Genomic DNA, 72,089 nt, shown 5'->3' with positions numbered 1-72,089 from the left:
ACGCTTACGTTCCCGAGCCACTGATTCCAATGACACCATGTCTCCGCTGAGTATCCCACCTCTCTCAATTTACACCCATTCAAATAATAATCTGCCTTCCTATTTTTGATACTGAATCAGATAGCCCTCACATTTATCCACATAATACAGCATCTGCCACGCACATTCTCACTCACTCAGCCTGTCCAAATCTCGCTGAGCATCTGCATCCTCCTCGCAGCTCACCCACCAACCCAACTTTGTATCAGCTGCAGATTTGGAGATCATACATTTTGTTCCCTCATCCAAATTTCCCCACGGTTTTGGCCTTTGATCAATGTGAAATGTGTACAGAGTAATTCAGCTCAGCTCATCCCAGGACCATTCGTCAATTCCCAGACATTGGGCCAAGAAATAAACTCAGCTATCTTTCTCTCTCTCTGCAGAGGGGTCTAAAACTCTACTTCGCCCAAGCCGTGGAATCATCCAGGGACCCTGGTGCTGTGAAGCAACAGTGCTAACCATGGTGCTACCGTGCCGCTCTATGCTTGTTGCAACATCTTGTACTTTCCTATATTGTATTATTATAGGGCGGATCACATCTCAATTTAAACTTCATTCACCCCATAACCCAGGGGAGTTTGACAGATGTGACAGGTTAACTGGTGCGTTGTAGGTTGAAATCCATCTCAACTTCAATAGTCGGAAGACAAGTTAACATTCAACTGATTTCATTTGAATGATTTATTATTTTATCTGACACGTGGCAAATGAACAATCAAAAACAGCAGAGCCCCTTACATAGAAAATAGGACAGAGAGGCGGCCAATCGGCCCAGAAGTTTAATGCCAGGTTCTGGTCCAGACAAGCCTCTCCCTTCCCGTTAGCATTTCAGTCTGAGTTCACCTTTCCTCCCTCAGCTGTTCATAGTGGTTTGCTTGGACCTGCAGCTGATATGAGGAACTTTGTTTGGGGATAAACTCCAGCACACGTCTATCGGGCCCAATGTCCACATGGGGTTTTGGTCCATTCATCATAAACTTCAAACCAATTTTGATCCTGCATTGTTGGACTGGATAACTAAGTGGGATCAGTTGATGTTGGATTCAAACAGTTTGGAGAATGAGAGGGCAGTAGGATCAGACTAGGTGGGCTATTAAACAGTCTGGAAAGTGAGCAGCGCAGTAGGATTACACTAGGTGGGAATTAAACAGTCTGCAGAGTGAGCTGGATCGTGGGATTAGACAGGGTGGGATATTAAACAGTCTGGAGGGTGAGCAGGGCAGTAAGATTAGACTGGGTGGGATATTAAACAGTCTGGAGAGTGAGCAATACAGTAGGATTAGACTGACTGGGATATTAAACAGTCTGGAGAGTGAGCAATACAGTAGGATTAGACTGACTGGGATATTAAACAGTCTGGAGGGTGAGCAGGGCAGTAAGATTAGACTGGGTGGGATATTACAGTCTGGAGAGTGAGCAATACAGTAGGATTAGACTGACTGGGATATTAAACAGTCTGGAGAGTGAGCAATACAGTAGGATTAGACTGACTGGGATATGAAACAGTCTGGAGAGTGAGCAGTGCAGTGGGATTAGAATGACTGGGATATTAAACAGTCTGCAGAGTGAGCAGTGCAGTAGGATTAGAATGACTGGGATATTAAACAGTCTGCAGAGTGAGCAATACAGTAGGATTAGACTGAGTGGGATATTAAACAGTCTGCAGAGTGAGCAATACAGTAGGATTAGACTGACTGGGATATGAAACAGTCTGCAGAGTGAGCAATAAAGTAGGATTAGAATGACTGGGAAATCATACAGTCTGCAGAGTGAGCAATACAGTAGGATTAGACTGACAGGGATATTAAACAGTCTGCAGAGTGAGCAGGGCAGTAGGATTAGACTGACAGGGATATTAAACAGTCTGCAGAGTGAGCAATACAGTAGGATTAGACTGACTGGGATATTAAACAGTCTGGTGAGTGAGCAATACAGTAGGATTAGACTGACAGGGATATTAAACAGTCTGCAGAGTGAGCAATACAGTAGGATTAGACTGACTGGGATATTAAACAGTCTGGTGAGTGAGCAATACAGTAGGATTAGACTGAACAGGGATATTACAGTCTGCAGAGTGAGCAATAAAGTAGGATTAGACTGACAGGGATATTACAGTCTGCAGAGGTGAGCAATACAGAGGATTTAGACTGATGGGATATTAAACAGTCTGGACTGAGCGAGCAGGGCAGTAGGATTAGACTGACTGGGATATTAACAGTCTGCAGAGGAGCAATACAGTAGGATTAGACTGACTGGGATATTAAACAGTCTGGTGAGTGAGCAGTGCAGTAGGATTAGACAGAGTGGGATATTAAACAGTCTGGAGAGTGAGATTAACAGTATGATTAGACTGGGGCGGAAGGACAAATATCAGTCACACGGTATAGCTGATACAAACGGCCAATGCACAAGATGTGATTGAACTCATTGGAGTTTTAGACAGTGAGCAGGAGGGCAACATTAGACTGGGAGCAATGGGATTAGTCTGGGAGACACCGTAATGTTTGTAATGAGGGGGATAGGATTAGACGACAGTGAATTATTAACAAATCTACAATACAAACCTCAGAAACTAATTGCCAACCCATTGGAACATTGATTCTGGGGAGGGAAGCTGCTGTCATTCCGGGTTCTGAGGTACATCTAGCTCCATAGTGAGCACTTTAGTGTCTTCAGCGCAGCTAGAATATTCCCCATCAATCTCAGTAACACACAAATTCCGATAGATAATTGAACAAAAACTTTCTTACCGACAGCAATGAACATGTAAAGGTTAGCAGTTGTAAAAGGAGTTCACTGTGTGCTTTGATGTGATAGAACCTCTGTCCAGTTCCGGAGCTGCTGCTTGTGGTACTGAACTGTCCACTTTCAATTTTCGATCAGGAGAAATAGAATGAACCAGCAAAGTTGCGCCTCCTAAGCAATCGCGTATTCATGAAAATATGTTTGCCGTGTTTCACTGGATTGTGAAGGAATCGAGTCAATATCTGACGTGTTAAAACACATCAACATTCCTGCGTACCTGCACTGTAAAATAATTCATCTGCTTCACCCTCACCACATTCCCATGGAATTCTGGAGATATTTACCCCAGAATCATGGCCAAATAGGCAGCGACTAAGTAGCCATTTACACCCAGTGGTACGCAAACTGCCGGCCAGGGACCACAAGCCGACCATCACTTTTTGATTTGGTTTCTTCTTCTTGCTTGTAACTGTTAATCTGAGGGAGTGATCCAGAGAGATACTGGAGACGGTATCTTCAGCGTAAGTGAAAGGCAAGAGTTCAATACATTTTCTTCAATACTTTAATTGGTGATGGAATACGGTCAGTGGGGTTTAAGTGCTGCACTTGTGAGATGTGGGAAATCTGCGATGCTTCCAGCGGTCTGGGCCGACCACATCTGCAAGAAGTGCACCCAATTGCATTCCTCAAGCCCGCATGGAGAGGTTGGAGCAGCAGTTGTGATGCACTTAGGAACATGCAGTGGCAGAAAATGTCATAGACAGGAGTATTAGTGATGTGGTGACACCCACGCTCCAGGCAGATAGATGGGTGGCCGCTAGCTGGGGGCAGGCCAGTCAGTGTAGGATCCCTGTGGTCATCCCCTCTCTAGAGGTGACCATTTTGGATACTGTTGGGGAGATGGCCTATCACAGGGTAACAGCAGCAGCAGCCAGAGCAGTGGCATGAAGGCTAGCTCTGTTGTTGAGTAGGGAGGGGGCAAAGAGCACTCGAGCCATAGTTATAGGGGACTCCAGAATTAAGGGTACAGATTAGGCACTTCTGTGTGACGTGGATAAAGAGACTCCAGGATGTATGTTGCCTCCTGGTGCCAGGGTCCAGGATGTCTCCGAACAGGCAGAAAGCATTCTGAAGGGGGAGGGTAAACATCCAGTGGGTCATAGTACACATTGGTACTAATGATATAGGCAGGAAGAGTGATGAGTTCCTGCAGAAGGTGTTCACAGAGTTAGGCAGTAAGCTAAAAGCAGGACCTCTATAATTGGAACCTCCAAATTACCCCCTGTGCCACGTGCTAGTGAGACTAGAAATCAAAGGATAGTGCAGCTAAATACGTGTCCAAACTGGTGGTGTAGGAGGGAGAGTTTCAGATTCAGGACCATTGGGCTCTCTTCCGGGGCATGTGGGACCTGTACAAGAAGGACGGGTTGCATCTACTCTGGAGGGGCACCAATATACTGGCTGGGAGGTTTGCTAGAGTCACTCAGGGGATTTAAATTAGTGTGGCAGGGATGTTGGGAACCAGAGTGTTAGCTTGGGAGGTGTAATAACTGAAGGGGAAATAGGGAATAAAATAAGAGAACAACAACATCACCCTGTCTGCTCACACACAATGGTCTGAAGTGTACTTATTTCAAAACCAGAAGTATTGCAGATAAGTCAGATGAACTTAGAGCACCAATTAGAACATGAAACTATGATGTTGTGGCTATCACAGAAACATGGTTAAAGGAAGGGCATGATTGGCAGCTGAACGTTGGAGGATATCGATGCTTTTGGCGAGATAGAGGGGATGTAAAAGCAGTGGGGGAATAGCATCACTGGTTATATTGTAGCTGCACTGCGGAGGATTCATACAATGAGGCATTTGATAAGGTTCCCATGGTAGGCTCATTCAGAAAGTTAGGGGGCATGGGATACAGGGAAATTTGGCCCGTCTGGATACAGAATTGGCTGGCCGAAAGAAGACAGCGAGTGGTAGTGGATGGAAAGTATTCCGCCTGGAGTCGGTGACCAGTGGTGTCCCGCACGGATCTGTTCTGGGACCTCTGTTCTTTGTGGTTTTTTTAAATGACTTTGATGAGGAAGTGGAAGGGTGGGTTAGTAAGTTAGCCGATGACACGAATGTAGGTGGAGTTGTAGATAGTGTTGAGGGTTGTTGCAGGTTACAACAGGACATTGACAGATGCAGAGCTGGGCTGAGAAGGGGCAGATGGAGTTAAACCTTGATATAGAACATAGAACAGAGAACGATACAGCGCAGTACAGGCCCTTCGGCCCTCGATGTTGCACCGACATGGAAAAAAACTAAAGGCCATCTAACCTACACTATGCCCTTATCATCCATATGCTTATCCAATAAACTTTTAAATGCCCTCAATGTTGGCGAGTTCACTACTGTTGCAGGTAGGCATTCCACGGCCTCACCACTCTTTGCGTAAAAAACCCACCTCTGACCTCTGTCCTATATCTATTACCCCTCAATTTAAGGCTATGTCCCCTCGTGCTAGCCACCTCCATCCGCGGGAGAAGGCTCTCACTGTCCACCTATCTAACCCTCTGATCATTTTGTATGCCTCTATTAAGTCACCTCTTAACCTTCTTCTCTCTAACGAAAACAACCTCAAGTCCATCAGCCTTTCCTCGTAAGATTTTCCCTCCATACCATGCAACATCCTGGTAATCTCCTCTGCACCCGTTTCCAAAGCTCCACGTCCTTCCTATAATGAAGCGACCAGAACTGTACGCAATACTCCAAATGCGGCCGTACTAGAGTTTTGTACAACTGCAAACATGACCTCATGGCTCCGGAACTCAATCCCTCTACCAATAAGGCCAACACACCATAGGCCTTCTTCACAACCCTATCAACCTGGGTGGCAACTTTCAGGGATCTATGTACATGGACACCGAGATCCCTCTGCTCATCCACACTACCAATAATTTTACCATTAGCCAAATATTCCGCATTCCTGTTATTCTTTCCAAAGTGAATCACCTCACACTTCTCCACATTAAACTCCATTTGCCACCTCTCAGCCCAGCTCTGCAGCTTATCTATGTCCCTCTGTAACCTGCAACACCCTTCCGCACTGTCTACAACTCCACCGACTTAGTGTCATCTGCAAATTTACTCACCCATCCTTCAGCGCCCTCCTCTAGGTCATTTATAAAAATGACAAACAGCAACGGCCCCAGAACAGATCCTTGTGGTACGCCACTCGTAACTGAACTCCATTCTGAACATTTCCCATCAACTACCACTCTCTGTCTTCTTTCAACTAGCCAATTTCTGATCCACATCTCTAAATCACCCTCAATCCCCAGCCTCCGTATTTTCTGCAATAGCCGACCGTGGGGAACCTTATCAAACGCTTTACTGAAATCCATATACACCAAATCAACTGCTCTACCCTCGTCTACCTGTTCAGTCACCTTCTCAAAGAACTCGATAAGGTTTGTGAGGCATGACCTACCCTTCACAAAACCATGCTGACTATCCCTAATCATATTATTCCTATCTAGATGATTATAAATCGTATCTTTTATAATCCTCTCCAAGACTTTACCCACCACAGACGTTAGGCTCACCGGTCTATAGTTACCGGGGTTATCTCTACTCCCCTTCTTAAACAAAGGGACCACATTTGCTATCCTCCAGTCCTCTGGCACTATTCCTGTAGCCAATGATGACCTAAAAATCAAAGCCAAAGGCTCAGCAATCTCTTCCCTGGCTTCCCAGAGAATCCTAGGATAAATCCCATCAGGCCCCGGGGACTTATCTATTTTCACCTTGTCCAGAATTGCCAACACTTCTTCCCTACGCACCTCAATGCCATCTATTCTAATAGCCTGGGTCTCAGCATTCTCCTCCACAATATTATCTTTTTCTTGAGTGAATACTGACGAAAAGTATTCATTAGTATCTCGCTTATCTCCTCAGCCTCCACACACAACTTCCCACCACTGTCCTTGACTGGCCCTACTCTTACCCTAGTCATTCTTTTATTCCTGACATACCTATAGAAAGATTTGGGTTTTCCTTGATCCTACCTGCCAAAGACTTCTCATGTCCCCTCCTTGCTCGTCTCAGCTCTCTCTTTAGATCCTTCCTCGTTTCCTTGTAACTATCAAGCGCCCCAAATGAAACTTCACGCCTCATCTTCACATAGGCCTCCTTCTTCCTCTTAACAAGAGATTCCACTTCTTTGGTAAACCACGGTTCCCTCGCTCGACCCCTTCCTCCCTGCCTGACTGCTACGTACTTATCAAGAACATGCAATAGCTGTTCCTTGAACAAGCTCCACATATCCAGTGTGCCCAACCCTTGCAGCCTACTTCTCCAACCTACACATCGTAAGTCATGTCTAATGGCATCATAATTGCCCTTCCCCCAGCTATAACTCTTGCCCTGCGGGGTATACTTATCCCTTTCCATCACTAACGTAAAGGTCACCGAATTGTGGTCACTGTTTCCAAAGTGCTCACCTACCTCCAGATCTAACACCTCGCCTGGTCATTACCCAAAATCAAATCCAATGTGGCCTCGCCTCTTGTTGGCCTGTCAACATATTGTGTCAGGAAACTCTTCTGCACACATTGTACAAAGAACGACCCATCTAATGTACTCGAACTATATCTTTTCCAGTCAATATTTGGAAAGTTAAAGTCTCCCATAACAACTACCCTGTTACTTTCGCTCTTTTCCAGAATCATCTTCGCCATCCTTTCCTCTACATCCTTAGAACTATTAGGTGGCCTATAGAAAACTCCCAACAGGGTGACCTCTCCTTTCCTGTTTCTAACCTCAGCCCATACTACCTCGGAAGAAGAGTCCCCATCTAGCATCCTTTCCGCCACCGTAATACTGTCCTTGACTAGCAGCGCCACACCTCCCCCTCTTTTGCCCCCTTCTCTGATCTTACTAAAACACCTAAACCCCGGAACCTGCAACAACCATTCCTGTCCCTGCTCTATCCATGTCTCTGAAATGGCCACAACATCGAAGTCCCAGGTACCAACCCATGCTGCCAGTTCCCCTACCTTATTTCGTATACTCCTGGCATTGAAGTAGACACACTTCAAACCACCTACCTGAACACTGGCACCCTCCTGCGAAGTCAAATCTGTGCTCCTGACCTCTATACTCTCAATCTCCCGTACCCCAAAACTACAATCCAGGTTCCCATGCCCCTGCTGAATTAGTTTAAACCCCCCCCAGAGAGCACTAACAAATCTCCCCCCCAGGATATTGGTGCCCCTCAGGTTCAGATGTAGACCATCCTGTCTATAGAGGTCCCACCTTCCCCAGAAAGAGTCCCAGTTATCCAGAAATCTGAATCCCTCCCGCCTGCACCATCCCTGTAGCCACGTGTTTAATTGCTCTCTCTCCCTATTCCTCATCTCACTATCACGTGGCACGGGCAACAACCCAGAGATAACAACTCTGTTTGTTCTCGCTCTGAGCTTCCATCCTAGCTCCTTAAAGGCCTGTCTGACATCCTTGTCCCCTTTCCTACCTATGTCGTTAGTGCCAATGTGGACTACGACTTGGGCTGCTCCCCCTCCCCCTTAAGGACACGGAAAACACGATCCGAGACATCACGTACCCTTGCACCTGGGAGGCAACATACCAAACGTGAGTCTCTCTCGCTCCCACAAAATCTCCTATCTGTGCCCCTGACTATTGAGTCCCCATTACTAATGTTCTACTCCTTTCCCCCCTTCCCTTCTGAGCAACAGGGACAGACTCCGTGCCAGAGGCCCGTACCCCATGGCTTACCCCTGGTAAGTCGTCCCCCCCACAAGTATCCAAAACGGTATACTTGTTACTCAGGGGGACGACCGCAGGGGGTCCCTGCACTGACTGCTTCTTCCCAGTCCCTCTTACAGTTACCCATCTATCTCCAGTCTTTGGTGTAACTACTTCCCTGAAGCTCCTATCTATGACCCCCTCTGCCTCCCGAATGATCCGAAGTTCATCCAGCTCAAGCTCCAGGTCCGTAACACGGTTTTTGAGGAGCTGGAGTTGGGTGCACTTCCCACAGATGAAATCAGCAGGGACACTGATGGAGTCCCTCACCTCAAACATTCTGCAGGAGGAGCATTGTACTGCCTTCCCTGACATCACCTCTAGATTTAAAAAAAACAAGAAAAATAAAGGAAGAGCTTACCTGATATTACCTCAAACCCTGCTCCCGCTGAAAGGTAAGCAAATTTAAAGGCACTCACTCACCTTCACGATAGGCCCCTGCTCCCGCTTCCCAACCACCGTGGGGTGTGGGGGTTGGTTAGAGGAGGAGGTAGGGTGGGAAACTCTCACGAAGTGTTTCGGGTTAAACTGTCACTTGACAGCAGCCCCTCCACAAACCACCTTCAACTTAGGCTGACCGCACTGGACGTATGCAAATTTCCCCAGAACAGCTGATCAGTAGCTCTGCTCTGCTGCCCTCTGCTGGATGCTTTCCTTCCCTCAAACTCCTTGGGTCTCCTTCGCAGCTTCACCTTCAACTTAGACTGACCGCACTGCACGTATGCAAATTTCCCCAGAACAGCTGATTAGTAGCTCCGCTCTGCTGCCCTCTGCTGGATGAAATATGTGAAGTGATTTATTTTGGAAGGTTGAATTTGAATGCTGAATACAGGGTTAAAGGTAGGATTCTTGGAAGTGTGGAGGAACAGAGGAATCTTGGGGTCCATGGACATAGATCCCTCAAAGTTGCCACCCAGGTTGATACGGTTGCTAAGGAGGCGTATGGTGTGTTGGCTATCATTAACAGGGGGATTGAGTTTAAGAGACGCGGGGTTTTGCTGCAGCTTTATAAAACTCGAGTTAGACCACACTTGGAATATTGTGTCCAGTTCATTATCGGAAGGATGTGGATGCTTTGGAGGGGGTACAGAGGAGATGTGCCAGGATGCTGCATGGACTGGAGGGCATGTCTTATGAAGAAAGGTTCAGGGAGCTAGGGCTTTTCTCACGAGCGAAGAAGGCAGAGAGGTGACTTAATAGAGATGTACAATGTGAAGAGAGGCACGTATAGAGTGGATAGCCAGAGACTTTTCCCCAGGGTGGAAATGGCTGTCATGAGGGGACATAATTTTAAGGTGATTGGAGGAAGGTATAGGAGAGATGTCAGAGGTAGGTTCTTTACAGAGAGTGTGTGGAATGCACTGCCAGCAGAGGTGGTGGAGTCAGAGTCATTAGGGACATTTAAGCGACTCTTAGACAGGCACATGGATTGCAGTAAATTGAAGGGGTGTAGGTTAGGTTGATCTTAGATTAAGATAAATGGTCAGCACAACATCGTGGGCTGAAGGGGCCTGTACTGTTCTATGTTCTATGAGGCAACCTGTGTAGAGCTCAGGAAGGGAGCACTCGCAATGTTGGAGGTTTATTATAGGCCCCCCAACTGTCAGCGAGAGATAAAGGAGCAGGTAGGTAGAGAGAAAGGTACAAAAGTAACAGGATTGTTGTGGTAGGGGATTTTAACTTCCCTTATACTAACTGGGACACACTTATTGCTGGGGACTTGGATGGGGCAGCATTTGTAAGGTGTATCCAGAAAGGCTTCTTGATGCAATATGGAGATAGTCCAACTAGGGAAGGGGCAGTACAGGACCTGGTATTGGGGAATGAGCCTGGACAGATGGCTAAGGTTTCAGTAGGGGAACCTTTTGTAAGTAGTGACTACAATTCGGTACGTTTCAGGGTACTTTCGGACAGGGATGAGGGTAACCCTCACATTAAGGTGCTAAACTGGGGAAAGGCAAATTACGATAACATTAGACAGGAATTGAAGAATTTGGATTGGGTGCGGCTGTTGGATCGTAAATCAACATCAGGCATGTGGGAGTCTTTCAAGCGACAGTTGATTAGGATTCAGGAAAGTCCAGTTCCTGAGAGAATGAAGGATAAGTATGGGAAATTTAGCACAGAGTCTCACTCTATGCGGATGATCTGCTCCTCTATATCTCGGACCCACAAAGCAGCATGGATGGAATCATAGCGCTCCTGAAAGAGTTTGGAGCCTTCTCGGGCTACAAACTCAACATGAGCAAAAGTGAGATCTTCCCAGTACACCCGCAAGGGGGGGGGGGGGGGCAGCACTAAAGGGGCTCCCGTTTAAACAAGCCCAAAGTAAATTCCGCTACCTGGGGATCCAAAAAGACCATGACTGGAAAGGGATCCACAAATGGAACCTCACCAGCCTGACGGAGGAAGTTAAAAAGGACCTGCAAAGATGGAACACACTCCCGCTCTCCCTCGCGGGGAGAGTCCAGACGATCAAAATGAACGTACTGCCCAGGTTCCTCTTCCTGTTTAGATCCATTCCGATCTACATCCCCAAGGCCTTTTTCAAAGCGCTGGACAAACATATCATGGCGTTCGTATGGGGGGGTAAAAATGCTAGGATCCCAAAGAAGGTCATACAAAAAACAAAATCCAGGGGGGGGCTAGCCCTCCCGAATCTACAATTCTACCACTGGGCAGCAACAGCCGAGCGAGTAAGGGGATGGATCCAGGAGCCAGAAGCCGAGTGGGTGCGTGCGGAGGAGGCCTCCTGCATGGGAACCTCCCTCCGGGCCCTTGCCACGGCAGCACTCCCATCCCCACCCAAAAAACACTCCAGCAGCCCAGTGGTGACAGCCACCCTCCAATCCTGGAACCAACTGCGGCAGCAATTTGGTCTGTACAAAATGTCGGACAAGGCTCCCATCTGCAACAACCATAGGTTCAAACCAGCACTGACTGACGCCACCTTCAAAAGGTGGAGGCAGGACGGGGGGACACTGACAGTCAGGGACCTATACACGGACGACAGGATCGCAACACTGGACGAACTGACAGAGAAATTTCAGCTAGCTGGGGGAACGAGCTACGGTACCTGCAGCTCAAAAACTTCCTACGAAAGGAGACAAGGACGTACCCACAACCGCCACGACAGACACTATTGGAAGACCTACTGGACGCAAGTATCCTAGAAAAAGGGAACTGTAGTGACATGTATGACCAACTGGTAGATAGGGACGACACCGTACTGGACGCAACAAGAAGGAAATGGGAGGACGACCTGGGGATGGAGATAGGGTGGGGACTCTGGAGCGAAGCACTGCATAGGGTCAACTCCACCTCCACGTGCGCAAGGCTCAGCCTGACGCAACTAAAAGTGGTACATAGAGCCCACTTAACGAGAAACCGTATGAGTAGGTTCTTCCCGGAGGTGGAGGACAAATGTGAGCGGTGCCAGAGAGGCCCGGCCAACCACGCCCACATGTTCTGGTCTTGCCCCAGACTTGTGGAGTCCTGGACAGACTTTTTCGAGGCTATGTCCAAAGTGGTGGGGGTGAGGGTGGAGCCATGCCCGATAGTGGCGGTCTTCGGGGTTTCAGACCAGCCAGATCTATTCCTGGGGAGGAGGGCGGACGCCCTTGCCTTTGCCTCCCTGATTGCCCGCCGTAGAATCCTGTTTGGCTGGCGGTCAGCAGCACCACCCAGAGCTGCAGACTGGCTGTCGGGCCTCTCGGAATCTCTCCAAATGGAGAAAATCAAATTCGCCATCCGAGGGTCGGACGACGGCTTCCACAGAACGTGGGAGCCATTCATGCAACTGTTCCGGGACCTGTTTGTGGCCAACGTACATGAGGAAGAATAGTCGGGTGGCCAAGAACCAGGGGAAAATGGACGGGAATCGGGAGAAGGTAGCCGGGGGGAGGGGGGGGGGGGGGGGATAGGGGCTCGGTAGGGGGGTTTGATGGCAAGCCAAGGCCCAAAACCAAACTATAAATAAATGCCTATAAACATGTGCCTCGGCCATATTGGGGAATGTAAAATATGTATGCTGGCTAAAGTGGGCGGCCACAATTATTGTTATGAAGATGCTTACCTGTAAATATTCATGTTAGATTTTGTGTTTTCCTTTTTTTTTTTTCTCTCTCTCTAATAACTTGTAATTTGTCATATATAAAATATGAAAACTCAATAAAAAAACATTTATAACAAGTATGGGAAATTTAGGTAGACTTTGAGAATGAGGGATATTGCGAACTTCATCAAAAAGAAAAAGGAGGCTTTTGTATGGTCTGGAAGGGTGGGAACTGTCAAAACCCTTGAGGAGTATAAAGAAAGTAGGAAGGTACTTAAGCGGGAAATTAGGAGGGGGTCAAGAAAACTCATTGACAAGTAGGATTAAGGTGAATCATAAAGATTTTATTCATATGTAAAAAGCAAGAGGATGGCCGGGGAAAGGATTGGACGACTTAAGGACAGTGGGGGGAATCTATGTGTTGAGCCAGAGGAAATGGGAGAGATACTAAATGAGTACTTTGCATCAGTGTTCACAGAAGAGAAGGACTTTGTGGAAGACGATTCTTGCGTAGGGTGTGTGGACAGACTGGGTCATGCTGACATCAGAAAGGAGGATGTATTCGGTGTTTTAAATAACATTCAGGTAGATACGTCTCCTGGGCCTGATGGATTTATCCCAGAATACCGAGGGAAGCAAGACGGGAAATTGCTGGGGCCTTGATTAACACTTTTGCATCCTCATTGGCTGCAGGTGAGGTCCCAGAGGACTGGAGAATAGCTACTGGTGGCAAGATGGATGCAGAACTGGCTCGGTCACAGAGGCAGAGGGTAGCAGTAGAAGGGTGTTTTTCTGAATGGAAGGTTGTAACTAGTGATGTTCCACAGGGACCTGTGCTGGGGCCTCTGTTGTTTGTCGTAGACATAAACAACTTGGACGAAAATATAGCTGGCCTGGTTAGTAAGTTCACGGATGACACCAAGGTTGGTGGAGTGGCAGATAGTGTTGAGGATTGTCAAAGGATGCAGAAGGACATAGATAAGTTGGAGACTTGGGCAGAGAAAATGGCAAATGGAGTTAAACCCGGACAAATGTGAGGTAATGAATTTTGATAGATCTAACATTGAAGCGAAATATACAGTAAATAGCAGAACTCTTAAGAATTTGAGAAGTCAGAGAGATCTGGGCGTACAGGCCACAGATCTTTGAAAGTGGTAACACAAGTGGACAAAGTAGTCAAGAAAACACATGGAATGCTTGCCTTCATTGGATGGGGCATCGAGTATAAAAAACTGGCAACGCATGCTGCAGCTGTATGGAATATTGGTAAGGCCGCACTTGGAATATTGCGCACAATTCTGGTCGCCACGCTACCAGAAGGATGTTGTGGCTTTGGATAGAGTGCAGAAGCTGTTTACCAGGATGTTGCCTGGTCTGGAGGATGTTAGCTATGTGGAGAGGCTGAATAGACTTGGACTGTTTTCATTAGAACGATGGAGATTGAGGGGGGGCGACCTGATAGAAGTCTACAAGATTATGAGGGGCATAGAGTGGATGGGCAGGCACTCTTTCCCAGGATGGAGTGGTCAGTCACCAGGAGGTATAGATTTAAGATCAGTGGGGCAAGGCAGTGGGGAGGAGGTATGCAAGGCAGATTTTTTTTTTTTACGCAGAGGGTGGTGAGCCTGAAACGTGTTGCCAGGGGAGGTTATGGAAGCAGATACATTAACGGCGTTCAAAGGGCATCTTGACAAACACATGGATAGGATGGGCACAAGTAATAATAATAATTGTTTATTGTCACAAGTAGGCTTGTTTAGTCAGTTAACAGCTGTTTAGCCCACTGTGCTAAGCCAGACCTCTAAGTGCTGAGGGTTTTGGCCAAGGTTGGTATCATGACCAGCACAGGCTTGGAGGGCCGAAGGGCCTGTTCCAGCATTGTTCGTTGTTCAATAGTGTTCTGAGTGCGGCCGATGACACATTTTGTTCACTGTTGCCCATGGGCAGGGTTGCCACATTCCACTAGTTTCCATCCATGCAGTTTTTTTTCCTTACCACAGATCTTCAACCCCCGCCCCCCAAGTAAAGCAATGGAAAGTGAAGTAAGGAGCACTGCTGATTGCACACAACATTGACTGCCTCACATTTGATTTTTAACATTGGAAGTTGATAACAATTTCTATTAATACATGATGATTAAACATTTTCTGTAACCTGTTATAAAATATCCAGTGTGTCTTCAATCTTATTCCTGGATCTTGTCCAATTTTAATCTTGTGGACCCAATGAGATAAAGAAGGGCCACTAATGCGGCCCACACACTAACCTAGGTTTCCCATCACTGATTTACACACTGTCCGATTGTCCAGTCCGGTGTGGGTTACGTAATTGGACGGCATGAGAGCAGGAGGGTTATTGAAGGATCGAGGAAATGAGGAGAGTTAAATTGGGCTTGTTGAGTCATAGGGTATACAAATTGAGAGCCGAAAGTTGGGGACAAGAATGGCTGGGATTTTAAAGGCCACAAAAGTTGGGCAGCAGAGTAGGATTAGATAGCATATGGTATTAAAGGGTGTCGGAAGTGATTAGGAGAGTGGTAGTCAACAGGATATGATATTAAGGTGTGGGAAGTGATCAAGAGATGGAGTTAGACAGGGATTATGATATTAAAGAAACAGCACAGTGGCGCAGTGGTTAGCACTGAGAATACGGCGCTGAGACACGGGTTCGAATCCGGCCTACGGCGCTGAGACCTTGGTTCGAAATCCAGCCCTGGGTCGCTGTCCATGTGGGTTGCATATTCTCTCCATATCTGCCTGGGTTTCACCCCCACGACCCAAAGATGTGTCGGTTAGGTGGGACTGGCCATGCTAAATTCCCTTAATTGGAAAAAAATAATTGGAAAGTCTAAATTATTTTTTAAAAGGAATATGATATTAACTGGTATGGGAAGTGATCAGGAGATGAGATTAGACAGGATATGATATTAAATGGTGTGAGAAATGATCAGGGGTGAGATTAGACCGGATATGATATTTAAAGTCTGTTGGAGGTGAGCAGGAGAATGGATTAAAACAGGATTTGATATTAAAGAGTGTGGAAGTGAGCAGGAGAATGGATAGGACAGTGGATAGGAAAATTAATGTGTATAGGGAGTTTAATGGCAGAATGAAGCAAGACTGATGCGGATATTAGTGAATGAGGAGTGTGCTGGGAGAGAGGATTTAGTCTGGGATATGATATTACAGTGTATGAGGAGAGAGCAGGGAAGAGCGATTTTGACTAAACAATGAATGGAGGCAGTGATATATTGCACATATCATATTTATATTGAAGCCATTTCCGAGCGCGCAAACTTGATCAATGCAGACAATTTAAATATCATTGTACCTTTTGCAATTTACAGTACTACTTTGAAATGTTCGTATTTTGTTTTTGATTGGTCACAGTAAGTGCCTCAGAGTGCAGCGATGACCGATGTGGAACCTCTGATATCATATCTGTGCTGGCCATTTAGAAATCTTTGCAATGTTCTCTTTCATATATTTTAGGAATAATTTTTTTTTTTCAACCAAACAAGCAAGCGAGGACTGGAATAGGATATTATGGGACATGAGAACGTGAACAGGAGAGAGGGTTAGCCTGGATGGGTTAAGAAAGTCAATAGGGAGAGGGGAAGATTATTGTGGGACGTTTAGGAGGAGGGAGAGATTAGACAATATGGAATATTAAAAGGTCTGGGGAACGAGGGGGGACATGGGATGCGACATATTGCGGCATTATCAGATTTTTATTCTCAGTTCAAGTTGCAAAGGACCTTTATGGATTGCTTGTAGTGAACAATAAACCGGTTTGTTTAGTTGCATTTCATAACTAGTTTCATTTTATGCAAATACAACAATAACAAGAAATCTCTGTCAGAAACAGGAATCACGTCTTCTGGGAACACACACTGGGTTATTGATAACATCTCAGATTTACCGGGAACTCTCCAGAAAAAAGGTCATTGTTGAAGAAAAAATGTGTGGACATTTTACAGATTCCAAACCCTTCAAGCAACATAACACTTTTAAAATTCCTCACAATCTGAAATCTCATAATTACTAAACCCAGCACAACCCTGAATGACAACGAAGGACCAGAATTCAGATTTCAATCAAAGCTTCTGGGCTTGTGTCTCGAGTAACTATATTTTTGTGTCTGCATGTGTGTGTGTGTGTTTGCATGTCTGAATGTGTGTCTGTGCTATCTGAGTCTCTGAATAATGTATGTTGTTACTGTATGTGTACGTATGTTACTGTGTGGGTGTATGAGAGCCTGCGTGTGCATTCGTAAATGGGTTTGTCTGTGTGTTTCTGTCTATATGTGTGTCTCTATGTAATGATGTGTGTGGTGAATGTAACTCTGTAATTCACACTGTGATATATACATGAGACCGTACGATTGTAAGCGCAGTTGAGTTGCCCGACCACTAGGGGGAGTAGCTCTGGGAATGCTTAGGAGTTTGTACAGGGCTCCACCCTTGGCTCCCCCCACGGCTCCTACCCCTGGACTGCTGTATAAATATCGATGCCCAGAGCCAGCCGACCAGTTCATCGAGAGTTCAACGTGTAACAGGCTGGCTCTGTAGTCAGTAGATTAAAACCACTGATCATATCTCAAAGCACGTGTCTAGTGAATTGATGGTCTCATCAATGTGTATGTGCGTTTGTGTCAGTGATGATTTCTCAGTGTGTGAGTGTGTCTAGGTAGGGATGTGTGTGCAAAACAAGTCGACAAATTTGGTTATCTGCACCTGGTTGCTTCTGTGCATGAGTGTAAGTGTGTGTGTGTATCTACATGTACATTTGTGTGTCTACGTGTGGATCTGCGGATCTTATGACCCAGCCGCTGGCAAATCCCCTACATGGGTTTCATGGTGACGAGGAATGCGTTCAACGGGAAACCCTGTTGGCAACGGGGGGGAAGGGAAGATCCGCTGCAGGCCTGCGGCGAACTGTTCTCCGCTATTGCAGAACGTATCGCTGAAGAGGGAGGAAAATCATGCGCCTGTATTATGTAAGCATGTTTGTTCGTGTGCATGTTTTTGTCATTGACTGTGTGTGTGTTGTATGTGTGTATACGAATGCATGTATTTGTGTCTGAGTGTGTTTATGTGTGTGTGAGCATATGTGCATATCTCCAATTTTTGATTTCCTGGAGTCTGCATCATTGATGTTGATTTCTCTGGGCCCTGATTGATTATTGATATATAATAACCTGATAGTTAATGGGCTGCTTCCATTCTTTCTCCCTCTCTTTCAGAATGCTCAGTTGCAGCTGAAATATCAACAGAACATGCTGGAAACACTCAGCAGGTCAGGCAGTAAAATGTAAAGGGACAAAGGGATGAAAGATATTTTGCAGGTCAGTGAAAAGCCAAACTGAAGGGGAGGAAGGCCAGTTGTCATATCCCAGTGAGGCTGCTTTGCATTGCTGAGGCAAACCAAATTCATTCCAAAGCCATTCACTAGCACAGATCAAAAATCAGGATGAAACTTTCAGCTCGATGAGCAAAGTCGTTTTCCAACTCAGTTGGCTGGTACCTCTCAGTATCCCATTAAATTATTCCCTTTCCCCTGCAACTTACTGTGCATGTACAGAATAAGACTCAGACACACACAGGCTACACAGTACCATACCCAGCGGTCAAGCTCCTGGCTCCCAGGTCCACTATCACCAGCCGCTTTCCTGGCTCCCAGGATTCCCGCTGGCGCCCGGGCCCACGCTCACGGGCCCCGCTGCGGGATCCCGGGCCCCACGCTCACGGGCCCCGCTGCGGGATCCCGGGCCCACGCTCACGGGCCCCGCTGCGGGATCCCGGGCCCACGCTCACGGGCCCCGCTGCGGGATCCCGGGCCCACGCTCACGGGCCCCGCTGCTGGCTCCCATCCATTCGCACGGGCCCAGCAGTTGGCCCCAGGTCCATTCGCACGGGCCCAGCAACTGGCTCCCAGGTGCACTCGCACGGGCCCAGCAGCTGGCTCCCAGGTACACTCGCACGGGCCCAGCAGCTGGCCCCAGGTCCATTCGCACGGGCCCAGCAGCTGGCTCCCAGGTGCACTCGCACGGGCCAAACAGCTGGCTCCCAGGTGCACTCGCACGGGCCCAGCAACTGGCCCCCAGGTGCACTCGCACGGGCCCAGCAACTGGCTCCCAGGTGCACTCGCACGGGCCCAGCAGCTGCCTCACAGGTGCACTCGCACGGGCCCAGCAACTGGCTCCCAGGTGCACTCGCACGGGCCCAGCAGCTGGCCCCAGGTCCATTCGCACGGGCCCAGCAGCTGGCTCCCAGGTACACTCACACAGGCCAAGCAGCAGGCTCCCAGGTGCACTCACACTGGCCAAGCAGCAGGCTCCCGGGCCCCACTGCTGGCTCCCAAGCCCCTCTGCTGTCCCCCAGGCCCATTCTCCAGGGCCACGCTCCTGTCTCCAAGATCCAGTCTCACCGGCTGTGGTCCAGGCTCCAAGGTCCAGTCTCACCGGCCACTGTCCTTGCTCCAGGTCAGGCCTCACAGGCCACTTTCCTGGCTCCAAGATCCAGTCTCACCGGCCACTGTCCTTGCTCCAGGTCAGGCCTCACAGGCCACTTCCTGGCTCCAAGTCCAATCTCGCAATCCATATCCTGGCGTTCAAGCCCAGTTCCACAAGTTTTGTTCCAGTCTCACTGCACATTCCACCATAGCTGGTCCAGTCCAACAGGCCATAATACAGGTAGGCTGGTGCAATTCCATTGGACCTGTTCAAGGCTCGCAGGCCAATCTCATAGGTCAGGTTCCAAGTTCACAGGTCCAATCTGACAGGCCATATTATGGTTTTCATGGTTATTCATGAAGGCCCACCTTCTCAACCTTGCCTCTCACCCAAGGTGTGGTGACTTTCAATTTAAACCACCACCAGTCAGCTCTCCCCCTCAAAGGGGAAAGCAGCCTATAGTCATCTGGAACTATAGTGACTTTACCTTACTTATTACAGTTTGCTTGACCCAATCCTACTGGAGTTTCCCTGCCTCACGGGTCCAGACTCACAGGCCATGTTGCAGCATCACAGGCCCAGGCTCACAGGCCATGTTGTAGCATCACAGGCCCCGCTTCGTAGGTCATGCTGGCGCATAACAGGCCCTGTTGCAGCATCATAGGTTGATTTTCACAGGCCGGCTGATTCTCACAAGCCGTGTTCCAGTTCACAGGCCCAGTCTCACAGGCCATTTTACACCCTCATGCTCAGTTTCGCAGGTTATATTCCGACGAGATGAGACTAGAGAAGAGTCATCGAGGCTTTATTACGCAGAGATGTGGAGCCTCCCGCAACTGCTGCCGAAATGGCTGCAGCTCGGTGAGCCCACACATTTATACTCTGCTTACTGGGCGGAGCCAGCAGGCAGGGATCTACCCCCGTACCTGTAGTACAGGGGCCTTACCATAATACCCTTGTATGCAGTACACACAATACAACAGTGGTGTCTACCACATTCACCTCCTGTTAAAAAAAGTCCAGCGGGGGTGGTAAAACTATTTCCATACAGGTTGTTAAAAATTTAAGAAAGAGGTTACAAATTTAGACAGTCGGTGATGCACGATCAATTGCACAAAGACAAAAGTTGAATACAACTGAGGCTTTATTACACTAAGATGTGTGGCCTCCTACAGCAGCTGGCGAAATGGCTTCTGTACGGGGAGCACACATATTTATACTCCGCCTACTGGGCAGAGCCAGCAGACAGGGACCTCCCCCTATCTGTCGTCCAGGGCCTTACCACACCTCTCCTAATATATATAACAGTGGTGATTACCACATTCACCCCCTGTTAAAATTGAGTCCGGCGGGGGTGGCGGTGAACTATATACAGAAAACAGTTTTAATATACAAAGGCAAAAAATTTTTTGGAGTCCATCGACTGTTTTCATTAGAACGATGGAGATTGAGGGGGGCGGACCTGATAGAAGTCTACAAGATTATGAGGTGCATAGAGTGGATGGGCAGGCACTCTTCCCAGGATGGAGTGGTCAGTCACCAGGAGGTATAGATTTAAGATCAGTGGGGCAAGGCAGTGGGAGGAGGTATGCAAGGCAGATTTTTTTTTTTTACGCAGAGGGTGGTGAGCCTGAAACGTGTTGCCAGGGGGGGTTATGGAAGCAGATACATTAACGGCGTTCAAAGGGCATCTTGACAAACACATGGATAGGATGGGCACAAGTAATAATAATAATTGTTTATTGTCACAAGTAGGCTTGTTTTAGTCAGTTAACAGCTGTTTAAGCCCACTGTGCTAAGCCAGACCTCTAAGTGCTGAGGGTTTTGGCCAAGGTTGGTATCATGACCAGCACAGGCTTGGAGGGCCGAAGGGCCTGTTCCAGCATTGTTCGTTGTTCAATAGTGTTCTGAGTGCGGCCGATGACACATTTGTTCACTGTTGCCCATGGGCAGGGGTTGCCACATTCCACTAGTTTCCATCCATGCAGTTTTTTCCTTACCACAGATCTTCAACCCCCGCCCCCAAGTAAAGCAATGGAAAGTGAAGTAAGGAGCATGCTGATTGCACACAACATTGACTGCCTCACATTTGATTTTAACATTTGAAGTTGATAACAATTCGATTAATACATGATGATTAAACATTTTCTGTAACCTGTTATAAAATATCCAGTGTGTCTTCAATCTTATTCCTGGATCTTGTCCAATTTTAATCTTGTGACCCAATGAGATAAAGAAGGGCCACTAATGCAGCCCACACACTAACCTAGGTTTCCCATCACTGATTTACACACTGTCCGATTGTCCAGTCCGGTGTGGGTTACGTAATTGGACGGCGTGAGAGCAGGAGGGTTATTGAAGGATCGAGGAAATGAGCAGAGTTAAATTGGGCTTGTTGAGTCATAGGGTATACAAATTGAGAGCCGAAAGTTGGGGACAAGAATGGCTGGGATTTTAAAGGCCACAAAAGTGGGCAGCAGAGTAGGATTAGATAGCATATGGTATTAAAGGGTGTCGGAAGTGATTAGGAGAGTGGTAGTCAACAGGATATGATATTAAAGGTGTGGGAAGTGATCAAGAGATGGAGTTAGACAGGATATGATATTAAAGAACAGCACAGTGGCGCAGTGGTTAGCACTGGGACTACGGCGCTGAGAACCCGGGTTCGAAATCCGGCCTACGGCGCTGAGAACCTTGGTTCGAAATCCAGCCCTGGGTCGCTGTCCATGTGGAGTTTGCATATTCTCTCCATATCTGCCTGGGTTTCACCCCCACGACCCAAAGATGTGTCGGTTAGGTGGACTGGCCATGCTAAATTGCCCTTAATTGGAAAAAAAATAATTGGAAAGTCTAAATTTATTTTTTAAAAAGGATATGATATTAAATGGTATGGGAAGTGATCAGGAGGATGAGATTAGACAGGATATGATATTAATGGTGTGAGAAATGATATGGGGTTGAGATTAGACAGGATATGATATTAAAGTCTGTTGGAGGTGAGCAGGAGAATGGGATAAAACAGGATTTGATATTAAAGAGTGTGGAAGTGAGCAGGAGAATGGGATTAGACAGTGGATGGAAAATTAATGTGTATGGGGAGTTAATGGAAGAATGAAGCAAGACTGATACGGATATTAGTGAATGAGGAGTGTGCGGGAGAGAGGATTTAGTTCTGGGATATGATATTACAGTGTATGAGGAGAGAGCAGGGAAGAGCGATTTGACTAAACAATGAATGGAGGGCAGTGAATATTGCACATATCATATTATATTGAAGCATTTCCGAGCGCAACTTGATCAATGCAGACAATTTAAATATCATTGTACCTTTTGCAATTACAGTACTACTTTGAAATGTCTGTATTTTGTTTTTTGATTGGTCACAGTAAGTGCCTCAGAGTGCAGCATGACCGATGTGGAACCTCTGATATCATATCTGTGCTGGCCATTTAGAAATCTTTGCAATGTTCTTTCATATATTTAGGAATAATTTTTTTTTCAACCAAACAAGCAAGCTGAGACTGAATAGGATATTATGGGACATGAGAAGTGAACAGGAGAGAGGGTTTAGCCTGGATGGGTTAAGAAAGTCAATAGGGAGAGGGGAGATTATTGTGGGACGTTTAGGAGGAGGGAGAGATTAGACAATATGGATATTAAAAAGGTCTGGGGAACGAGGTGGGACATGGGATGCGACATATTGCGGCATTATCAGATTTTTATTTCTCAGTTCAAGTTGCAAAGGACCTTTATGGATTGCTTGTAGTGAACAATAAACCGGTTTGTTTAGTTGCATTTCATAACTAGTTTCATTTTATGCAAATACAACAATAACAAGAAATCTCTGTCAGAAACAGGAATCACGTCTTCTGGGAACACACACGGGTTATTGATAACATCTCAGATTTACCGGGAACTCTCCAGAAAAAGGTCATTGTTGAAGAAAAAATGTGTGGACATTTTACAGATTCCAACCCTTCAAGCAACATAACACTTTTAAAATTCCTCACAATCTGAAATCTCATAATACTAAACCCAGCACAACCCTGAATGACAACGAAGGACCAGAATTCAGATTTCAATCAAAGCTTCTGGGCTTGTGTCTCGAGTAACTATATTTTTGTGTCTGCATGTGTGTGTGTGTTTGCATGTCTGAATGTGTGTCTGTGCTATCTGAGTCTCTGAATAATGTATGTTGTTACTGTATGTGTACGTATGTTACTGTGTGGGTGTATGAGAGCCTGCGTGTGCATTCGTAAATGGGTTTGTCTGTGTGTTTCTGTCTATATGTGTGTCTCTATGTAATGATGTGTGTGGTGAATGTAACTCTGTAATTCACACTGTGATTATATACATGAGACCGTACGATTGTAAGCGCAGTTGAGTTGCCCGACCACTAGGGGGAGTAGCTCTGGGAATGCTTAGGAGTTTGTACAGGGCTCCATCCTTGGCTCCCCCCACGGCTCCTACCCCTGGACTGCTGTATAAATATCGATGCCCAGAGCCAGCCGACCAGTTCATCGAGAGTTCAACGTGTAACAGGCTGGCTCTGTAGTCAGTAGATTAAAACCACTGATCATATCTCAAAGCACGTGTCTAGTGAATTGATGGTCTCATCAATGTGTATGTGCGTTTGTGTCAGTGATGATTTCTCAGTGTGTGAGTGTGTCTAGGTAGGGATGTGTGTGCAAAACAAGTCGACAAATTTGGTTATCTGCACCTGGTTGCTTCTGTGCATGAGTGTAAGTGTGTGTGTGTATCTACATGTACATTTGTGTGTCTACGTGTGGATCTGCGGATCTTATGGACCCAGCCGCTGGCAAATCCCCTACATGGGTTTCATGGTGACGAGGAATGCGTTCAACGGGAAACCCTGTTGGCAACGGGGGGGAAGGGAAGATCCGCTGCAGGCCTGCGGCGAACTGTTCTCCGCTATTGCAGAACGTATCGCTGAAGAGGGAGGAAAAATCATGCGCCTGTATTATGTAAGCATGTTTTGTTCGTGTGCATGTTTTTGTCATTGACTGTGTGTGTGTTGTATGTGTGTATACGAATGCATGTATTTGTGTCTGAGTGTGTTTATGTGTGTGTGAGCATATGTGCATATCTCCAATTTTTGATTTCCTGGAGTCTGCATCATTGATGTTGATTTCTCTGGGCCCTGATTGATTATGTGATATATAATAACCTGATAGTTAATGGGCTGCTTCCATTCTTTCTCCCTCTCTTTCAGAATGCTCAGTTGCAGCTGAAATATCAACAGAACATGCTGGAAACACTCAGCAGGTCAGGCAGTAAAATGTAAAGGGACAAAGGGATGAAAGATATTTTGCAGGTCAGTGAAAAGCCAAACTGAAGGGGAGGAAGGCCAGTTGTCATATCCCAGTGAGGCTGCTCTGCATTGCTGAGGCAAACCAAATTCATTCCAAAGCCATTCACTAGCACAGATCAAAAATCAGGATGAAACTTTCAGCTCGATGAGCAAAGTCGTTTTCCAACTCAGTTGGCTGGTACCTCTCAGTATCCCATTAAATTATTCCCTTTCCCCTGCAAACTTAATGTGCATGTACAGAATAAGACTCAGACACACACAGGCTACACAGTACCATACCCAGCGGTCAAGCTCCTGGCTCCCAGGTCCACTATCACCAGCCGCTTTCCTGGCTCCCAGGATTCCCGCTGGCGCCCGGGCCCACGCTCACGGGCCCCGCTGCGGGATCCCGGGCCCACGCTCACGGGCCCCGCTGCGGGATCCCGGGCCCACGCTCACGGGCCCCGCTGCTGGCTCCCATCCATTCGCACGGGCCCAGCAGTTGGCCCCAGGTCCATTCGCACGGGCCCAGCAACTGGCTCCCAGGTGCACTCGCACGGGCCCAGCAGCTGGCTCCCAGGTACACTCGCACGGGCCCAGCAGCTGGCCCCAGGTCCATTCGCACGGGCCCAGCAGCTGGCTCCCAGGTGCACTCGCACGGGCCAAACAGCTGGCTCCCAGGTGCACTCGCACGGGCCCAGCAACTGGCTCCCAGGTGCACTCGCACGGGCCCAGCAACTGGCTCCCAGGTGCACTCGCACGGGCCCAGCAGCTGCCTCACAGGTGCACTCGCACGGGGCCCAGCAACTGGCTCCCAGGTGCACTCGCACGGGCCCAGCAGCTGGCCCCAGGTCCATTCGCACGGGCCCAGCAGCTGGCTCCCAGGTACACTCACACAGGCCAAGCAGCAGGCTCCCAGGTGCACTCACACTGGCCAAGCAGCAGGCTCCCGGGCCCCACTGCTGGCTCCCAAGCCCCTCTGCTGTCCCCCAGGCCCATTCTCCAGGGCCACGCTCCTGTCTCCAAGATCCAGTCTCACCGGCTGTGGTCCAGGCTCCAAGGTCCAGTCTCACCGGCCACTGTCCTTGCTCCAGGTCAGGCCTCACAGGCCACTTTCCTGGCTCCAAGATCCAGTCTCACCGGCCACTGTCCTTGCTCCAGGTCAGGCCTCACAGGCCACTTCCTGGCTCCAAGTCCAATCTCGCAATCCATATCCTGGCGTTCAAGCCCAGTTCCACAAGTTTTGTTCCAGTCTCACTGCACATTCCACCATAGCTGGTCCAGTCCAACAGGCCATAATACAGGTAGGCTGGTGCAATTCCATTGGACCTGTTCAAGGCTCGCAGGCCAATCTCATAGGTCAGGTTCCAAATTCACAGGTCCAATCTGATAGGCCATATTTTGGTTTTCATGGTTATCCATGAAGGCCCACCTTCTCAACCTTGCCTCTCACCCAAGGTGTGGTGACTTTCAATTTAAACCACCACCAGTCAGCTCTCCCCCTCAAAGGGGAAAGCAGCCTATAGTCATCTGGAACTATAGTGACTTTACCTTACTTATTACAGTTTGCTTGACCCAATCCTACTGGAGTTTCCCTGCCTCACGGGTCCAGACTCACAGGCCATGTTGCAGCATCACAGGCCCAGGCTCACAGGCCATGTTGTAGCATCACAGGCCCCGCTTCGTAGGTCATGCTGGCGCATAACAGGCCCTGTTGCAGCATCATAGGTTGATTTTCACAGGCCGGCTGATTCTCACAAGCCGTGTTCCAGTTCACAGGCCCAGTCTCACAGGCCATTTTACACCCTCATGCTCAGTTTCGCAGGTTATATTCCGACGAGATGAGACTAGAGAAGAGTCATCGAGGCTTTATTACGCAGAGATGTGGAGCCTCCCGCAACTGCTGCCGAAATGGCTGCAGCTCGGTGAGCCCACACATTTATACTCTGCTTACTGGGCGGAGCCAGCAGGCAGGGATCTACCCCCGTACCTGTAGTACAGGGGCCTTACCATAATACCCTTGTATGCAGTACACACAATACAACAGTGGTGTCTACCACATTCACCTCCTGTTAAAAAAAAGTCCAGCGGGGGTGGTAAAACTATTTCCATACAGGTTGTTAAAAATTTAAGAAAGAGGTTACAAATTTAGACAGTCGGTGATGCACGATCAATTGCACAAAGACAAAAGTTGAATACAACTGAGGCTTTATTACACTAAGATGTGTGGCCTCCTACAGCAGCTGGCGAAATGGCTTCTGTACGGGGAGCACACATATTTATACTCCGCCTACTGGGCAGAGCCAGCAGACAGGGACTACCCCCCTATCTGTCGTCCAGGGCCTTACCACACCTCTCCTAATATATATAACAGTGGTGATTACCACATTCACCCCCTGTTAAAATTGAGTCCGGCGTGGGTGGCGGAGAACTATATACAGAAAAAGTTTTAATATACAAAGGCAAAAAATTTTTTGGAGTCCAGTACAAGGTGCTTTAACAGTGCCGAACCGACTACAGGTTTAGCCGGTTCAAGGCCTTGATCTGACGTTGGGAATGATGCAGTGGTGGCGGCGATTCCGGTGTCGGTCTGGTCCTCGGTGACTCCGGGAGCATGCCGAAATCCTCCTCATCCTCAGGCTTGGGCAGGGGGAGGACTGATGGTCCCGGGAGGGGTTGCTGCTTTGTACGCTGGGGGAGGGGAGGGTGGCGCCAGGCCGGGGGGTGTGTGTGTGTGGAACCTGCTGGTGTCAGGTCCCTGAGGGAGACAGTATCCTGGCAGCCGTTGGGGTACGCTACGTAGGCATACTAGGGATTAGCATGGAGTAACTGCACCCTTTCCACCAACGGGTCCGCCTTGTGGAGTCATACGTGCTTATGGAGGAGTACGGGTCCTGGAGCTGTGACCAAATTGGCAGCGACACCCCAGAGGTGGACTGCCTGGGGAAGGCAAAGAGACGTTCATGGGGTGTGCCGTTAGTCACAGTGCACCGGAGCGACCGAATGGAGTGCAGTGCATTGGGGAGGACCTCTTGCCAGCGGGAGGCTGGGAGATTTCTGGACGGTAGGGCCAGCTGGACGGCCCTTCAGACCGTCCTGTTCTCCCTCTCCACCTGTCCATTTCCTCGGGGGTTATAGCTGGTCGTCCTGCTTGAGGCGATACCCTTGTGGAGCAGGAACTGTCGCAGCTCATCACTCATGAATGAGGATCTCCTGTCACTGTGGATGTAGGCGGGGAGTCCGAACAAAGCGAAAATGGTGTTGAGGGCTTTGATGACGGTGGCAGACGTCATGTCGAGGCATGGGATGGCGAAGCATCTGCATCCTCCTCGCAGCTCACCCACCAACCCAACTTTGTATCAGCTGCAGATTTGGAGATCATACATTTTGTTCCCTCGTCCAAATTTTCCCCACAGTTTTGGCTATGATCAATGTGAATGTGTACAGAGTAATTCAGCTCAGCTCATCCCAGACCATTCGTCAATTCCCAGACATTGGCCAAGAAATAAACTCAGCTATCTTTCTCTCTCTCTGCAGAGGGGTCTAAAACTCTACTTCGCCCAAGCCGGGAATCGATCCAGGGACCCTGGTGCTGTGAAGCAAAAGTGCTAACCATGGTGCTACCGTGTCGCTCTATGCTTGTTGCAACATCTTGTACTTTCATATTATTGTATTATTATTATGGGCGGATCACAATCTCAATTTACACTTCATTCACCCCCATAACCCAGGGAGTTTGACAGATTGACAGTTAACAGTTGTCTGTTGCGTTGTAGTTGAAATCCATCTCAACTTCAAATAGTCGGAAGATAAGTTAGCATTCAACTGATTTCATTATAATGATTTATTTATTTTATCTGACACGTGGCAAATGAACAATCAAAAACAGCAGAGCCCCATTACACAGAAAATAGGACAGAGAGGCGGCCAATTGGCCCAGCAGTTTAATGCCAGGTTCTGATCCAGACAAGCCTCTCCCTCCCGTTATCATTTCAGTCTGAGTTCACCTTTCTCCCTCAGCTGTTCATCTGGTTTGCTTGGACCTGCAGCTGATATGAGGAACTTTGTTTGGAGGATAAACTCCAGCACACGTCTATCGGCCCAATGTCCACATGGGGTTTTGTCCATTCAATAAACTTCAGACCAATTTTGATCCTGCATTGTTGGACTGGATAACTAAGTGGGATCAGTTGATAGAACATAGAACACTACAGCGCAGTACGGGCCCTTCGGCCCTCGATGTTGCGCCGACCTGTGAAACCATCTGAAGCCTATCTGACCTACACTATTCCATTTTCATCCATATGTCTATCCAGTGACCACTTAAATGCCCTTAAAGTTGGCGAGTCTACTACTGTTGCAGGCAGGGCGTTCCACACCCCTACTACTCTCTGAGTAAAGAAACTGCCTCTGACATCTGTCCTATATCTATCACCCCTCAATTTAAAGCTATGTCCCCTCATGTTGGTCATCACCATCCGAGGAAAAAGACTCTCACTGTCCACCCTATCTAACCCTCTGACTATCTTATATGTCTCTATTAAGTCACCTCTCAGCCTTCTCCTCTCTAACGAAAACAACCTCAATTCCCTGAGCCTTTCCTCGTAAGACCTTCCCTCCATACCAGGCAACATCCTAGTAAATCTCCTCTGAACCCTTTCCAAAGCTTCCACATCCTTCCAATAATGTGGTGACCAGAACTGCACGCAGTACTCCAGGTGCGGCCGCATCAGAGTTATGTACAGCTGCAGCATGACCTTGTGGCTCCGAAACTCAATCCCCCTGCTTATAAAGGCTAGCACACCATATGCCTTCTTAACAGCCCTATTAACCTGGGTGGCAACTTTCAGGGATTTATGTACCTGGATGCCGAGATCTCTCTGTTCATCTACACTACCAAGAATCTTGCCATTAGCCCAGTACTCTGCATTCCTGTTACTCCTTCCAAAGTAAACCACCTCACACTTTTCCGCATTAAACTCCATCTGCCACCTCTCAGCCCAGCTCTGCAGCTTATCTATGTCCCCGTGTATCCTATAACATCCTTCAGCACTATCCACAACTCCACCGACCTTCGTGTCATCTGCAAATTTACTAACCCATCCTTCTACACCCTCTTCCAGGTCATTTATAAAAATGACAAACAGCAGTGGCCCCAAAACAGATCCTTGCGGTACACCACTAGTAACTGAACTCCAGGATGAACATTTGCCATCAACCACCACCCTCTGTCTTCTTTCAGCTAGCCAATTACTGTTCCAAACCGCTAAATCACCTTCAATTCCATACTTCCTTATTTTCTGCAATAGCCTACCGTTGGATTCAAACAGTTTGGAGAATGAGAGGGCAGTAGGATCAGACTAGGTGGGCTATTAAACAGTCTGGAAAGTGAGCAGCGCAGTAGGATTACACTAGGTGAGAATTAAACAGTCTGCAGAGTGAGCTGGATCGTGGGATTAGACAGGGTGGGATATTAAACAGTCTGGAGAGTGAGCAGGGCAGTAGGATTAGACTGACTGGGATATTAAACAGACTGGTGAGTGAGCAGTGCAGTAGGATTAGACAGAGTGGGATATTAAACAGTCTGCAGAGTGAGCAATACAGTAGGATTAGACTCACAGGGATATTAAACAGTCTGGAGAGTGAGCAGGGCAGAGGGATTAGACTGAGTGGGATATTAAACAGTCTGCTGAGTGAGCATAGAACATAGAACAGTACAGCACAGAACAGGCCCTTCGGCCCTCGATGTTGTGCCGAGCAATGATTACCATACTTTAAACCCACGTAACCCGTATACCCGTAACCCAACAATCCCCCCATTAACCTTACACTACGGGCAATTTAGCATGGCCAATCCACCTAACCCGCACATCTTTGGACTGTGGGAGGAAACCGGAGCACCCGGAGGAAACCCACGCACACACAGGGAGGATGTGCAGACTCCAATAGACAGTTGACCCAGCCGGGAATCGAACCTGGACCCTGGAGCTGTGAAGCATTGATGCTACCCACCGTGCTACCGTGAGGCCCCAAAACAGAGTGGGATCTTAAACAGTCTGCAGAGTGAGCATACAGTAGGATTAGACGGACAGGGATATTAAACAGTCTAGAGAGTGGAGCAGGGCATAGGATTAGACTGAGTGGGATGTTAAACAGTCTGGAGAGTGAGCAGGGCAGTAGGATTCGACTGAGTGGGATATTAAACAGACTGTGAGCGAGCAGTGCAGTAGGATTAGACAGAGTGGGATATTAAACAGTCTGCGAGTGAGCAATACAGTAGGATTAGACTCACAGTGATATTAAACAGTCTGAGAGTGAGCAGGGCAGTAGGATTAGACAGAGTGGGATATTAAACAGTCTGCAGAGTGTGAGCATTACAGTAGGATAGACTGACTGGGATATTAAACAGTCTGCAGATAGTGAGCAATACAGTAGGATTAGAATGACAGGGATATTAAAGCTCTGCAGAGTGAGCATACAGTAGGGATTAGACTGACAGGGATATTAACAGTCTGCAGAGTGAGCAATACAGTGGATTAGACTGACAGGATATTAAACAGTCTGGAGAGTGAGCAGGGCAGTAGGATTAGACAGAGTGGGATATTAAACAGTCTGGAGAGTGAGATTAACAGTATGATTAGACTGGGCGGAAGGACAAATATCAGTCACACGGTATTAGACTGATACCAAACGGCCACTGCACAGATGTGATTGAATCCTTGGAGTTTTAGACAGTGAGCAGGAGGGCAACATTAGACTGGGAGCATGGGATTAGTCGGGAGATACAGGGGAGGGAAGCTGCTGTCATTCCGGTTCTGAGTGGTACAGCTAGCTCCATAGTGAGCACTTTAGTGTCTTCAGCGCAGCTAGAATATTCCCCATCAATCTCAGTAACACACAAATTCCGATAGATAATTGAACAAAACTTCTTACCGACAGCATTGAACATGTAAAGGTTAGCAGTGTAAAAGGAGTTGCACTGTGTGCTTTGATGTGATAGACCCTCTGTCCAGTTCCGGAGCTGCTGCTTGTGGTACTGAACTGTCCACTTTCAATTTTTGATCAGGAGAAAATATAATAACCAAGCAAAGTTGTCGCTCCTAAGCAATCGCGTATTCATGAAAATATGTTTGCCGTGTTCACTGGATGTGAAGGAATCGAGTCAATGTCTAACGTGTTAAAACACATCAACATTCCTGCGTACCTGCACTGTAAAATAATTCATCTGCTTCACCCTCACCAACATTCCCATGGAATTCTGGAGATATTTACCCCAGAATCATGGCCAAAATAGGCAGCGACTAAGTAGCCATTTACACCAGTGGTACGCAAACCTGCCGGCCAGGGACCACAAGCAGACCATCACTTTTTGATTTGGTTCATTCTTCTTGCTTTGTAACTGTTAATCTGCAGGGAGTGATCCAGAGAGATACTGGAGAGGTATCTGCAGCGATAAATGAAGACAAGAGTTCAATACATTTTCTTCAATAATTTAATTGGTGATGGAAATGTCAGTCAGTGGGGTTAAGTGCTGCACTTGTGAGATGTGGGAAATCTGCGATGCTTCCAGCGTCTGGGCCGACCACATCTGCAAGAAGTGCACCCAATTGCATCTCCTCATAGACCGCATGGATAGGTTGGAGCAGCAGTTGGATGCACTTAGGAACATGCAGGTGGCAGAAAATGTCATAGACAGAAGTTATAGTGATGTGGTGACACCCACGCTCCAGGCAGATAGATGGGTGGCCGCTAGCTGGGGCAGGCAGTCAGTGTAGTAATCCCCTGTGGTCATCCCCTCTCTAAGAGGTGTACCATTTTGGATACTGTTGGGAGATGGCCTATCACAGGGTAACAGCAGCAGCAGCCAGAGCAGTGGCATGAAGGCTAGCTCTGTTGTTGAGTAGGGAGGAGTAAAGAGCACTAGAGCAATAGTTATAGGGGACTCCAGATTAAGGGTACAGATAAGCACTTCTGTGGACGTGAAAGAGACTCCAGGATGGCATGTTGCCTCCATGGTGCCAGGGTCCAGGATGTCTCCGAACAGGCAGAAAGCATTCTGAAGGGGGAGGGTGAACAGCCAGTGGTCATAGTACACATTGGTACTAATGATATAGGCAGGAAGAGTGATGAGTTCCTGCAGAAGGTGTTCACAGAGTTAGGCAGTAAGCTAAAAAGCAGGACCTCTATAATTGGAACCTCCAAATTACCCCCTGTGCCACGTGCTAGTGAGACTAGAAATCAAAAGATAGTGCAGCTAAATACGTGTCCAAACTGGTGGTGTAGGAGGGAGAGTTTCAGATTTCAGGACCATTGGGCTCTCTTCCGGGGCATGTGGGACCTGTACAAGAAGGACGGGTTGCATCTACTCTGGAGGGGCACCAATATCCTGGCTGGGAGGTTTGCTAGAGTCACTCAGGGGGATTTAAATGAGTGTGGCAGTGATGTTGTGAACCAGAGTGTTACACCTTACAAGGTGTAATAACTGAAGGGGAAATAGGGAATAAAAATAAGAGAACAACAATATCACCCTGTCTGCTCACATACAATGGTCTGAAGTGTATTTATTTCAAAACCAGAAGTATAGCAGGTAAGTCAGATGAACTTAGAGCACCGATTAGAACATGAAACGAAACTATGATGTTGTGGCTATCACAGAAACATGGTTTAAAGGAAGGCATGATTGGCAGCTGAACATCGGAGTATATAGATGCTTTCGGAGAGATAGAGGGGGGATGTAAAAGCAGTGGTTGAATAGCATCACTGGTTAATATATATTGTAGCTGTACTGCGGAGGATTCATACAATGAGGCATTTGATAAGGTTCCCCATGGTATGCTCATTCAGAAAGTTAGGGGGCATGGGATACAGGGAAATTTGGCCGCCTGGATACAGAATTGGCTGGCCGAAAGAAGACAGCGAGTGGTAGTGGATGGAAAGTATTCCGCCTGGAGGTCGGTGACCAGTAGTGTCCCGCAAGGATCTGTTCTGGGACCTCTGCTCTTTGTGGTTTTTATAATGACTTTGATGAGGAAGTGGAAGGGTGGGTTAGTAGTTAGCCGAATGACACGAATGTTGGTAGGAGTTGTAGATAGTGTTGAGGGTTGTTGCAGGTTACAACAGGACATTGACAGGATGCAGAGCTGGGCTGAGAAGTGGCAGATGGAGTTAAACCTTGATAAATGTGAAGTGATTCATTTTGGGAGGTTGAATTTGAATGCTGAATACAGGGTTAAAGGCAGGATTCTTGGAAGTGTGGAGGAACAGTGGGATCTTGGGGTCCACGGACATAGATCCCTCAAAGTTGCCATCCAGGTTGATAGGGTTGCTAAGGAGGCGTATGGTGTGTTGGCTTTCATTAACAGGGGGATTGAGTTTAAGAGATGCAAGGTTTTGCTGCAGCTTTATAAAACTCTAGTTAGACTACACTTGGAATATTGTGTCCGGTTCTGGTCGCCTCATTATAGGAAGGATGTGGATGCTTTGGAGGGGGTACAGAGGAGATTTACCAGGATGCTGCCTGGACTGGAGGGCATGTCTTATGAAGAAAGGTTGAGGGAACTAAGGCTTTTTGCATTGGAGCGAGAAGGCAGAGTAGGTGACTTGATAGAGGTGTACAAGGTGAAGAGGGCAAGGATAGAGTGATCCAAGACTTTCCCAGGGGGAAATGGCTGTCATGAGGGGAACATAATTTAAGGTGATGGAGGAAGGTATCGGGAGCTGTCAGAGGTAGGTTCTTTACACAGAGGTGCGGAATGCGCTGCCAGCAGAGGGTGGTGGAGTCAGAGCTATTAGGGACATTTAAGCGACTCTTAGACAGGCACATGGATTGCAGTAAATTGAAGGGTGTATTTTAGGTTGATCTTAGATTAGGATAAATGGTCGGCACAACATCGTGGGCGGAAGGGCCTGTACTGTGCTGTACTGTTCTATGTTCTATGAGGAAATCTGTGTCGAGCTCAGGAAGGGAGCTACTCCAATGTTGGAGGTTTATTATAGGCCCCCCAACTGTCAGCGAGAGATAAAGGAGCAGGTAAGGTAGAGAGAAAGGTGAAAAAGTAACAGGGTTGTTGTGGTAGGGGATTTTAACTTCCCTTATACTGACTGGGACACACTTATTGCTGGGGACTTGGATGGGGCAGTATTTGTAAGGTGTATCCAGGAAGGCTTCTTGATGCAATATGCAGATAGTCCAACTAGGGAAGGGGCAGTACAGGACCTGGTATTGGGGAATGAGCCTGGACAGATGGCTAAGGTTTCAGTAGGGAACATTTGTAAGTAGTGACTACAATTCGGTACGTTTCAGGGTACTTTCGGACAGGGATGAGGGTAACCCTCACATTAAGGTGCCTAAACTGGGGAAAGGCAAATTACGATAACATTAGACAGGAATTGAAGAATTTGGATTGGGTGCGGCTGTTGAATAGTAAATCAACATCAGGCATGTGGGAGTCTTTCAAGCGACAGTTGATTAGGATTCAGGAAAGTCTAGTTCCTGAGAGAATGAAGGATAAGTATGGGAAATTTAGGTAGACTTTGAGAATGAGGGATATTGCGAACTTCGTTCAGAAAGAAAAAGGAGACTTTTGTATGGTCTACAAGGGTGGGGACTGTCAAAACCATTGAGGAGTGTAAAGAAAGTAGGAAGGTACTTAAGCGGGAAATTAGGAGGGGTCAAGAAAATCATTGACAAGTAGGATTAAGGTGAATCATAAAGATTTTTATTCTATGTAAAAAGCAAGAGCATGGCCGGGGAAAGGATTGGACGACTTAAGGACAGTGGGGGGAATCTATGTGTTGAGCCAGAGGAAATGGGAGAGATACTAAATGAGTACTTTGCATCAGTGTTCACAGAAGAGAAGGACTTTGTGGAAGACGATTCTTGCGTAGGGTGTGTGGACAGACTGGGTCATGCTGACATCAGAAAGGAGGATGTATTCGGTGTTTTAAATAACATTCAGGTAGATACGTCTCCTGGGCCTGATGGATTTATCCCAGAATACCGAGGGAAGCAAGTCGGGAAATTGCTGGGGCCTTGATTAACACTTTGCATCCTCATTGGCTGCAGGTGAGGTCCCAGAGGACTGGAGAATAGCTACTGGTGGCAAGATGGATGCAGAACTGGCTCGGTCACAGAGGCAGAGGGTAGCAGTAGAAGGGTGTTTTTCTGAATGGAAGGTTGTAACTAGTGATGTTCCACAGGGACCTGTGCTGGGGCCTCTGTTGTTTGTCGTAGACATAAACAATTTGGACGAAAATATAGCTGGCCTGGTTAGTGGCAGATAGTGTTGAGGATTGTCAAAGGATGCAGAAGGACATAGATAAGTTGGAGACTTGGGCAGAGAAAATGGCAAATGGAGTTAAACCCGGACAAATGTGAGGTAATGAATTTTGATAGATCTAACATTGAAGCGAAATATACAGTAAATAGCAGAACTCTTAAGAATTTGAGAAGTCAGAGAGATCTGGGCGTACAGGCCACAGATCTTTGAAGTGGTAACACAAGTGGACAAAGTAGTCAAGAAAACACATGGAATGCTTGCCTTCATTGGATGGGGCTTCGAGTATAAAAACTGGCAAGGCATGCTACAGCTGTATGGAATATTGGTAAGGCCACACTTGGAATATTGCGCACAATTCTGGTCGCCACGCTACCAGAAGGATGTTGTGGCTTTGGGTAGAGTGCAGAAGCTGTTTACCAGGATGTTGCCTGGTCTGGAGGATGTTAGCTATGTGGAGAGGCTGAATAGACTTGGACTGTTTTCATTAGAACGATGGAGATTGAGGGGGGCGACCTGATAGAAGTCTACAAGATTATGAGGGCATAGAGTGGATGGGCAGGCACTCATTCCCAGGATGGAGTGGTCAGTCACCAGGAGGTATAGATTTAAGATCAGTGGGGCAAAGCTTAGGAGGAGGTGTGCGAGGCAGATTTTTTTTTTTACGCAGAGGGTGGTGAGCCTGAAACGTGTTGCCAGGGGAGGTTATGGAAGCAGATACATTAACGGCGTTCAAAGGGCATCTTGACAAACACATGGATAGGATGGGCACAAGTAATAATAATAATTGTTTATTGTCACAAGTAGGCTTCAATGAAAGCCCCTAGTCGCCACATTCCGGCACCTATTGGGGAAGCCGGTACGGGAATTGAACCAACACTGCTGCCTTGTTCTGCACTACAAGCCAGCTGTTAGCCCACTGTGCTCAACCAGCCCTCTAAGTGCTGAGGGTTTTGGCCAAGGTTGGTATCATGACCAGCACAGGCTTGGAGGGCCGAAGGGCCTGTTCTAGCATTGTTCGTTGTTCAATAGTGTTCTGAGTGCGGCCGATGACACATTTTGTTCACTGTTGCCCATGGGCAGGGTTGCCACATTCCACTGGTTTCCATCCATGCAGTTTTTTCCTTACCACAGATCTTCAACCCCCGCCCCCAAGTAAAGCAATGGAAAGTGAAGTAAGGAGCATGCTGATTGCACACAACATTGACTGCGAGAGCTGTGCACTCACTCTGCCTTACATTTTGATTTTAACATTTGAAGTTGATAACAATTCTATTAATACATGATGATTAAACATTTTCTGTAACCTGTTATAAAATATCCAGTGTGTCTTCAATCTTATTCCTGGATCTTGTCCAATTTTAATCTTGTGACCCAATGAGATAAAGAAGGGCCACTAATGCGGCCCACACACTAACCTAGGTTTCCCATCACTGATTTACACACTGTCCGATTGTCCAGTCCGGTGTGGGTTACTTAATTGGACGGCGTGAGAGCAGGAGGGTTATTGAAGGATCGAGGAAATGTGGAGAGTTGAATTGGGCTTGTTGAGTCATAGGGCATACAAATTGAGAGCCGAAAGTTGGGGACAAGAATTGCTGGGATTTTAAAGGCCACAAAAGTGTTCAGCAGAGTAGGATTAGATAACATATGGTATTAAAGGGTGTCGGAAGTGATTAGGAGAGTGGTAGTCAACAGGATATGATATTAAAGGTGTGGGAAGTGATCAAGAGATGGAGTTAGACAGGATATGATATTAAAGAGCAGCACAGTGGCGCAGTGGTTAGCACTGGGACTACGGCGCTGAGGACCCGCGTTCGAAATCCGGCCTACGGCTGTGAGAACCTTGGTTCGAAATCCAGCCCTGGGTCTCTGTCCATGTGGAGTTTGCATATTCTCTCCATATCTGCCTGGGTTTCACCCCCACGACCCAAAGATGTGTCGGTTAGGTGGACTGGCCATGCTAAATTGCCCTTAATTGGAAAAAAAATAATTGGAAAGACTAAATTTATTTTAAAAAAAGGATAAGATATTAAATGGTGTGGAAAGTGATCAGGAGATGGGATTAGACGGGATATGATATTAAATGGTGTGAGAAATTATCAGGGGTTGAGATTAGACAGGATATGATATTAAACGGTGTGAGAAATTATCAGGGGTTGAGATTAGACAGGGCATGTTATTAAACGGTGTGAGAAGTGATCAGGGGATGGGATTAGACAGGATGTGATATTAAATGGTGTGGGAAGTGATCATCAGATGAGATTAGACAGGATATGATATTAAATGGTGTGGGAAGTGATCAGGAGATGGGATTAGACAGGATATGATATTAAACGGTGTGAGAAGTGATCAGCAGATGAGATTAGACAGGATATGATATTAAAGTCTGTTGGAAGTGAGAAGGAGAATGGGATAAAACAGGATTTGATATTAAAGAGTGTGGAAGTGAGCAGGAGAATGGGATTAGACAGTGGATGGAAAATTAACGTGTATGGGAAGTTAATGGAAGAATGAAGCAAGACTGATACGGATATTAGTGAATGAGGAGTGTGCGTGAGAGAGGATTTAGTCTGGGATCTGATATTACAGTGTATGAGGAGAGAGCAGGGAAGAGCGATTTGACTAAACAATGAATGTAGGCAGTGAATATTGCACATATCATATTTATATTGAAGCATTTCCGAGCGCAACTTGATCAATGCAGACAATTTAAATATCATTGTACCTTTTGCAATTACTACTTTGAAATGTCTGTATTTTTTTTTGATTGGTCACAGTAAGTGCCTAAGAGTGTAGCATGACCGATGTGGAACCTCTGATATCATTTGAGTTTTCTGTGCTGGCCATTTAGAAATCTTTGCAATGTTCTTTCATATATTTTAGGAATAAAGTTTTTTTTTACAACCAAACAAGCAAGCTGAGACTGAATAGGATATTATGGGACATGAGAAGTGAACAGGAGAGAGGGTTTAGCCTGGATGGGTTAAGAAAGTCAATAGGGAGAGGGGAGATTATTGTGGAACGTTTAGGAGGAGGGAGAGATTAGACAATATGGAATATTAAAAAGGTCTGGGGAACGAGGTGGGACATGGGATGCGACATATTGCGGCATTATCAGATTTTTATTCTCAGTTCAAGTTGCAAAGGACCTTTATGGATTGCTTGTAGTGAACAATAAACCGGTTTGTTTAGTTGCATTTCATAACTAGTTTCATTTTCTGCAAATACAACAATAACAAGAAATCTCTGACGTTGTGCAGAGATCCTGGTCCAAACGACATTGTGATTAATATCTGTCAGACACAGGAATCACGTCTTCTGGGAACACACACTGGGTTATTGATAACATCTCAGATTTACCGGGAACTCTCCAGAAAAAGGTAATTGTTGAAGAAAAAATCTGTGGACATTTTACAGATTCCAAACCCTTCAAGCAACATAACATTTTTAAAATTCCCTCACAATCTGAAATCTCATAATTACTAAACCCAGCACAACCCTGAATGACAATGAAGGACCAGAATTCAGATTTTGATCAAAGCTTCTGGGCTTGTGTCTCTCGTAACTATATTTTTGTGTCTGCATGTGTGTGTGTGTTTGCGCGTCTGAATGTGTGTCTGTGCGTATCCGAGTCTCTGAATAATGTATGTTGTTACTGTATGTGTACGTATGTTACTGTGTGGGTGTATGAGAGCCTGTGTGTGCATTCGTAAATGGGTTTGTCTGTGTGTTTCTGTCTATGGGTGTGTCTCTATGTAATGATGTGTGTGGTGAATGTAACTCTGTAATTCACACTGTGATATATATATGAGGCCGTACGATTGTAAGCGCAGTTGCGTTGCCCGACCACTAGGGGGAGTAGCTCTGGGAATGCTTCGGAGTTTGTACAGGGCTCCACCCTTGGCTCCGCCCACGGCTCCTCCCCCTGGAGTGCTGTATAAATATCGATGCCCAGAGCCAGCCGACCAGTTCATCGAGAGTTCAACGTGTAACAGGCTGGCTCTGTAGTAAGTAGATTAAAACCACTGTTCATATCTCAAAGCACGTGCCTAGTGAATTGATGGTCTCATCAATGTGTATGTGCGTTTGTGTCAGTGATGATTTCTCAGTGTGTGTGAGTGCACCTGGGTCTAGGTAGGGATGTGTGTGCAAAACAAGTCGACAAATTTGGTTATCTGCACCTGGTTGCTTCTGTGCATGAGTGTAAGTGTGTGTGTGTATCTACATGTACATTTGTGTGTCTATGTGTGTATCTGCGGATCTTACGACCCAGCCGCTGGCAAATCCCCTACATGGGTTTCATGGTGACGAGGAATGCGTTCAACGGGAAACCCTGTTGGCAACGGGGGGAAGGGAAGATCCGCTGCAGGCCTGCGGCGAGTTGTTCTCCGCTATTGCAGAACGTATCGCTGAAGGGGGAGGAAAATCATGCGCCTGTATTATGTAAGCATGTTTGTTTGTGTGCATGTTTTTGTCAATGACTGTGTGTGTGTTGTATGTGTGCATACAAATGCATGTATTTGTGTCTGAGTGTGTTTGTGTGTGTGTGAGCGTATGTGCATATCTCCAATTTTTGATTTCCTGGAGTCTGCATCATTGATGTTGATTTCTCTGGGCCCTGATTGATTATTGATATATAATAACCTGATAGTTAATGGGCTGCTTCCATTCCTTCTCCCTCTCTTTCACAATGCTCAGTTGCAGCTGAAATATAAACAGAAGATGCTGGAAACATTCAGCAGGTCAGGCAGTAAAATGTAAAGGGACAAAGGGGTGAAAGATATTTTGCAGGTCAGTGAAAAGCCAAACTGAAGGGGAGGAAGGCCAGTTGTCATTCCCCAGTGAGGCAGCTCTGCATTGCTGAGGCAAACCAAATTCATTCCAAAGCCATTCACTAGCACAGATCAAAAATCAGGATGAAACTTTCAGCTCGATGATCAAAGTCGTTTTCCAACTCAGTTGGCTGGTACCTCTCGGTATCCCATTAAATTATTCCCTTTCCCCTGCAACTTACTGTGCATGAACAGAAGAAGACTCAGACACACATAGGCTACACAGTATCATACCCAGCGGTCAAGCTCCTTGCTCCCAGCTGCTCTATCAACGGCCGCTTTCCTGGCTCCCAGGATTCCTGCTGGCGCCGGGGCCCATGGTCACGGGACCCGCTGCGGGATCCCGGGCCCACGCTCACGGGCCGCGCTGCGGGATCCCAGGCCCACGCTCACGGGCCCAGCAGCTGGCTCACAGGTCCATTCGCACGGGCCCAGCAACTGGCTCCCAGGTGCACTCGCACGGGCCCAGCAAATGGCTCCCAGGCCCACGCTCACGGGCCCAGCAGCTGGCTCCCAGGTCCACTCACACTGGCCCAGCAGCTGCCTCACAGGTCCATTCGCACGGGCCCAGCAGCTGGCTCCCAGGTCCATTCGCACGGGCCCAGCAGCTGCCTCACATGTCCATTCGCACGGGCCCAGCAGCTGCCTCACAGGTCCATTCGCACGGGCCCAGCAGCTGGCTCCCAGGTCCATTCGCACGGGCCCAGCAGCTGGCTCACAGGTCCACTCGCACGGGACCAGCTACTGGCTCCCAGGTGCACTCACACGGGCCAAGCAGCAGGCTCCCAGGTGCACTCACACGGTCCAAGCAGCAGGCTCCCGGGCCCCACTGCTGGCTCCCAGGCCCCTCTCCAGAGCCCCGCTGCTGTCTCCCAGGCCCATTCTCCAGGCCCACGCTCCTGGCTCCAAGATCCAGTCTCACCGGCTGTGGTCCAGGCTCCAAGGTCCAGTCTCACCGGCCACTGTCCTTGCTCCAGGTCAGGCCTCACAGGCCACTTTCCTGGCTCCAAGATCCAGTCTCACCGGCCACTGTCCTTGCTCCAGGTCAGGCCTCACAGGCCACTTTCCTGGCTCCAAGTCCAGTCTTGCAATCCATATCCTTGCGTTCAGGCCCAGTCCCACACGTTTTGTTCCAGTCTCACTGGCACAGTCTCACTGCACATTCCACCATAGCTGGTCCAGTCCAACAGGCCATAATACAGGCAGGCTGGTGCAATTCCATTGGAACTGTTCAAGGCTCGCAGGCCAATCTCATAGGTCAGGTTCCAAGTTCACAGGTCCAATCTGACAGGCCATATTATGGTTTTCATGGTTATTCATGAAGGCCCACCTTCTCAACCTTGCCTCTCACCCAAGGTGTGGTGACTTTCAATTTAAACCACCACCAGTCAGCTCTCCCCCTCAAAGGGGAAAGCAGCCTATAGTCATCTGGAACTATAGTGACTTTACCTTATTTATTACAGTTTGCTTGACCCAATCCTACTGGAGTTTCCCTGCCTCACGGGTCCAGACTCACAGGCCATGTTGCAGCATCACAGGCCCAGACTCACAGGCCATGTTGTAGCATCACAGGCCCCGCTTCGTAGGTCATGCTGACGCATAACAGGCCCTGTTGCAGCATCATAGGTTGATTTTCACAGGCCTGCTGATTCTCACAAGCCGTGTTCCAGTTCAGAGGCCCAGTCTCGCAGGCCATTTTAAACCCTCATGCTCAGTTTCGCAGGTTATATTCCGACGAGATGAGACGAGAGAAGAGAGTAATCGAGGCTTCAATACGCAGAGATGTGGAGCCTCCCGCAGTTGCTGCCGAAATGGCTGCAGCTCAGAGAGCCCACACATTTATACTCTGCTTACTGGGCGGGATCTACCCCCGTACCTGTAGTACAGGGGCCTTACCATAATACCCTCGTATGCAGTACACACAATACAACAGTGGTGTCTACCACATTCACCTCCTGTTAAAAAAATGTCCAGCGGGGGTGGTAAAACTATTTCCATACAGGTTGTTAAAAATTTAAGAAAGAGGTTACAAATTTAGACAGTCGGTGATGCACGATCAATTGCACAAAGACAAAAGTTGAATACAACTGAGGCTTTATTACACAAAGATGTGTGGCCTCCTACAGCAGCTGGCGAAATGGCTTCTGTACGGGGAGCACACATATTTATACTCTGCCTACTGGGCGGAGCCAGCAGGCAGGGACTACCCCCCTATCTGTAGTACAGGGCCTTACTACACCTCTCCTAATATATATAACAGTGGTGATTACCACATTCACCCCCTGTTAAAGTTGAGTCCGGCGTGGGTGGCGGAGAACTATGTACAGAACAAGTTTTAATATACAAAGGCAAAAAAAGTTTTGGAGTCCAGTACAAGGTGCTTTAACAGTGCCGAACCGACTACAGGTTCGAGGCCTTGATCTGACGTTGGGAATGATGCAGTGGTGGCGGCGATTCCGGTGTCGGTCTGGTCCTCGGTGACTCCGGGAGCATGCCGAAATCCTCCTCATCCTCGGGCTTGGGCAGGGGGAGGACTGATGGTCCCGGGGGGGGGGGGGGGGGGGTTTGCTGCTGGGTATGCCGGGGGAGGGTGGCTCCGGGCTGGAGGGGTGTGTGTGCGGGGAACCTGCTGGTGTCAGGTCCCTGAGGGAGACAGTATCCTGGCAGCCGTTGGGGTACGCTACGTAGGCATACTAGGGATTAGCATGGAGTAACTGCACCCTTTCCACCAACAGGTCCGCCTTGTGGAGTCATACGTGCTTATGGAGGAGTACGGGTCCTGGAGCTGTGACCAAATTGACAGCGACACCCCAGAGGTGGACTGCCTGGGGAAGGCAAAGAGATGTTCATGGGGTGTGCTGTTAGTCAAAGTGCATCGGAGCGACCGAATGGAGTGCAGTGCATCGGGGAGGACCTCTTGCCAGCGGGAGGCTGGGAGATTTCTGGACGGTAGGGCCAGCTGGACGGCCCTTCAGACCGTCCCATTCTCCCTCTCCACCTGTCCATTTCCTCGGGGGTTATAGCTGGTCGTCCTGCTCGAGGCGATACCCTTGTGGAGCAGGAACTGTCGCAGCTCATCACTCATGAATGAGGATCTCCTGTCACTGTGGATGTAGGCGGGGAGTCCGAACAAAGCGAAAATGGTGTTGAGGGCTTTGATGACGGTGGCAGACGTCATGTCGAGGCATGGGATGGCGAAGGGGAACCTGGAGTAGTCATCGACCACACATCGACCAGATATACTCATCGACCACACTGAGGAAATACGTGTTCCGGTCGGCGGAGGGGAGGGGCCCTTTGAAGTCCACGCTGAGGCGTTCAAAGGGGCGGGAGTCCTTCACCAGGCGCGCACGGTTCGGCTGGTAGAAGTGCGGTTTGCATTCCACACAGACCTGGCAGTCTCTGGTGATGGCCCTGACTTTCTCGACGGAGTAGGGCAGATTGCGGGCCTTAATGAAGTAGCACAACCACGTGACTCCTGGGTGACAAAGGTTGTCGTAGAGAGTCCGGAGACAGTCCACCTGTGCGCTGACACATGTACCTCAGGATAGGGCATCGTGGGACCCGTTGAGCTTACCGGGCCGATACAAAATCTCGCAGTTGTAGGTGGAGAGCTCGATCCTCCACCTCAAGATTTTATTGTTTTTGATCTTGCCCCGTTGTGTGTTGTTAAACATGAAGGCTACCGACCGTTGGTCTGTGAGGATAGTGAATCTCCTGCCAGCCAGGTAATGCCTCCAATGCCGTACAGCTTCAACGATGGCCTGGGCCTCTTTTTCGACGGAGGAGTGCCGAATTTCGGAGGCATGAAGGGTTTGTGAAAAGAATGCCATGGGCCTGCCTGCCTGGTTGAGGGTGGCAGCTAGAGCGACGTCTGATGCGTCGCTCTCTACTTGAAAGGGGAGGGTCTCGTCGACCGCATGCGTCGCGGCCTTGGCGATGTCGGCCTTGATACGGTTGAAGGCCTGGTGAGCCTCGGCCATTAGTGGGAAAATGGTGGTGTGAATGAGTGGGCGGGCCTTGTCTGCATAGTTAGGGATCCACTGGGCGTGGTACGAGAAGAACCTAGGCTTCGTTTCAGGGCCTTCGGGCAGTGGGGAAGAGGGAGTTCCATGAGGGAGTGCACACGATCAATCTCAGGCCCTAGAACTCCGTTCTGAACCACATAGCCGAGGATGGCTAATTGGTCTGTGCTGAACACACACTTCTCCTTGCTGTAGGTTAGGTTAAGGAATTTGGCTTGTGTGGAGGAATTTGGAAAGGTTAATGTTGTGGTCCTGCTGGTCGTGGCCGCAGATGGTGACGTTATGCAGGTATAGGAAAGTGGCCCGCAGTCCGTACCAGTCAACCGTACCGGTCCATCTCCCCCGTTGGAAGACCAAGACCCCGTTAGTGACGCCGAAGGGAACCCTAAGGAAATGGTAAAGGTGGCCATCCGCCTCAAACGCGGTGTACGGGCGGTCCACCTTGCAAATGGGGAGCTGGTGGTAGGCAGATTTCAGGTCCACTGTCGAGAAGGCCCGGTACTGTGGAATCTGATTGACCATATCAGATATGCAAGGGAGGGGGTACGCGCCAAGCTGTGTGTACCGATTGACGGTCTGACTGTCGTCGACGATCATCCTGTTTTTCTCCCCAGTTTTCACCACTACCACTTGGGCTCGCCAGGGGCTGTTGCTGGCCTCGATAATACCTTCCCGCAGTAGCCGCTGGACCTCAGACCTGACGAAGGTCCTGTCCTGGGCACTGTACCGTCTGCTCCTGGTGGCGACGGGTTTGCAATCCGGGGTGAGGTTCGCAAACAGGGAAGGTGGGTAGACCTTAAGGGTCGTGTGGCTGTATACATTAAGGGGTTGTAGGGGCCCGCCAAATTTCAGGGTTAAGCTCTGGAGGTTGCACTGGAAGTCCAGGTAGAGTAACAAGGCAGCGCAGAGGTTGGGGAGGACGTGCAGGCGGAAGCTGCTGGACTCTACGCCCTGGATGGTGAGGGTGGCGGTGCAGTACCCTCGGATCGCCACGGAATGGGACCCGGAGGCCATGGAGATTCTCTGGTTAGTGGGGTGTACCGTGAGGGAGCAGTGCCTTACCGTATAGGGGTGAATGAAGCTCTCAGTGCTCCCGGAGTCCAGAAGGCAGGATATCTTGTGCCTGTCGACCCCCAGTATGCCTATGTAGCATACCCTGACGGCCGCCAAGATACTGTCTCTCTCAGGGACCTGGCACCAGCAGGTTCCACACACGCACACCCTCCCCAGCCCGGCACCACCCTCCCCTCCCCTGGCACACCCAGCAGCAACCCCCCACAGGACCATTCGCCCTCCCCCTGCCCATGCCCGAGAATGAAGAGGATTTCAGCACGCTCCCGGAGTCACCAAGGACCCGACCGACGACAGAATCGCCGCCACCACTGCGTCGCTCCCAACGTCAGATCAAGGCTCCGAACCGGCTAAACCTGTAATTGGTTCTGGACTCAAAATTTATCTCTCTGTATATTAAACTTGTTCTGTATATAGTTCTCCACCACCCCCGCCAGACTCAATTTTAACAGGGGGTGAATGTGGTAATCACCACTGTTGTATATATTAGGAGAAGTGTGGTAAGGCCCTGTCGCCGACGCGGTTGCGAGGTTGTGCTGTCGGGACTGGTTGATCGTGACGGAGACCAGACATGGCTGGTCGGGGTTGCAGGCGATGAGCGGCCCGATAAGGTGCCCGAGGAGCAGGGGTCCTGACACGGGTGTGGTAGTAACCACTGCTGTACTTTTTAGGGCATGTATGGTAAGACCCTGTACTACACGTATGGGGGTAGTCGCTGCCTGGTGGCTCCGCCCAGTGGGTGGAGTATAAATATGTGTGCTCCTCGTACAGGAGCCATTTCGGCAGCTGCTATAGGAGGCCACACATCTTAGTATAACAAAGCCTCAGTTGCATTCAACTCTTGTCTTTGTGCAATTGATCGTGCATCAGCGGGGAAGATGGCAGCGCCCATAGGCCGCACATGTGAGGCGAGCAAGATGGCACTGCCCACAGGCCACACATGTTGTGAGGGGAGCAAGGTGGCGGCGCCCACGGGCCGCACGTGGTCTGAGGCGAGGAAGATGACACCGCCCATGGGCCGCACAAGGTCCGAGGCAAGGAAGATGGCGGCGCCCCCCTGTCGCATATGGGGGGTGCCAGGGCAACAGCGGTGACCGAGCGGGCCTGGCACACAGCAGCAAAATGTTTTTCTGTGTTTCTTACCGCAGGCCTTGCAGAGTGCGCTCCGTGTCGGGCAGCGTTGTCGAGGGTGTTTTGACTGTCCGCAAGAAGTAGCGCTTGGGTCCCCCGGGGTTGTTTGGCTGCCACGCGGCGCAGGCCTGGGGTTGGCTGGGGGAGGTCACTGATGCCCAGGAGGGGTGGGCCGTGTGGTCGGGGGCATAAGCCTGTATATTGCGTGAGGCAACTGTGAGCTAGAGCACTAGTTTCATGGTCGCTGAGAGATCGAGGGTAACTCCTTCTAAGAGTCGTTGGCGGATGTAGGCCGACCCTATGTCTGTAACGAATGCGTCTCTAAGTAGCAGGTCAGAATGTTCAACGGCCGAAACAGCTTGGCAATCGCAGCCTTTCACTCGGAGGGCAGGGCACGCCAGAAATCTTCCACAGACTCATCGGGGAGTTGATGCCGCGTGGAGAGGAAGTGCCTGGTGTAGATTTTGTTGGTCTGCTGAGTGTAGTTCTCCTTCAGTAGCCCCATGATTTTTCAGCGATGTGTTGGGGTGAGATGGTGCCTATTTTCCCTTTATCCTTGTTACGTTCTCTCCATCTCTCTCCATCTTTATCATCCTCTAACTCCTTGTGTATTGTCTTTTATCCCTCTATTACATGCATTCCAACAGAGGGCCGATGTGAGAAGTAACTGAGGTGGAGTTTGGGAGAAGTTGGCTCACTCACCGCAACTAAGAAGGTGATAGCGGAGGACCGGGTGTCAAAGAACGATAAAGCCACAAACATTATATTACTGTCATGCTTCCTCTCCTCCTCCTCAAACCAAAGAGATAGATAATTGTTTGTGGCAGCAGAGCATCATCTTGGTCAGTAAAGATGGCAGGGTCTCTTGGAAAGCTTGTGATGTGCCATGTGTGAAAAGCCTTGCTAATATCCATGCACACCACATCCACCACACTACCTGCATCAACCCTTCTTGTCACTTCCTCAAAGAAGTTGATCAAATTTGTGAGGCCAGACCTTCCTTAAACAAATCCATGCTGACTATCCCTGACTAGTCTAAGCCTTTCTATGTGACAGTTAATCCTATTTCTCAGGACTGATTCTACTAATTTGCCTACTACTGATGCAAGACTAAACTGGCCTATAATTTCTTGGCATTTTGTTTGGTCCCATTTTAAACAATGGCACTATGTTTGTCTTTCTCCAGTCCTCTTGTACCTCCCCAGTGTCCAGTGAGGATTGGAAAAGTATCCTCAGAGCATCTGCTATCTCCTCCTTGAACTCCTTCATTAGCCTTGGAAACAATCCATCTGGCCCTGGCAATTTATTACTTTCAAGAATTCTAATCCTTCAAGCACTTCCTCTCACTTTATGATTATCCCATCCAGTATTTCACAGTGTTCATCCTGGACTACTATATCGGCATCATCCATTTCGTTTGTAAATACGGAGACAAAATCATCATTTAAGACACTTCCCACAGCCTCAGCATCTGCACACTTTTTAATTTAACTAACCATTTTCCATTAATATATTGGTAAAACATCTTTTGGTTTTCATTAACTTTACTTGCTCATCTTTTTTTCATGTCCTATCTTCCCTTTTTGACTTTGTCCACTTTCTCTATTCGTCTCGGCTATCTGCAGTGCTTAGTTCTTTGAGCCTATCATTCGCTTTCTTTTTCTGTTTGATCTTCCCCTATATTCCTCCAGACAACTAGACAGATCTGGCAGTACCACTCTTATTTTTGGACGGGACATGTCTACTTTGCACATTTAGTATCTCTCCTATTAGTGCTTCCCACTGGTTTTCCATAGATTTATCCTCTAGCAGTGCTGGCCAGTCCCCCTCAGCCAAGTCCCTTCTCATTTCTACAAAATCTATCTTCCCCCAACATTTGTACTCCTGCTTTATCTCTGTCCTTTCCCATTGTGATCACTATCCCTGATATGGTCACCAACCGTCACTTCACTCACCTGGTGACACGGTGACACAGTGGTTAGCACTGTTGCCTCACAGCGTCAGGGATCCTGGTTCGATTCCCGCCTTGGGTCACTGTCTGTGCAGAGTTTGCATGTTCTCCCTGTGTCTGCGTGGGTTTTCTCCGGGTGCCCCGGTTTCCTCCCACAAGTCTCGAAAGAAGTGCTGTTAGGTAATTAGGACATTCTGAATTCTCCCTCAGTGTACCTGAACAGGTGCCGGAGTGTGGCGACTAGGGAGATTTTCACAATAACTTAATTGCAGTGTTAATGTAAGCCTACTGGTGACACTAATCAAGATTATTGTTATAATTTGATTAATATCCAATACATTTTGACCTTGCTTCAGATATACTTCAGAACAGCCTCAGATCTTGATGGTAGGGAATTCTGAAAATTCACCAACCTGCGAGGCGACATGGTGCTGCAGTGGTTAGCACTGCTGTCTCACAGTGCTGTGGACCCAGGTTCAAACCCTGCTCGGGTCACTGTTCATGTGGAGTTTTCACATTCTCCTCATGTCTGTGTGGGTCTCACCTCCAGGGTAGGTGGATTGGCCGCGCTAAATTGCCCTTAATTGGAAAAATAATGAATTGCGTACTTTAAATTAAACAAAAAAGAAAGATTCGCCACCCTGTGAGTGAAGAAATTCTCCTAATCTGACTCCTAATTGGACGCCCCTTGTGCTGAGGCGGTGACCCCTCATTCCCCCAGCCCGGGGGGAACCTTCGCCCCCTTCAGCGTTCCACCGAGGTTGTTCGAGTAGACCTTTTGCCTAGGAGCATTAAGATATTGCAGGAAAACAATACAAAGTTAAGAATTCCACACTGTGCTCATCTGTCGTCATGAGCGACAAATTACCTGCTCAATTTCTTACATTTCCAGCTGAAGGTAATATGTATGCTGCATCACTCTCTACCACTCCTCAGGACTGAGCCTTATTCCCACCTCTGTAGGTGCCCTTTTTGTTCCTTGGTGCATCATTAACAAAACTTTAAATGGTATTGTTCACTCCACCCCACTCACCACCTTTGTGATTGATAATTCTCTGAATTCTGGTGACAGGCAAATCAAGCTTCCGTTCGGGAGCATGGTTGCCTGGGCATTTTCCCAAAGCTGTAAGTAAAGTAAAGTCACCATAGGGAGAGTTTACTGGTGGTGATGCTACCCAAGGATCACCACACCACAGGTGGGTGCAAGATTGAGAAGGCGGGGTCGTCATGAATAACCTCAGATGATACGGGAATTGAATCTGCTCTGTTGACCTAGTTCAGTATCACAAAGCAGTTGTCCAGCCGACTGATCTAAATCAAGCTGATATCTTCACTGAATCACAGAATTGTCACAGGGCAGAAGGAGGCCATTTGGCCTTTCATGTTTTCACTGCTTCTCAAAACGAGCGTCGTGAATTAATGCCATTTCCCTGCCATTTCCCAGTAGCCCTACACACTGTGTAGGGCTACTTCTGTTCAAGTAATCATCACCTAATGCCATCTTGCATGCCTCACTTGAATGTACCTCCACCATGTTATGTTTCCACTCCTGGTAGCATGTTATATTACCATGGTAATATGTTGTATTCTTTGTCCTTTCTTCCAGAATAATTCTATGCAGTGTTGACAAAGAATATACAATCAAACGATTGAAACAAAACTAATTCATTATTACACTACTAATTAAATGAAGTTTGCACACTCTACTGAGCTACAGATAATAATTATATGATATTGAATCTGTCCTAAAGTACTCAATAATCTAGTCACTAACTGCACTATGATCAAACCTCGTGCTAACTCTATTTACTCTACTCTTATGCTTTCACCGTGTTTTCTCTGTATGCTACTCCCAGAATTCCCTCAGAGTCTGACTTAAATACAGAGAAGTAGTAACGCCCTCTCGTGTTTGATTTACACAGATGGAATTATTAACCCTTCGCTGACCTGACTACATATCATTACATTCTTTTTTCTTCCCTATTTATCTTCTATTATCAAAGGAAAAAATGTATAATATCGGTACACAACACAAGATATGTATATGAATTTAACATGTAGGTGAAAAAATATTAATAATTAAATAGTCCAACAGGTATGATTCACAAATTGAGTCTGTCCGGCTTCCTTTTATTCCTGGTTGACCTTCTTAAACCACGAAGGGGAGAGTCAGAAACATCTTTTTGAATCTTCAATAACCTTGGAAGATATCACCATATTGTTAAAGAGACTTTCACGTAGTTGTATATCTGGAAAAATCTTGTTAGATGGTTTGATTTTCAAAAGTGCTCGATTACGTTGAACAATTAAACCTACGTTCTTTTGAATGATATAGGAGCATGGTGCTGTTTGACGAATAACTTTGGCAATGGCAGACCAATCCTCCATCAGGGATTTGAATCCTGACTTCATCCCCTGGATTCAGTGTTTCCAGTGTAGTTGCACGTTGATTGTATTATTGTCGTACATCTTGTTGACGTTGCATCTTTTTAATTACGGGTAGATGATCTGGATCAGATAGTCTAACGGATGGAAGACCGCTCACAACACCCATGAGCGGAACAAGACGGGAGGGGGTTCGCCCATCCTGCGACCCCTCACCACTTTTGAGCAGAGGGCCCTGGACCTTGTTGGAGGATCTGCTACTCGGGAGATCGCGCAATGCGAGGTTGGCGGAGCTGTAACAAGTGAGACAACCCTGCATGACAAACACCCCCCCCTCCCCCATCCTCTCTCCCTTCACACACCCTGCCCACTTGGACACCTCCCCCATCCTCTGTCCCTTCACACACCCTGCCCACTGGGATACCTCCCCCATCCTCTGTCCCTTCACACCCTGCCCACTGGGACCGTCTAGCGCCCGGCCGAGCGTCTCTAAATAACCCGTTTCATTCTCTTCCCCAGGACGTGATGCCGAACGACCAGGGCTGTCTGGCTCCAGACGGACACAGGCATCTGCCCCCACCTCACCCAGGGCCGCACGACAGAGGGTGCCTGATCAGCGGGGAGTCCCATCCTCCCCAACAGAATCTGTGGAGCAGGACGCCCAGAGGGCGGATACACCACTGCTGTACCTGCTCAGCGGGCCGATGACATCGAGGAGGCGTCTACCCAAGATAACCTCGAGATTGCGGCACAGCTTTCTCCCACACCATCCACCATCCCAGAGACACTCACCCCGGCTGGCCTATTTAGTGATGAGGCCCCTGGGTCACAGTCTGGGTCGCACATCACAGCTGAGCAGGTACAGCAGGTGGAGGTCGGAGCAGCCGAGGCCCCGGACTGGTGGAGGCCAGGCCAGGCCCAGCATCCAGCTGGCTCCCAGACGTTTTCTGAGTTCCGGGACTTTCTCAACCCACCCGCACAGCCGATGCATCAAGAAACCCAGGGACACAATGACGGGATGAGGGCTGTCTTCCAGACTTTGCAGGCGCTGTTAGAGGAGTTGAACCGCGTCCAGGAGCAGGGAGTGGTGCCGCTCATGGCAGAAACCCAGGCCGACACCGCACGGGTGGCATCCGCGGTGGAGGCAATGGGTGAAAAGGTTTCGGCCATGGGTCAGGTTATGCAAGACGTTGGGCTTCACGTGCAGGCGTCATCCTCGGCCCTGGACAGGTTTGCCCTCTCACAGGCAGTAATGTGCCAGAGCCAAAACGACATTGCCGGCGCGCTGCGGGCCTTGGCCGAGTCTTAGCAGGTCATGGGCCAGTCGCAGCAGTCAGTCGCGGAGAGCATCAACCGCCTGACACACGTGCTGGATGGTGTTGTGCACTCACAGGTTGAGGTCGCACAGTCCCTGGCAGGAATGTCTAACTCCCTGGACTCCGTCTCTGCAAACCTTCGGATCCTGGTGGATACCGTTGCAGGCCTCCAGGACTGGCAGCGCCAGGTGTCGGTGGCGCGACGGGGCACCTCCCCGCTCGCACCTCTGTCCCAAAGTGAGGCCCGGGGGCCACCGGGCTCCCCGAGGGAGGAGGAGGTTACGGGGCCCGTCCCATTAACTCCATCACGGGACGTCCCGGAATTCTCGGCCTCCCCCCGTCCCATCCCTGGTGCATCGGGTGGGCAGCAGGCAGAGCAGGGTGGCACAACGTCACCCGAGACGCCCGCAGAGCAGCTTGACCCATCAAGGCCGGGTCGCCCCAGGAAACGCTTGCCGAAGGAGAAACTAGTCGAAGGGGGCGATTCGCAGCAGTCCTCCTCCCCTCCTGCTGTATCATCTGGGGACTCACGTAGACGTAGTGTTAGGGCCCGTAAGGCAACAAAGATAGACACTGAGTAAGTTGGCACGGGTGAAGGGCACAGTTTTTTTGTAGGGGCTAGGGCACCTGTAAATGTTTGTTCACATTAAACGCACTGTTCCACCTTACTTGAAATACCGTGTGATTGTTCCACAGCCACAGGATTCGTGATGGTGACCGAGTGTCGCTGGGATTGACGAGCGGTGAAACTTCGGTGCTGGGTGTGCAGTCCCCCACCCCCTCCCAAAATTGGTGCTGCGCCTGGACCAATTCACCGAACATTAAGGGGCTAGCGCCAGCTGCCGGGGTTCTGTTGGCTGGTGCTCCCCTTGCCAGCGGTATGCTCCATGGCCCCATCCAGTGCCCCCCTGTATGGAACACTGTGGGCATTACCTTTGGGTGGGCTGTGTGCTTCCCCACTAGTGGGTGGTGGCCGGTTGGGGGTGGGGTGGTGGATGAAGGTGGAATGCAGGGGTTGTGTAAGGGCACCCACACGGCCGAATCTGCAGAACCAGAGGCCATGGGGTGCGCAGAAAGATGGCTGCCTTGCAGGCGGTCCGTGCCTGGACACCCCTGTCCCGTGAGTGTACCCCAGCCCCATGGCCTGTCCCCTGGGTCCCCAGCCACTGGCCCCCTGTCCCAACCGCTGTCTTCAGGGACCACAGCCACCATCCCGGAACTGTTTCCGGAGTTCTTCCAGGGCCTTCCAGTGCAGGAATCTGCACCACTGCCTCCTGCTGGCCTGGGATCCTGGGAGGAGCCCGAGGAGAACCCGCCTGTTGATGATCCTGGTGGCTGGATCGAGGCAGCCCCTGGGATAGTTGATGAGTCCGTGTCGCCTGCTGCACTCAGTGTGGTGGAGGACCCGGGCCAGGAGGCCGACCATCCGAAAGCTGTCAGCCACCCAATGTTGGGAGCGGAGGGTGCACATGAGGCTCTCTGCAGTGGGGTGCAGGGCTCACTCGTGCCTGACACTGTGTTGCCCCTCACCCCCTCCGGGGGACTCCCGGAATCTGTCACAACATAATTGAAAATTCTTTTATTTTTCTGCCTCCATAGATAGTTCAGGCAATGCCCTATTCCTCCTTTCCCCTCTCTCCTGACTACTCCCCGTACTCCCCTATCTGTTAGTACAGAGGTGAGGGTATCTGGTTTCTCCAGCACAAAGTTTAGTGCTTATACCGGTTGTTTTTGTACAACTGTGTTGTTAACCGTTTTAATAGTCAAAATATCCCACCCGCCTTCCAGTTTCTCCAACACAAAATTACTGTTTGTACCATTTGGCCTTTAACAAATGTAACGGTTACTATTTTGGTCTGTAATGGTCACTGAAAGGGGCAACACAGGTGGAGAAGGTAGTCAAGAAGGCATACGGCATGCTTGCCTTCATTGGCCAGGGCATTGAGTATAAGAATTGGCAAGTCATGTTGCAGCTGTATAGAACCTTAGTTCGGCCACACTTGGAGTATAGTGTTCAATTCTGGTCACCACACTACCAGAAGGATGTGGAGGCTTTAGAGAGGGTGCAGAAGAGATTTACCAGGATGTTGCCTGGTATGGAGGGCATTAACTATGAGGAGAGGTTGAATAAACTCAGTTTGTTCTCACTGGAACGACGGAGGTTGAGGGGCAACCTGATAGAGGTCGACAAAATTATGAGCAGCCATAGACAGAGTGGATCGTCAGAGGCTCTTCCCCAGGGTAGAGGGGTCAATTACTAGGGGTCTTAGGTTTAAGGTGCGAGAGGATGTACGAGGCAAGTTTTTTTTACACAGAGGGTAGTGGGTGCCTGGAACTCGCTGCTGGAAGAGGTGGTGGAAGCAGGGACGATAGTGACATTTAAGGGGCATCTTGACAAATACATGAATAAGATGGGAATAGAGGGATACGGACCCAGGAAGTGTACAAGATTGTAGTTTAGTCAGGCAGCATGGTCGGCACAGGCTTGGAGATTCGAAGGGCCTGTTCCTGTGCTGTGCTTTTCTTTGTTCTTTGTTCTTTGGTTTTTTAATACAATATGGCATGGGATAACCAATTGTCCCCAGCTAATAGAATTCAGGCACGTGTTGTTGCTGCTGCTGTGAGGAGTGGAGGTGCTGCTGCTGCTGAATCCCGCTTCACTTTGTGGACTGCTGCTCAATATTCTTGCTGCTGCCTGCCTAACAACCACTGTCTGGAAGAAGGAGGAAAGGCATGCCCTTGCTGCCTGCAAGGGGAGAGAAGGAGTGCTGCCACTCATTACCCCCCCCCCCCCCTTATCCTGCCCGCCTTTTAACAACTGGATCCCTTCCTGGGGGGAATACCTCTCTGCCTTGTCCTATTGTCCTCCCACCAAGACACCTCTGAGGGGAGTGGGTCTCCTGAGGGACTTGAAAGTGCTGAGCGCTTCCTGGGCCGAAGATCTTGCAGCGCCCTTGGTCCTCCCAACCGAACAATCCAGGTGGCAGTGGTATAAGGAAGACCTCGTGCCCCTTGGGGCTAGAGACTGCCCAGTTTGCTGTGGGGGTGGGTGGGTTATTGGAAGTACATTTTGTTGGGCCCTGCCAGGGCTGAAGATATAGCCCTGCCCGCATCACCACCTGTGGCAGGAGAGGGAGTTGGGAGCCGCCCTGGACAGCTTTGTTGGGCCCCTCGGGCTCAAAATCATGCCCTACCACTTATTCCTCCTCATTCGCCCGCCTGCATGGTGGGGCCAGCCATGCCAGTGCTCTCCTCCATGGCACTGATCACTGCGGAGCCGTGCCCCCCCCAACCCCCGTACATCTCCACACCTCCCGGGAGGTGGAGTGTACATACTACCCCATCACCGTGATCTTTCACCAGGGCCAGAGCCACATCGGGCTGCTGTAGCCAGCACCCTAATGGCATCACCATCTTTGCTGGGGCCCTCAAACCCCACTTATGTGGGGGAAGCCAGCCCCCACAGCCTCGTCGCTATTTAGGCTATTGACCCGCCAGCTGGGGGTGAAGTGTCAAGCCCACCCCATTATGACCATCGAGGTGTACATTCGCGCAATGGGCAGGGCCATTGGCCCTTTGGCCATTGTGGCCGCTGCCAAGATGCTTTTTGTTTGGGTCGAGCGGGCGGGTGATCCACCTCGCACTGGGAAAGGGGCTCATGGTGGGTGGGATGCCTGTAGTGGTGAACCCTTTCGAGGCCACTGCCGTACGTGTTATACTTTTGAAGGTCCCGCCCTCCCTCCTCACTGAGCTCCTCCTTCCCACACCTCCATCTTTTCGGACAGGTCAGGTCTGGGACAGCGTCGCTCTTGCTTCACCTCCGGGATGCCCCCTTGCATCATATCTACTCTTTCCGGCGGCAGGTCCTCATCTATCTGTCCTGGGGGGACGTCGGCGAGGGCTTGAGGTCCACTTTCAATGGGAAACCTTTTGGATTTTCTGCCCTATGGATGCCATGCAGTGCCACGGGGGTGGGGGAGGGGCAGCAGCCAGCGCCAGGGCAGCCAGGAAGGCGTTCCAGAAACCGGCACTGCAATCTGCCACAATATTCCTGGCCCTGCCAGACTCCAGGACCTCATGCCCTTCATAGCGGCTTGGGGGCCGCTGTGTCGTCTCATTTCCCCACCATCACCAGAGACCATTTTCTCCTGTCAGCGTCTCATCGTCTGCTACCAGGCCCGGTGAGGCCATAACACGGGGCATGGAGGGTGGCAGCAGGTAACTTGCGGCTTGAGTCAGTGGGTGCTATGGCATCACGATAACCCCAGGAGCTGGGCGATGTAGAAGGGGGCGGGCAGTCTGGAGGGTCCTCCCGGTAACCACCGCAATTCCAGGAGTGGAGAGGAGAAAGACCGTGTTCTCCCCCTCCCCCCCCCCTCCCCCTCACCCCACGCTGGTGGGGAGAGGTGTCGCCAAAATTCATCCCTCATCGACCCTGCGCCCAGCCCCCACTAGAAAAAAAGCCAAAACAAAGGCCTATAGAACACCTCGGTCATCGTTGCCCCCTGAGCGGGAGGGCCCGGGGCTGGGCGGAGACATGGCCCCAAAGGGTTCATTCCGCCCAGTTCTGTTTTGCACCCCAGACAGTAGAGGCGGAGGCAGAGGCGACTCATCCATATTTGGGTCGTGGGTCGGTGATGGTGAGGGAGACCCCCGCCCCCTCTGTCCCCATTGTCGACGCCAGAGTTCCCGGTCACCATCCCGGAGCTGTTTCCGGGTTTGTTCCCTGATCTTTCTGGTGGCCTGGCATCCAGGGTGGAGGCGAGGTCAGAGCTGCCACCACCCACAGACCCAGAGCCCCGAGAGGGGCCAGCGGGGAACCCGCCTGTCGGACCTGGTGCTGCTCCTGGAGTCCATCCCTGCTTACGGCAAACAACAACATCAACGGCAGCAGGGACGCATATCACAGGTTCCAGTGCTTCTCGGTCCTCTGGGACGGGAACATAGAACATAGAACATAGAACGATACAGCGCAGTACAGGCCCTTCGGCCCACGATGTTGCACCGACATGTCAAAAACTAAAGGCCATCTAACCTACACTATGACATTATCATCCATATGCTTATCCAATAAACTTTTAAATGCCCTCAATGTTGGCGAGTTCACTACTGTTGCAGGTAGGGCATTCCACGGCCTCACCACTCTATGCGTAAAAAACCTACCTCTGACGTCTGTCCTATATCTATTACCCCTCAATTTAAGGCTATGTCCCCTTGTGCTAGCCACCTCCATCCGCGGGAGAAGGCTCTCACTGTCCACCCTACCTAACCCTCTGATCATTTTGTATGCCTCTATTAAGTCACCTCTTAACCTTCTTCTCTCTTACGAAAACAACCTCAAGTCCATCAGCCTTTCCTCATAAGATTTTCCCTCCATACCAGGCAACATCCTGGTAAATCCCCTCTGCACTCGTTCCAAAGCTCCCACGTCCTTCCTATAATGAGGCGACCAGAACTGTACGCAATACTCCAAATGCGGCCTTACCAGAGTTTTGTACAGCTGCAACATGACCTCATGGCTCCGGAACTCAATCCCTCACCAAAAAAGGCCAACACACCATAGGCCTTCTTCACAACCCTATCAACCTGGGTGGCAACTTTCAGGGATCTATGTACATGGACACCGAGATCCCTCTGCTCATCCACACTACCAAGAATTTTACAATTAGCCAAATATTCCGCATTCCTGTTATTCTTTCCAAAGTGAATCACCTCACACTTCTCTACAATAAATTCCATTTGCCACCTCTCAGCCCAGCTCTGCAGCTTATCTATGTCCCTCTGTAACCTGCAACATCCTTCCACACTGTCTACAACTCCACCGACTTTAGTGTCGTCTGCAAATTTACTTACCCATCCTTCTGCGCCCTCCTCTCGGTCATTTATAAAAATGACAAACAGCAACGGCCCCAGAACAGATCCTTGTGGTACGCCACTCGTAACTGAACTCCATTCGGAACATTTGCCATCAACCACCACCCTCTGTCTTCTTTCAACTAGCCAATTTCTGATCCACATCTCTAAATCACCCTCAATCCCCAGCCTCCGTATTTTCTGCAATAGCCGACCGTGGGGAACCTTATCAAACGCTTTACTGAAATCCATATACACCACATCAACTGCTCTACCCTCGTCTACCTGTTCAGTCACCTTCTCAAAGAACTCGACAAGGTTTGTGAGGCATGACCTACCCTTCACAAAACCATGCTGACTATCCCTAATCATATTATTCCTATCTAGATGATTATAAATCGTATCTCTTATAATCCTCTCCAAGACTTTACCCACACCAGACGTGAGGCTCACCGGCCTATAGTTACCGGGGTTATCTCTACTCCCCTTCTTGAACAAAGGGACCACATTTGCTATCCTCCAGTCCTCTGGCACTATTCCTGTAGCCAATGATGACATAAAAATCAAAGCCAAAGGCTCAGCAATCTCTTCCCTGGCTTCCCAGAGAATCCTAGGATAAATCCCAGCATTTCCTGCAGGAAACCCACACCGCCTCATGAGACAAAGCTAAGTGACTCCTGGAGTGACAAGGAGGGGGTCTTCATGAGTCACCTGACCTAGCGTTCAGGCGGGGTGGCTATCTTTGTTGGCCGCACATTTTCAGCTGGAAATTTGGGGGTCAAGGAGCCAGTGCCAGTCCGGTTGTTGCACTTAACGGTCCGCGACGGGGCGTGGTGCTTCACCTATGTCTATGCTCTTCAAGATGGGCCGCAGCAGGCGACATTCTTTAATGTAGTGTCCACTCTTCTCTGCACCATCCCGGCGGGCAAGTGCATCATCCTCAAAGGGGATAAACTGACCCCATCTCCTATGGAATGCCCCAAATTGCCCACTCAATGACCACTTCACCTCAAGACACAGAAACTCCCATCAGGTCCCCGAACCGCACTTGAGGCAAAGGGAGGAGAAGCTGACCTCCATCCCAGGTGGACCTGCCTGTGAGACACCAATGAAGCCAAGGCTAAACCATCCACCCCTGTCCTGTCTGCAGCTCCAGCACGTCTGACACCCCAAATATGGCCTCCGGGGACTGGGTTCCAAGTCTTAAGTGCATGATCTTTGACATGGTGCTGGAAAGAGAACCCCAGTAATTTTCCAACATATACAAAGAACAAAGAACAAAGAAAAGTACATTACGGGAACAGGCCCTTCGGCCCTCCAAGCCTGTGCCGACCATGCTGCCCGTCTAAACTAAAATCTTCTAGACTTCCTGGGTCCATGTGCATGGTGGCTGAGCCTCCCTCACACTGCTCACAAATGTCCTCCGCCCCCTCAAACAACTGGCTCATCCTTGACCTCAGATACGCCCTGTGCACCACCTTTTAATTGTATGAACCCCAGTCTCGCACACAAAGTTGAGGCATTCACCCTCCGCAATACCTCACATCACAATCCCTCTTACAGAGCCAACCACAGTTCCTCCTCCCAATTGTCCTTGATGCCCTCCAACAACGCGTATCCTTGTTCTTAGAATTTAGAACATACAGTGCAGAAGGAGGCCATACAGCCCATCAAGTCTGCACCGACCCACTTAAGCCCTCACTTCCACCCTATCCCCGTAACCCAATAACCCCTCCTAACCTTTTTTGGACACTAAGGGCAATTTAGCATGGCCAATCCACCTAACCTGCACGTCTTTGGACTGTGGGAGGATACCGGAGCACCCGGAGGAAACCCACGCACACACGGGGGGGGGAACGTGCAGACTCCACACAGACAGTGACCCAGCGGGGAAATCGAACCTGGCGCTGTGAAGCTATAGTGCTATCCACTTGTGCTACTGCGCTGCCCATTCAGAATCCTCCCATGAATCACGAGGTGACCCCCCCCCCACATCACCGACAACACCCCCTCAAACAATGAGAAGGGCGAAGTCAACGGAAGGCCTTGATTGCAAAATCCCACACCGTCGAATACATAAAGGCCTCCCCTGTAGAATCCCAAACTTCTCCACCAACTCCTTCAACCTCGCAAACCGCCCTTCCAAAAATAGATCCTTCATTTCCGCTTCTCCCAGCCCCGAAACCTAGCATCCAGTCTTGCTGACTCAAACACCTGTTTCTCTCTGATTGGCCTCCGCTTTGACCCCGCCCTTAACTTAAATGCTGCTGAAATTGACACAACCACCGGACTAACCGAAGATTTCCCTGGGGCAAATGAGAGCAGTGCCGTTGCCAGCGTCCGCAACGCCGACCCCGTACAAGAGGCTGCCTCTATCCTCACACACTGCCTCCGGCTCCCTACCCCAACTCCAAACCTTCACGGCATTCGCTCAATAATACATCAGATTGAGCAGAACCAAACCCCCTGTCTCCCTCTCTGAAGCACCATCTCCTGAATTCCAGCTACCATAGCTGCCCAGACAAATGACAAAATCAACCATTCATCCCCCATAAATAACGCATTGGGCAAGAAGACCAGGAAACACTGGAATACAAATTAAAACCACTCCAAACATTTATCTTTCCCACCTGCACCCAGCCTGCCGATGATAAGGGAAGGCTGTCCCATCTCAACAAATCTGCTTTGACCCTGCCCACAAAGCTTGTGAAATTCAATTGACAGAGCTGGGCCCAATCTCCAGCCACCTGCACCCCCAGATACCTGAAGTGAGTAGTTGCCACACAAAATGGCAATCTCCCCCAAGACAGCTCCCATCTCTGATACCACAAAACACTCACTCTTCTGCAAATTCAATTTGTATCCCAAAAAAGCCCCAAATCATTTGAGCAGCCCCATTACATCCCCCACCATGAAGCCGGATTGGAAATGTTCAAGAAAGGTTCATCAGCATACAGGGACACCCTGTGCTCCACCCAGCCACCCCTCACTATCTCCCTCCACTTATCCGAGCTCCTCCCTGCAATGGCCAAGGGCTCTATCGCCAGCACAAGCAACAGGAGAGGCATGGGATACCCCTGGATCGTTCCCCTATGCAGCTGAAAATATCCCGAGCTCACCTCATTCGTATGGACACTTGCCTTTGGTTCCTTATATGACCCACACTACAAATTAGGCCCATTCCCAAATGCCTCCAAAACCGCAAACAACGAACTCCACTCTCTTCGATCAAACACCTTCTCTGCATCCAGTGCCACCAAAACTTCCTGTTCCCCCCCCCCCCCCCCCCCCCCCCCCAATCTGATTTAGCCAGCACCACACATTCAAAGACAATTGACAAACATGTACAATCCCCATCTGATCCTCCGCAACCATCTGTGGGAGGCACTCCTCCAGCCTCAATGCAAACACTTTGGCAAGAATCTCGGCATCCCCGTTTAACAGGGAAATTGGTGATACATCCCACACTCCACTGGGTCATTATCGTTTTTCAACACAAGTGAAATAGATGCCTATCCCATTGTCTCTGGAAGCACCCCCCAGCTAGTACTCCCTCCAATATGTCCACCAACAGTTGCGGCAGCTGTCCGAAAACTAGTTATAAAGTTCACACTGGGAACCCATCCGGCCACTGTGCTTTATCCATTTGCATTTTCCCTGTCACCATCCAAACATCCTCAATCCCCACTTACTCATCCAAACCTGCCTTATCCTTCTCGTCCACTGTGGGACACTCCAGCCCCTGCAAAAGCTCTCTCGTATCCGCCTCATACCCGGGACCTCCGACCTATATAACCTCTTATAAAACTTAAATGCCCTATTCACCTGCTCCAGTGCAATCCTGGACCTGAACAATCTCCCAGGCCACCTGCTGGTGGAGCTGCCTTGCCAGACTGTACTTCTTCCTGAACTCATACATTATACCCTTTGCCCACCTCAACTGGCATACCGCTTTCCCTGTGAACCAAACATCAAACTACATCTGCAGTTCTTTTCTCCTGGCCAAACATTGCGGAGTGGGATCTCCCGCATACTTCCTATCAACTTCCAAAATGTTGTCTATCAGCCACTGATGTTCCTCTCTCGCCTCCTTTTCCACCTGTGGCTTATATGAGATGATCTTGCCCCTTTACACCGTCATTAGTGCTTCCCACACCACCCACGGCGAGACCTCCCCATTTTTATTGAACATCACATAAACATCAATCACTTTTCCATCCTCAAACAAAAAACTAGATCTGCAAGCAGCCCCACATCCATCCTCCACGTCGACCCCTGTGTGTGCCCCTTCTCTAAGGCCACATCCACCAAGTGCAGAGTGTGATCTGAAATAACGATTAGCAAGTACCCCTCATCCCTGACAACAACAACTTCCCCATAATAAAGAAATCAATCCTTGAATATACATTATGTACCAGCAAAAAAAGGAATACTCTCTATTCTCTGAATGTAAGAACCGCCATGGGTCCGCACCCCCCCCCCCCCCCCTGCCAATCTCTTCATAGACGCTGCCAACACCCTCGCCCCACGAGGCATACCTACCCCCACCAACTGCTTAGGCTTGCCGTCCACCCATATTGGACCCCACCCCACCCACGAATGGTACAAAGCCCTACAAGGGCACATCATCAAACAACTACCCCTCCCCCTTTCCCTGAAACCCCTTAACACTTCCTCTCTTCATGCTCCCCATCCCCCCACCTTCCACACCTCCTAGGCCAGTCCAAACCTGTCTGCACAGGCTCTGACCATCGCAGACCCTCACCCACCTCACTCCCATTCACAAGCCACCTTAAATTTGCTGGCGAGATGACCCCCCCCAAAGCCCCCTCCCCCCCACATACCTAACACAAAAGCTAACAGAACCCCCATACACACACACACACACAAAACCCTTCTAAACAACCAAACATGTTAAACATCAAACAAAGGGGAAAATGCCCTGACACTTTCGTCCTGTGTCACCAAACCATGCCCTCCCTCTCAAAATTTAAAAAAATCAAAGTCCAAACTCAGTTCAGTCGCAGTCCTTCAGCCCTCACAAACATCTCTGCCTCCGCCATCTCACATAAATTGTCCTCAAAGCTATACGCAACTCTCTGCTTTGCCGGTAAACCACCTCAAACAGTGCTGCTTTTGCGCTGTTAAACACCGCCCGCCATCTTGCCAGCACTGCCGTGATGTCCTAGTATATACAAATACCTCTGCCTTCCCACCACACCTCCCAATTCTGCTTGGCCCATCTCAAGACCGTCTCCTTTATCTGATAGATGTGGAAACAATCTATCACAGCACTTGGTGGATCATTCGCCTTTGGCTTTTGCCAAAGCAACCAGCCAATGCACCCTATCCAACTCCAGAGCGTGGTGTTCTCCTCCTCCCCAACAATTTGGCAAATGCCACTGAAAAGTACTCCCTAGGCTTCAGCCCCGCAATCCGAAGATTCTGCCACCATGACTTGATCTCTACGTCCTGCATTTTGGCTCTTAGACCTTTAATACTTTCCTCTACCATCTTTAGCAGCTCCACTCCCAGGAGGGCGAGCTGGTTGCTTTGCCATGACAGTGCCTCCTCCACCCCTTCAACATCTTACCATGCTCTATCATTGTCTCGGACATCTTTCGAAGAGCCTTCTTTTCTCATAGCCAGCGTATCTTCCACCGACTCTTTGAGCGTGCCCATCATCTCCTTCCTTTCCTGCTCAAAATGCTTGGCACACTGCCACTCAAATGCCACCAGTCACTTCGCCAACGTGTCCCATGTATTGGACAGAGCCCACCCAGCGAGCTTGCTCTCCCCAATCTTACTCCCCAGAACTCTGCACTGAACCTGGGCCCACTGGCGGACTTGTGCTCGATCCTTTTTGTGCTGTATTCTTTCATTGGGATGGGAACCAATGCAGGAAGTCGGAAGGTAGTAAAACAGGGACAGAAACAAAACGCAGTAAGAGGGAAAGTGTAAGGCAGAGGAGCCATAGTCAAAAATCAAAAAGGGCGACAGTACAAGCTACAGTGACTGAGGGGAGCTCAGTGAATAGGCCCAGTAATACTAAAAGGAATAAAACAGGAAGTAAAAACATAAATGGTAAGCGACGCGGCAGGTTGTTACATGAAGTTATGGGTTCAATGACAAGGAAAATTGGGAGAAAAGTTAAGAGGAAATATGACTTAGGAGAGGTTACTGATCGAGGTGTTAAGATTCAAAACAGAGGGATAAAAGCACAAGTGTACTTTACCTGAATGCTCGTAGTATTCTAAATAAGGTAAATGAATTGACAGCGCAAATCATCGTGAATGACTATGATTTAGTGGCCATTACTGAAACATGGTTGAAGGATGGTCACGACTGGGAGTTAAATATCCAAGGGTATCAAACTATTCGGAAGGACAGAGTGGATGGTAACGGAGGTGTAGCTCTGTTATTTAAGGATGACATCCAGGCAACAGTAAGGGTTGACGTCGGTGCTATGGAGGATAAGTTTGAATCCATTTGGGTGGAAATCAGGAATAGTAAGGTGAAAAAGTCACTGATAGGAGTAGTCTATAGGCCACCAAATAGTAACATTATGGTGGAGCAGGCAATAAACAAAGAAATGACTGATGCATGTAGAAATGGTACAGCAGTTATCATGGGGGTATTTAATCTACATGTCGATTGGTTTAACCAGGTCGGTCAAGGCAGCCTTGAGGAGGAGTTTATAGAATGTATCCGTGATAGTTTCCTAGAACAGTATGTAATGGAACCTACGAGGGAACAAGCGGTCCTAGATCTGGTCCTGTGTAATGAGACAGGATTGATTAATGATTGCATAGTTAGGGATCCTCTCAGAAGGAGTGATCACAATATGGTGGAATTTAAAATACAGATGGAGGGTGAGAAGGTAAAATCAAACACGAGTGTTTTGTGCTTAAACAAAGGGGATTCCAATGGGATGAGAGAAGAGCTAGCTAATGTAGACGGAGAGCAAAGACTTTATGGTGAAACAGTTGAGGAACAGTGAAGAACCTTCCAAGCGATTTTCCACAGTGCTCAGCAAAGGTTATCTTATGCATCAACTAAAAGGAAGGACGGTAGAAAGAGGGACAATCGACCATGGATATCTGAGGAAATAAGGGAGAGTAACAAATTGAATGAAAAAGCATAGAGTGGCAAAGATTAGTGGGAGACTAGAGGACTGAGAAATCTTTAGGGGGCAACAGAAAGCTACTGAAAAAGCTACAAAGAAGAGTAAAATAGATTATGAGAGTAAACTTGCTCAGAATATAAAAACAGATAGTAAAAGTTTCTACAAATATATAAAACAAAAAAAGAGTGGCTAAGGTAAATATTGGTCCTTTAGAGAATGAGAAGGGAGATTTAATAATGGGAGATGAGGAAATGGCTGAGGAACTGAACAGGTTTTTTGGGTCGGTCTTTACAGTGGAAGACACAAATAACATGCCAGTGACTGATGGAAATGAGGCTATGGCAGGTGAGGACCTTGAGAGGATTGTTATCACTAAGGAGGTACTGATGGGCAAGCTAATGGGGCTAAAGGTAGACAAGTCTCCTGGCCCTGATGGAATGCATCCCAGAGTGCTAAAGGAGATGGCTAGGGAAATTGCAAATAAACTAGTGATAATTTACCAAAATTAACTAGACTCCGGGGTGGTCCCGGTGGATTGGAAATTAGCAAACGTGACACCACTGTTTAAAAAAGGAGGTAGGCCGAAAGCGGGTAATTATAGGCCAGTGAGCTTAACTTCGGTGGTAGGGAAGATGCTGGAATCTATCATCAAGGAAGAAATAGCGAGGCACCTGGATGGAAATTGTCCCATTGGCAGATACAGCATGGATCCATAAAGGGCAGGTCATGTCTAACTAATTTAGTGGAATTTTTTGAGGACATTACCAGAGCGGTAGATAACGGGGAGCCAATGGATGTGGTATATCTGGATTTCCAGAAAGCCTTTGACAAGGTGTCACACAAAAGGTTGCTGCATAAGATAAAGATGCATGGCATTAAGGGCAAAGTAGTAGCATGGATAGAGGATTGGTTAATTAATCGAAAGCAAAGAGTGGGGATTAATGGGTGTTTTTCTGGTTGGCAATTAGTAGTTAGTGGTGTCCCTCAGGGATCAGTGTTGGGCCCACAATTGTTCACAATTTACATAGATGATTTGGAGTTGGGGACCAAGGGCAATGTGTCCAAGTTTGCAGATGACACTAAGGTGAGTTGTAAAGCAAAAAGTGCAGAGGATACCGGAAGTCTGCAGAGGGATTTGGATAGGTTAAGTGAATGGGCTAGGGTCTGGCAGATGGAATACAATGTTGACAAATGTGAGGTTATCCATTTTGGTAGGAATAACAGCAAAAGGGATTATTAATTAAATGATAAAATATTAAAACATGCTGCTGTGCAGAGAGACCTGGGCATGCTTGTTCATGAGTCGCAAAAAGTTGGTTTACAGGTGCAACGGGTGATTAATAAGGCAAATGGAATTTTGTCCTTCATTGCTAGAGGGATGGAGTTTAAGACTAGGGAGGTTATGCTGCAATTGTATAAGGTGTTAGTGAGGGCACACCTGGAGTATTGTGTTCAGTTTTGTTCTTCTTACCTGAGAAAGGACGTACTGGGGCTGGAGGGTGTGCAGAGGAGATTCACGAGGTTAATCCCAGAGTTGAAGGGCTTGGATTATGAGGAGAGGTTGAGTAGACTGGGACTATACTGGTTGGAATTTAGAAGGATGAGGGGGGATCTTATAGAAACATATAAAATTATGAAGGGAATAGATAGGATAGATGCGGGCAGGTTGTTTCCACTGGCGGGTGAAAGTAGAACTAGCTTCAAAATAAGGGGAAGTAGATGTACGACTGAGTTTAGGAGGAACTTCTTCACCCAAAGGGTTGTGAATCTATGGAATTCCTTGCCCAGTGAAGCAGTTGAGGCTCCTTCATTAAATGTTTTTAAGATAAAGATAGATAGTTTTTTGAAGAATAAAGGGATTAAGGGTTATGGTGTTCAGGCCAGAAAGTGGAGCTGAGTCCACAAAAGATCAGCCATGGTCTCATTGAATGGCGGAGCAGGCCCGAGGGGCCATATGGCCTACTCCGGCTCCTAGTTCTTATGATTTCAACATCCTGTAATTCCCACGATTTTGTTGAACACAGCTCACATAAACATCCCCCCCAAAACAAAACTGGGTGAAAAGGGCCAAAAACTAGAACTCTGGTGGATCCACCCAATGTGTGACCTCCACTAGTATTTCCCCACCAGAAGTCGAGATTACAGATTTTGTTGGTCTTTTCAAAGTGTGGTGTTGTTTGAAGGAACCTTGGTAATGGAATCTGGAAAATGGATGCGCTCCCTCACTGCAGATGGTTTTTTTTACAAATCTGGAGAATCTCTGTAAATCTGTGAGATGTTATCAATACACCAGCAAAAATTAACACACAAATGCAGTGCATGTTAATAGAGAGGATGTGACACATGTTCGTGCAGGTATTAATCACGCTGTATCATGGACCAGGGCCTCTGTGCAATGTTAGCGACTTATTTTTATTGTATTTGCTTAAAATGAAACAAGTTATGAAACAAGTGAACAAACCAGTTTATTGTTGACTGCAAGCAACTGGTAAAGGCTCTTTGTAACATGAACCGAGGTTAAAAATCTGAACATTTCACAATCCATCTCGGACTGCTGTTAGCTCTTTGTTCCTGTTTTCTTTCTGGAAACACCCATTCCATCTCTACCCTCATTCGCCAGACCTTATAATGTCCCACCTCATCTCTCTCTCCTACTCATTCTTTATAAACTTCAGTATCCGCCCCGCAATAATCTCCCCTCTCCCATTGCTTCCTACTGACTTTCATATCCCATCCAGTCTACACACTCTCCCCTGTTCACTGCTCATGTCCTATAATATTCCATTCAGTTTAAGTTTGTTTTTTTTGTTGCCGATCTATACCCTATTCCTAAAATAACTGAAAGAATATGACAAACAGAAAGTGCACTCATATTTAGGTTTTCTACATAGATTCTGTTGCATTCTGTGTTGATTCAATACATTTCAAAATAATCATTACAAAAAGTGCATTGGTATTTAAATTGTCTACATAGATCAAGTTGCACTCTGAGCTACTTCAACATAATTGTGATACATGTAATATCCATTACATACATTCAGTATTGAGTCTAATCGCACTGCCCTGCTCTGTCCTCATACACTTCAATATAATAGCCCAGCCTAAACCCTCACTCCTGATTATTCCTCATACACTTCAATAGCACAGCCCAGTCTAAACCCTCTCTCCTGCTCATTGCCCATAAACTTCAATAGCATACCCCAGTCTAAACCCCCTCTCCTGCTAATATCCCATACACTTCAATAGCATATCCCAGTCTAAACCCTCTCTCCTGCTCATTCCCCACACCCTAAAATAGGATATCCCAGTGTAAACCCTCTCTCCTGCTCATTCTCCATACACTTCAATAGCATATCCCAGTCTAAACCCCCTCTTTTGCTAATATCCCATACACTTCAATAGCATATCCCAGTCTAAACCCTCTCTCCTGCTCATTCCCCACACCCTAAAATAGGATATCCCAGTGTAAACCCTCTCTCCTGCTCATTCTCCATACACTTCAATAGCATATCCCAGTCTAAACCCTCCTCCTCCTCATTCCCCACACACTTCAATAGCATATCCCAGTCTAAAACCTCTCTCCTGTTCATTGCCCATAAACTTCAATAGGATATCCCAGTCTAAACCCTCTTCCTCCTCATTCTCCATATACTTCAATAGGATATCCCAGTCTAAATCCTCTCTGCTGCTCATTGCCCATAAACTTCAATAGGATATCCCAGTCTAAACCCTCTCTCCTGCTCATTCCCCAAACACTTCAATAGGATATCCCAGTCTATACCCTCTCTCCTGCTCATTCCCCATACACTTCAATAGGATATCCCAGTCTAAACCCTCTCTCCTGCTCATTCCCCATACACTCCAATAGCATATCCCAGTCTAAACCCTCTCCCCTGCTCATTCCTCATACACTTCAATAGCATATCCCAGTCTAAACCCTCTCTCCTGCTCATTCTCCATATACTTCAATAGCATATCCCAGTCTAAACCCTCTCTCCTGCTCATTCCCCATACACTTCAATAGGATATCCCAGTCTAAACCCTCTCTCCTGCTCATTCCCCATACACTTCAATAGCATATCCCAGTCTATACCCTCTCTCCTGCTCATTCCCCATACACTTCAATAGGATATCCCAGTCTAAACCCTCTCTCCTGCTCATTCCCCATACACTTCAATAGCATATCCCAGTCTAAACCCTCTCTCCTGCTCATTCCCCATACACTTCAATAGCATATCCCAGTCTAAACCCTCTCTCCTGCTCATTGCCCATAAACTACAATAGCATATCCCAGTCTAAACCCTCTCTCCTGCTCATTCCCCATACACTTCAATCGCATATCCCAGTCTAAACCCTCTCTCCTGCTCATTCCCCACACCCTACAATAGGATATCCCAGTCTAAACCCTCTCTCCTGTTCATTGCCCATAAACTTCAATAGCATATGCCAGTCTAAACCCTCCTCCTCCTCATTCCCCACACACTTCAATAGCATATCCCAGTCTAAACTCTCTCTCCTGCTCATTCCCCATATACTTCAATAGCATATCCCAGTCTAAACCCTCTCTCCTGCTCATTGCCCATACACTTCAATAGGATATCCCAGTCTAAACCCTCTCTCCTGCTCATTGCCCATAAACTTCAATAGCATATCCCAGTCTAAACCCTCTCTCCTGCTCATTCCCCATACACTTCAATAGCATATCCCAGTCTAAACCCTCTCTCCTGCTCATTGCCCATAAACTTCAATAGCATATCCCAGTCTAAACCCTCTCGCCTGCTTATTCCCCATACACTTCAATAGCATATCCCAGTCTAAACCCTCTCTCCTGCTCATTCCCCATACACTCCAATAGCATATCCCAGTCTATACCCTCTCTCCTGCTCATTCCCCATACACTTCAATAGCATATCCCAGTCTATACCCTCTCTCCTGCTCATTGCCCATACACTTCAATAGCATATCCCAGTCTAAACCCTCTCTCCTGCTCATTCCCCATACACTTCAATAGCATATCCCAGTCTAAACCCTCTCTCCTGCTCATTCCCCATACACTTCAATAGCATATCCCAGTCTATACCCTCTCTCCTGCTCATTCCCCATACACTTCAATAGCATATCCCAGTCTAAACCCTCTCTACTGCTCATTCCCCATACACTTCAATAGGATATCCCAGTCTAAACCCTCTCTCCTGCTCATTCCCCAAACACTTTAACACTCCACCGACTCAAGTCCCATTCTCCTATTCACTCCTCATAAACTTTAATTTCCTGCCCACTCTGTCTAATCCCACTCCCCAGCTCATTTCCCATCCCATTTATACGAATAATAATCTTTATTGTCACAAGTAGGCTTACATTAACACTGTTACTGTTAAAAGCCCCGAGTAGCCACGCTCCGGTGCCTGTTCAGGAACACTGAGGGAGAATTCAGAATGTCCAGTTCACCTAATAGCACGTCTTTTGGGACTTTTGGGAGGAAACTGGAGCACCGGGCGGAAACCCACGCAGACACGGAGAGAACGGGGCAGCAGGGTAGCATGGTGGTTAGCATAAATGCTTCACAGCTCCAGAGTCCCAGGTTCGATTCCCGGCTGGGTCACTGTCTGTGTGGAGTCTGCACATCCTCCCCCTGTGTGCGTGGGTTTCCTCCGGGTGCTCCGGTTTCCTCCCACAGTCCAAAGATGTGCGGGTTAGGTGGATTGGCCATGCTAAATTGCCCGTAGTGTCCTAATAAAAGTAAGGTTAAGGGGGGGGGGGGGGGTTGTTGGGTTACGGGTATAGGGTGGATACGTGGGTTTGAGTGGGGTGATCATGGCTCGGCACAACATTGAGGGCCGAAGGGCCTGTTCTGTGCTGTACTGTTCTATGTAACGTGCAGACGCCACACAGACAGTGACCCAAATTGGGTATCGAACCTGGAACCCTGTGAAGCAACAGTGCTAACAACTGGCTACTGGTTAATATCATATCCAGTGTAAACCCACTCTCCTCTACACTGGGTGTGCCCTTAAATATCCCATCAATTCAATTCCCCAAACTCCGGCCCCACAACTGAATCCTTACAGTCCCAGCGATCGCTCACCCCCCCCCCCCCCCCCCCGCCGCCCCCCTCCAACAGGTCTCCATCTCCTGCTCATTTCCTCTATGCTTTCGTGACACGCCCCCTCCCATGTGCTGCTCTTTCGTAACCCATACCGGTCTTGACTTTCGGGCAGTATGGAAATGCAATTGCTAATTATTTCCCGGCCCATTTTCTACATGACTCAAGGTGAGCAGAACTTAATCTTCAAATTCCATGGAAATGTCAGCGAGGGTGCGGCAGATCAAAGGATGGGGACAGGAATGTTGACGAGTTTCGAAACATCAGCCACCTGTCTCGGTTCCTTGGTATCGAGTGAACACTGCAAACATATTGTCAGTGACTGCTTGGGAGCAGTGACTTTGTTGGTTGTTACATTTTCTCCTGATCAGAAACTGAAAGCAGACAGTTCAGGAACACAGGCAGCAGCTCTGGATCTGGACAGAGTGTCCATCACATCAAGGCACACAATGAAGCTCTTTTTTAACATTGTCAACATCTGTCTGTGCATTGCTGTAGGTAAGATGGTCTCTGTTTAATAAATTATTGTACTTTGTGTGAAACTGAGTTTCATTGTCAAATTTTAGTTCCCCTGAAGGCAATAAAGTGCTACCAATGGCA

Source organism: Scyliorhinus canicula, chromosome 12 (assembly GCF_902713615.1).
Source record: "Scyliorhinus canicula chromosome 12, sScyCan1.1, whole genome shotgun sequence".
In the NCBI taxonomy this organism is placed as follows: domain Eukaryota; kingdom Metazoa; phylum Chordata; class Chondrichthyes; order Carcharhiniformes; family Scyliorhinidae; genus Scyliorhinus; species Scyliorhinus canicula.
The sequence above is the reverse complement of the archived record's forward strand: the minus strand, read 5'-3'. Positions refer to the sequence as shown.